At 39.4% G+C, this 72089-nt stretch overlaps 1 protein-coding gene across 1 annotated transcript; it reads right to left on the bottom strand.

Annotated features, from left to right (window-relative positions):
- Positions 1–14560: 14560 nt before the first annotated feature.
- On the bottom strand, positions 14561–58397 carry MMP20 (matrix metallopeptidase 20). Its single transcript, XM_045555428.1, has 10 exons — positions 58261–58397; positions 49408–49655; positions 45348–45496; positions 43401–43526; positions 42430–42591; positions 40568–40709; positions 31189–31325; positions 30024–30180; positions 16208–16311; positions 14561–15173 (listed from the first exon to the last, which is right to left on the bottom strand). The coding sequence occupies exons 1-10, from the start codon at positions 58384–58386 to the stop codon at positions 15073–15075; spliced, it is 1452 nt and encodes a 483-aa protein (XP_045411384.1). The 5' UTR covers positions 58387–58397; the 3' UTR covers positions 14561–15072.
- Positions 58398–72089: the final 13692 nt, after the last annotated feature.

Raw genomic sequence — 72089 nt, 5'->3', positions numbered from 1 at the left:
TACTCCTAGTTCTGTATTTCTCCAAATACATGCATATCAGTTGTCTAATATCAAATCATCCTGAAACTCTGTGGCTAAAAACAGCATTTATTGTCTCAGTTTCTGTGGGTCAGGAATTCAGGGGTGGCTGAGCGGGGTCCTCTGGCTCAGGGTATTTCACAGGGCTACAAGGTATCAGGGGCCTGTGGTCACCTCCAGGCCTGCTTGAGGAAGGATCATTTTCCAGGCTTACAAAAGTAGTTTTGGCAGGTGAAAGGGCAGCCTTGTTAATAAACTGACTAACAGAGAAAGATAAACTATCAAACAGAAAGTAAGAGAAATAAACTCACAGCACATAATTGCCCCTTTGAAGAGAAAACTCACAGCATAACTGTTCCCTTTGTTTTGTTTGATTAAACACCTGGGACTCAACTCATTGTCTTCAAGCCTAACTTATTGTCTCTAAAAGTTGGTTTTTACAGCCTTGAAGAGCCCTAAGTGGACAGCAGGGGTGTGAACTCCCTCCCAGCTCTCTCAGAACCAGATTCCAAGGACTATGATAAAGCCAGCCTCACAGAGAAAAGAAAAAGAAAAAAAAAAAAAGGAAAAATAAATATAGCAGCTCCACAGCTGCTTCTGTTATCAGCTGGTAGCCATAACTACTTTTTTCTCTCTTTGTCCCCATAAAAATCCTGCACTGCTTCTGCTCAGAGCCAACACTTTTCCTTTCCTTCTTTTGTGTCATGCCCTTCCCACCTTCGGGAAATAAAATGAAATTTCTTTCTTTAAAACTATTCTAGTCTTTAAGGTAAAATAAACTATGTATTTCTTTCTATCCTAATCTTCGTGTGAGAAATCTTTCTCAGCCCGAGTATGAATTCACACCCTAATAGCAGGATTCAGGTTTTCATGGGTTGTTGAAGTGAGGACCTCAGTTTTTCACAGAAGTCTGTCCTCAGTTCCTCACCACTGAGACTCCTCACAGGGCAGCTTCCAACACGACAGTAGGCTTCATCGGTGAAAGCAAGCAAGAAGAGTGAGAGCAGGAGTGATCAGGAGAGAGAGAGAGAGAGATTCCCCAGCCAGACCAAGGCCACACCCTTTTATGACCTACTCTTGGAAGGTAGCACCCCATGATGCTTGCCGTATTCTATTTGTTAGAAGCCAGTCACTAGGTCTACTTTACTCCCAGAGGAGGGGATCACATAGGGTACGAATGGCAGGAGGCAGGGAACATTCAGAACTGTTTTAGAAGCTACCACAGGGAGTTTCACCAACAGATACATACAGCAATATTCACAATGGGACTATTTGCAACAGTCAAATAGACTTGAATGAACTGACAGAGACTTGTTGTCCTTTCTTACAGCACAGAACTGCTTTAGAATTTTACTGTAATGAAGAATATACCTCAGCATATCTCAAGGGCTTGTACAGGTGGAGAGGGAAAGCCTCCCTTTCACCCTCTGAAGGTTCACTGAAAATGGACTGACAAAAGGCAGATTGATGGTGGGGGAAGCACACAACATTTATATAATGTGCATAATCATGGGGGAATTGCAGAAAAATAGTTATGCAATAATGCAGTGAGGTCTGGATTCGTATATATATATTCTTCACAGGGGGAGAGGAGATGGGGGGTGTAGGAGTAAGTGACAAAGCTCCTCTGAGCTCTGGGGGAGGCAGTGGGAAGGCAAGGGGTGGAACTCCACTGTGAACAAAGGTCTTAATTATACAGATAATCTAATCTCTTGGAACTTCCCTCAGAAGAATAGATGAAAATCTGTCTGGCTGTGGTAACGGCCTCCCAGTCTCTTCTCTGGGATTAATCTTTCCTAGTTATTTGATGCGGTTCTTAGGGAGAGGATATTAAGCTAATTTCATTTTTTTTTTGGAAGGAAGCTTTCTTAGTCAGAAAAGGAAGTTCCAGAGAGAGTCCCTTCCAGTGTTTCAGGAAAGAAAGAGGATCAGAGAGACAGAGGGCAGGGGACATCAGAGACCTTGGTTCTGAGGCTTATTTCTGAGACCTTTTGATTCTCTTTAATTCAAAGCCACTCCACATGGCAAAGTGCCATATTTTGGGATATTGTTTTCTGTGTCCCAACAGGCCACAGGCCTCAACACTAAAAATACAGCAGAACCTGGACACTGGCTAGGGATACTGGCAAGTTGTATTATTATACATGGTAGATGCCCCGTGGCTAGGAGGATTTACTGTTTGAGTGTTTCCCTCATACTCACCAACCTCACAATGCAAGTGCACCAAATTTCTGCTTTAGCAAAACTGGTAAATGCGTGTCCTTGGACATACTGTGCTTGCAAAAAGCTGAAACCTCAACGATCAAAACCTCAAATGCCAAGAGTTTCTTACACATTTGATAAAACTATAGTTATACCCAAAAACACTTGATGAAAATTTTTCTATTTAGCCAATTATTTTGGCATTGCACTGCCTCAGTAATAGGCACATATCCAATTACCTGTCAGGTGTGGGGTTGGAGGCTGGTTTCTGGGTACATACAGACAAGAGAACAGCTGCTAGTGCTTGCTTAGAGGGTCTGGACCAGACTGCATTTCCCAGACCCGAAGCAGCAACAGCTACCAGATGCCAGGCACGGCCTGCAGGTGGCCAGATGAACTTCTGGAGCCCACATCAGCTGTCCTCAGAAGGCCTGCTCTAGGAAGTGTCCCTTCACTCAGATGTCCTACCTCTTAGTTAAGTCCACCCAGTAACCAACTTTCTGAAGAATAGCATTTGGCAAAACGGGAAGAGAAAGCAGTGTTTTGACTTAGAACAGCGGTCCCCAACCTTTTTGTCCCCGGGGACTGGTTTCATGGAAGACAATTTTTCCATGGACTGGGGGTGGGTGTGTGGAGGCGGAGCTCAGGCGATGATGTGAGCCATGGGGAGCGGCTATAAATACAGACGGAGCTTCACTCGTTCACCCACCGTTCACCTCCTGCTGTGTGACTCAGTTCCTAACAGGCCACAGACCAGTACCATTCTGTGGCCCAGGAGTAGGGACCTCAGACTTAGAGGATTCTTTTTCGTTTAACTTTAACTTTAAATATGTTGATTTTATTTGTAAAATTACTTAAAAAAGAAATTTACAAATTTAAACCCCAAGTCCCACCATAATATTGGGAACTAATATTAGAACTAACTTTCAAATAATGGCCTGCTCTAATTGGATGCTTATAATGTACCAGTGCTAGTTTTCTGTAGCCCAGACAGATATATGAAAGCAAACTGCTGACTCAAGATCCACCAGAACGAAGAATTAATTATATAGATCTGAATAAATTGATGTGGGAAATTCCATTTTTGTTATTTATTTTAAATGTTAAGAAAAATTGTCAAAAACTTGGAAATGGGCAGAAAAGAGAGCATTGAGTGTTCTTTCAGTGAAGTGGTCCTGAGCATTATCTAGCCGACCTTCCAGGAAGTATGTGATTCCATGGGGTGTGTCTTTGACTTTGATTTGACTGCCTCTGATTGACTAGGCTATTTTATAGCTCTGTAAAGGTAGACACTAAGTTGTAGAAAACTGATAACAAGGCAGGTTTTTCCTGCCCACGGAAACAATTCTTGTTCATAGACATGCAAAGGAATGTTATCTCATAGAGATAAAACTTTAACATGTAAAATTTATATTTTATTGACCTATAGGATGTCAACTAGTTTTGTACTTATTAGTAAAATCATTTCAGCATTTTAATTGCGTATATATATGTTCTCCAGATTCTTTTCCTAGTCTCCTCCTTAATTAATTAAATAAATTATTTGACACACGTCCATTTTATGTTCATTTGAGAGTCATGATTTTACCTTTTAGAAAATGATAGTTTAGCAGTTTTGGAGGTTCCACTGAGAAGCCCAAGTGGGCGCTCCTGACAAAGCACCAAGTACATTGCTGATGGGTTTCAGGACACACTACCCCCAAATATGGCATCTCCGCATATTAAATATTTTAAGCTGAAGGAATTTGAGAAGTAGGGAAGCCACTCTCACCTTTCCCTGCCCTTCTCCCCTGAAGCAGGCCATGAAACCTAGGAAGGATTTTCCGATCTTTCCCTGAAGCAGGCTACAAGACTCTCATGTGAGAGGTGCCTGCTCTATCTACACCTGCAGAAAAGGAATATCCTTATCTCTGAAGACAAGGAATACAAAGAAGAATCTGATCAAATAATACTTGCTAAGCTTTCCCCGGCTTATTACCATTATTTTTTTATTACCATCAGATCATACTCTTTGTCCAATCATATTTCTCTACAACTGTCTACTCTTCATCAAACCTAGCATAAAAATACACAGTTTTACCATTTCTTTAGGTCTTGATTTCCTTTTGAAGGCTCCATGTCATGTAAAAGTTGTATTAAATAAATGGTATGCTTTTCTCTCGTTAATCTGTCTTTTGTTATAGGGGCCTCAGCCATGAACCTACGACGGATGAAGAAAATATATTATTCTTCCCCTACACTGTGTTGCAGAAGAAGTTCACTAATGGTTCCTTCACCTGGGAACATCTTTTCCTGAGTAAATTCCAAGCATTAATAGAACTTTGGTTTTGCTTACTCTGTTTTTCTGGTTTTTCTCTCTCTCTAGTAATTTTGTGTTTAGTTTTTGTTTCTGGTTTTCTGCTTGTCAATAACCTATTCTTAATTGGTTGCTGCAATGATTAGAAATTTGGTTTTATAGTTTAACCATTTGGTGATCTCTCTAGATGGTAGAAATGAATTTTTTTTATTGGGTGAGAAACAACAGAGAATCTGGTTGGTTAGTCTTTTTTGTTCTTTTTTCTGCATGGTCATCCATTTGTGAGCTCTAATTAATTCAGGTTGTGGTGTCCACCAGGAAGAAGAATAGTTCTTTAAGATCTAGACCAGTTAGTTTTTGTATCTCTGTGTTTATTCTTGACTCATGGCTGAATTGAAAGACTGAAGCCATAAGCTCTCTGTATACTTGTCAGTCTACATGTGTTAGTATCTGTAATTGGAAAAGGTTCTATGCTTCAATTGTGAGAGTGGAAAATGCTTTTCAGCTTCTGGAAGGTATTAATACTAGAGTATTAATTTATTAATTAATACTAATTGATAAATTAGGTTGTAATATCCCTAATTAAAGAGGCTCTCATATGATTTTTTATAGAGATAAACAAGGACTTATATAATTATTATTCCCCAAATTCATAGAAAATAAGAAAACTGAAGTTTTACTATGTTAAATGTATCAAGTTTTTTTTTTTTTTAATTCCTTTTACAGGGACTGTTAGCTCAGAAAAATTTAAAGACTTTAAATTCACATAATGACACTAAATGTTTAGCAAATCAGACTTATTTAATAATTTTGGTTTTCTAAAAAAATAGCAAAGTCTTTTCTCTGATGTGTCAGTATTAAGTGTACATTTTATTTTAAAATAATAAATGGGTTTGCTTTCTCATGAAGATGCTAATTTGTACCTTCTGAGTAAGGCCTCTAGCTAACCTACTTAAAATTACAACCTGCATTCCAACCCCCAATTCCCAAATGTCTGGGCACTGCCCTATAATTATTTTTCCCCATAGAACTTATCATCTTCTACCATGCTATATAATTTAATCAATTATGTCTACTGCTTATTGCCTGTCTTCTCCTGGTACATTGGAAGCTCCATAAAGACAAGGGCTTTTGTTTTGTTTGCCGATATAATCCAAGGGCCAAATAGGTGCTCACTGACTATTTTTAAATAAATTAATGTGGAATCGATGATGGATGCCAACAAAGATGGGAAGTTAATAACAAGGTGTGCAGTCAGCCTCATCAGCTGCCGAAAGATCTCTTCTTTCACTCCTCCCCAGACTAGAGACTAGAAAATTGTACACAAAGCAAGAGCTCCCAGAAATCTCAGAGCAGGGCCAGACATGATAGCTCACTCATGCCTGTAATCCCAACACTTTGAGAGACTGAGGCAGGAAGATCAGTAGAGGATGGGAGTTCAAGACCAGCCTGGCAACATAGCTAGACCCTGTCTCTATAAAGAATAAGATAAAGGCCGGGCGCGGTGGCTCACACCTGTAATCCTAGCACTCTGGGAGGCCGAGGCGGGTGGATCGCTCGAGGTCAGGAGTTCGAGACCAGCCTGAGCAACAGCGAGACCCCATCTCTACTAAAAAGAGAAAGAAATTATCTGGACAACTAAAATATATATAGAAAAAATTAGCCAGGCATGGTGGCGCATGCCTGTAGTCCCAGCTACTCGGGAGGCTGAGGCAGTAGGATCGCTTAAGCCCAGGAGTTTGAGGTTGCTGTGAGCTAAGCTGACACCACGGCACTCACTCCAGCCAGGGCAACAAAGCGACACTCTGTCTCAAAAAAAAAAAAAAAAAAAGAATAAGATAAACAAAATATTAGCCCAGCGTGATGACATGGGCCTGTAGTACTAGCTGTAGGGAGGCTGAGGCAGGAGGATTGCTTGAGCCTAGAAATTTGAGATTATAGGGAGCTATGATTGGGCCACCCCAGCCTGGGTGAAAGAATGAGACATTGTCTCTAAACAAACAAACAATCAAACAAATAAAAAACAAAACAAAGAAATGCTCAAAGCCTGAGACTGAATTTCTGAGGAGTCCCTGAGGGGAATATTCACTGAGGAGAGTGAATGAGAATATGAGAATGGAAAGGGTTGAGTCCAGACTTCATCACCAAGAACCTTGCCCCGAGGTACTTCAATCCCATGGCAATCTCTACAATCATCAGGCGGTGCACAAAGACCCAGGACTTCATGCCCCTCCCAGCTGGGGAAACTGATGATCTCATGGAAATGTGAGCTCACAGGGGAAATTAGTCAGACATCCGAGGAGAACAAGATGTACAAAAGAAAGTTCACACACTGAACACCTATATCTGAACACATAGAGAACACTTATAAAAACTTGATCATGTATTAAGTCAAAAGAAAATTAAAGTAAGTCTCAACACATTTAAAAAGCTTGTATCATTCAGGCCATATACTCAATTAAATTAGAAGTCAACAAAAAACATTAATTGAAAAAGTTGCCATACATTTGAAAACTTTGAAGCATTCTTCTAAATACTCATGGGTCAAGGAAAAAAACTATATTGTGAATTTTCAAATACTTGGACCTACACAATAATTAAAATACTGAATTTTAAGACCTGCGTGATTTAATAAAAACAGAAAAATCTCATATTAGGAAAGAAAAATGACTCAAAATTAATGTGTCCAATTTAAGAAGAAATAGAACAAAATGGGTCTGAAGTATGTAGAAAGAAGAAGACATTAGAGATCATGCAGAAATCCAAGAAATAGAAAACAAGTATACCAATAAAGAAATGAATAACATGTTGGTTCTAAGAAAACAAACATCTGAAGAAAACGATTTGAAATAAAAGGGAGAAGCGCTCAAATAAGCAATATAAGGATTGTGCAAAAGGGCATGATTAAGATACAATCCTGAAATAGGCCAGGCGCAGTGGCTCACGCCTGTAATCCTAGCACTGGGAGGCCAAGGCGGGAGGATTGCTTGAGCTCAAGAGTTCAAGACCAGCCTGAGCAAGAGCGAGACCTTGTCTCTACTGAAAATAGAAAGAAATTAGCTGGACAACTAAAAATATACAGAAAAAATTAGCTGGGCATGGTGATGCATGCCTGTAGTCCCAGCTACTCGGGAGGCTGAGGCAGGAGGATTGCTTAAGCCCAGGAGTTTGAGGTTGCTGTGAGTTAGGCTGACATCACAGCACTCTAGCCAGGGCAAAAGAGCGAGACTCTGTCTCCAAAAAAAAAAAAAAAGAAGGCCTGAAATAGGACAGCAAATTAAACCCAAACTAAGTATAAGTGTGGATCGTGAAAAGTCAACAAAACAGGAAGTGGACACACAGTGGAGAGAATCAATGCAAACAAAAGTTAGTTCTTTGAAGAGGTAAATAAAAATGACAAACACTTATATAGACTGATTAAGAAAAATTAAAAATACAACTTACCAATTTCTGGAATGAAAGAGGAGACATTAATATAGTTACTATATACATTAAATGGATCATAATGAAATATTATTTAAAAATCTTATGCCAATAGATTCAACAACTCGGTTGAAATGGGCAGTTTCTTTGACAGAAATACTTTCTGAAATGGACACAGGGAAAATAGAAAATCTGAGCAGCCCTAATTAAAACTTTCCCACAAAGGAAATTCCAGGCCCAGGTGGCTTCACTGGTAAATTCAACTAAATATTTAAGAAAAAAAAATAGACAAACCGTTTCATGAAACAGAGGAGAAGGATATACTTCCCAACTCATTTTATGAAGACAGCAAAAACCTAATATCAAACCAAACAAACACAAAAAGAGAAAAGCTCAGGCTAACATCCCTCCATGTTCATAGATGCAAGTATTTTAAACAACATATTAGCAAAACGAACCCTGCAATATATACAGAGGATAAATACATCATGAGTAAGTGAGGCTTATTCCACGAAATGAATGAGAAGTTAGTTTAACATTTGAAAATCATTTGATTTAATTCATGGTATTAACAGAATAATAAAAGAGAAAACTAGTCATTTCAATATGCAGAAAGTCATTTGGCAAAATTCAATACCCATTTATGACAAAAACTCTCACTAAACTAGGAATAGAAGGTAACTTCTTCAATTTAATAAAAAGCCACTACAAATAATGTACAGTTAACATCGTACTTAATGGTGAAAGACTGAATATCATCTCTCAAAGAATGGGACCAGGGCAAGGATGTTTGCTCTCATCACTTTTAGTTGACATTGTACTGGAGGTCCAAGGCACAAAGACTGAAAAGGAAAAAGTGATTCTGGGATGCCAGCCACGTGATCTGGGGTTTAGTCAGGGTTAGGAACCTGTGCACTGGGAAAGGAAACTGAGGCCTGGTTGCACACACACTGGGGCAGCATAGACAGGGGTCAGGCAAGATAGAGTATCCAGATGTGGGATTGATCCTAGCCCTTAGTAGACTGGCCCACTGGAGAGCAAGACTGGCCCTTCTGATGCAAGCCCCACTAGATGGCTTGACTGAGGCTCCAGGCCTCAGTTGTCTTGAAGATTGTTGCTTTGAAGATTGATTCGGATACTGGGGAGGGCAACACTCTTCAAGACAACTGAGCCTGGAGCCTCTGCTGAGCTACTAGGCAACTCAGAAGAATTGATTAGGGACCTTGAGAGTCACTTTCTCTGTGAGGCTTGGTGAGATTACAAACAGAGCTGTTTTCACTATAAGAATAAAATGGTTGTTTTTAAATCTTGAAAGTTCTTTTATCCTTTTTAGTAAGTTCCTAGGCTTCCAGCAAATTTCTCCCAGAAGGGCTATCCTTAAAATTTTATATTTTCTTTTGTGATTTCTTCTTTGATTTTAGAAACAGGAGATGTAGAAAGTAAGACCAATTTTTTTTTAAAGAATGCTTAAAAAAAAAGTGTGCAATTTTTGTTGAAAACTAAGCCTCCTTCTTAAAGAGGAGAATAGGCTAGTAGACTGAACACTGGGTACTGATTAAGAAAATCTGAGATCTTTTTTTTATCCGCCTTCTTATATTTTCATAATCCATTTTTGCCCCGAATTCCACGTAGTCTGTAGGGGGGGAATCAGAAAGGGTGTAGATACCAGTATAAGGCTATGACACACAAATTTCTATATTCGGCCTCAAACTCTTCCTCAAACTTAAGCTTTTTATATCTATCTATCTACTCAAGTTTTTATATATGGACACGTCACAGGCATGGATGCCCTTGGATGTCTAACAGGCATCTCAAGCTCAACGAATTTAAAATTACTCTCTTGATTTCTATCCCTCGTAAACCTGCTCTTTCTGTGGTCTTCCTTGTTTCGCCGCCGTTCTCCTACTTGCTTAGACCAAAAAGCATACAGTCAATTTTAACTCCTCTTTTTTTCCTAAATCCCGCATACACTTTAGGGACAAATCCTTTTGGCTCTACTTGGAAAATATTCCTCAGTCCAACACTCTGAGCATCTTCACTGCTATTAATACTTCCTTGGTCAGTGCCACCCTCATCTCCATCCCAGAAAAGGGCACTGTCTAGTGAGCCTGCGTCCACTCCAGCTTGTACAAACTGCCACCCAGCAGCCGGAGTGATCGTTTTAAGTCAGATCATGTCATGCACCTGCTCAACACCCTTCTTATCATATCAGAGTGAAATCCGATCTACTGAAGGGGCCCGCAAGGCTCTCCAGAGTTGGGCTGGCTGCTTCTCTGACCTCACCTCTTTCTACTCTGCTTCTCTCTCACTGCCTCCAGCCACAGTGGCCTTCCTGCTCTGCCCCATCTAAAGGCCTCACACTTACTGTTTCCTCTACCTGAACCCCTTAGGGACCCCTATGGCTTCCTCCCTCCCTTCACTTGTGTCTACATAAATATCCCAGACTCGGTAGATCCTTTTCCCAAATATGCTTTTATAAGATGGCACTCCAACACCGTTTATCCCCTTCCTTGTTTTACTTTTTCAAAGCATTTTTACTATCTTTCGTTATATCAAGATCTCTTTATTCATTCGAATACTGTACGTCTCTGTCATTAGAACGTAAGCTCTTTGAGGGCAGAAGTTTATGCTAGAAAGCAGCTAAGTCTAGGTTTGTGCCAATACAAACTAAATGCTTAAAGAATTTTTTTTTTAATGAATTAAGAATGAATACTGAGGGTGGAGATGGTGGGGTAGCTGGATCCTTCAAAAAGGCTGAATTGATTATTCGTAGAGATGGACTTATTTTAGAGAAGTGATGAAGTCTTTCAAAATAAAACTACTGATAAAATTAACTTCCAGAAATTGCTGATTCATATAGGGAAATATGTCTAAAATTCAACAAAGTGACACACTACAGTCATCGGGCAGTCTGTGATTCAAACAGAATGTACTCTAACAGGACTTTTGACATTCATCCTCTATAAAGGAGGCTATAAACACATTTACTACCCAATTCAAAAACTCATGTTACAAGCCTGGGACTTTCCAAGAAAGAATAGATTGTTAACTCTTTATACAGATATGCTTTCCCCCACTGTAGATGATCTGAGATGGGTTTAAATGTTACATTTCTTGACTGTTCTTTCACAACTGTTTTCTCGTTAACTCCCTCCTATTCTTTTCTCTTCTGATCTCTCCTCCAACTCTTGTCAGAACAACATGCTGCATTGTGCAACAAAAATTTACTTTCATCTCCCAAAATGTTAAATGATACACTGGAATTAAGGAAAGGATGTTGGATTAAGATTAATGGAGAAGAGATTAAAATGAGGGTATGTGCACTAAAAACAGAGTCCACTTTGGGACCCTGAAGTCATTCACTAATTTCCCACTATAATTTATTTACCAGCAAGCTTTCCGATTCTGCTCCTATTTAAATTCCAAGAGTCGAGGTGTTGGGAGCAAAGCTGTGATTATGGCATTTTGAATGTAACAGGATGCCTTTTAGTCTGGATGTTGACAAGCCACTTGGGGATGGAAATGAGACCAGATAGGCTTGGCAGATGGAAGATGATCAGAGGATGCTGTTTCTTCCTTTTACCCAGGCCTACTGTGGAGAAATGCAGAAAGTCTTTTAGCTTATTCTATGCTCCATTATGGGAGTCTGAAATGCCAACCTGTTGACCAGCGTTAGTCATTTCCTCTCAAATGGAACTTCACTGGGTAATTGTAGCTATGAATATTCACCAAGACACTTCAATAGAACTTACAGAAAAAAATGACTAAAAACAGGAATAAAGAGAAAACATCTGGATAATATATAAACAAAAGCACCCTGAAGACCCTGTGATCATTTAAAAATATCACATGCAGAATTCTGAATAAACAACTTCATAGTTTGTTTGCCATCTGCTTTGCGAAATGGATGTCTACAGTGTTTCCAAATAAACATTTGAAAAGAAACATGAGACCCAATGGACAAAGTTAGGTCTTCATTGCAGACTAGGCTAAATGGAAGAGAGCTTGGTTCCAAACACAGCAAATTTAACGTGGAGCTGTTAGGGAAGCCCCCCATCAGGCAAATCCATTTATCTTCAGCAGCCTTTCTGGTGCTTTCAAAGACTCTGCCCACAAACGGTCACCGACCAGGTTACTAGGATGATGCATGGAGTCCATCGGAAAGTGAACTCTGTTCTGGTTCCTCTTGATCCCCACAGGAGGACTTGAACCACACTTTGTTCAAAACTGTTACTTAATAAGACATTTTTGCACTCACTCACTCTGAAGCCAAGTGAGTAGTATGTGTTATCAATTATTTCTGCACAAAGTTCTTTATCAGCTGAGAGTAAGCGCTCTGTGTTATGACACAAAAACAATCACTGTTTCTCGTGCTTTCGAAACACTATATCGTTCCAAGATACATACTAATTATATCTGGGAGCCAAGAGTTCTCTAACTCAACAAAGGAATGGTAATTAGTAAGAATTATTTTTTGGAGATGGGGGTTAACCACAGTCAGTATATTTTTAAATTCTTGATTTAATTTAGAATTTTAAGAGGAAAAATTTCAGGTCATTGATTGTCAATTCTTGCAGTGTTACACCCATCAGATCTTTAGCTATCTCAAGGGAAATATGCAGATGCTCCAAAATACCTGAAAACAAAATCAGCTCTAATGGCTGCAAGAACAATAGTTATAAAGCCCAATTGGAGAGAATCATGGACTACTCTAAGAGTGTTGCATATTTTGACTCATATATTTAAGCCTCTCAATATCACTAGGAGGAAAGAACTGTTCTTATTCCAATTTTACAAAAGAGGAAACTGAGACAGAGAGAGATTACGGATTTTGATTCATATCATACAGTTAAAAATAGAAGATCTGGGTTTGAATCCAGTTAATGAAACCTCAGAGTATATGCTTTAATGCTTTCAGTAACATTCATTGATTTACTGAAGTGTCTTCGATGTGCATACTCCTGGGTCAGTGCTGAGCATGAGGAGGACATCGAGCTGGTTGTGTTCAGATGCTTCATCGCCATGTGGTCCCTGCCACAGCTGCCAGGATACATGACCTTCACGGATCATCACAACAATTTGATGTCCTTGCTTATTTTTTTTTATACTTTATTGAGATATAATTCACATAGCATACAATTTACTCATTTAAAGTGTACAGTTTAATGGCTTTTAATATATTCACAGAGTTGTACAACCATCACCATCATTAGTTTTAAAACATTTTCATCACCCCAAAAAGGAACCCCATACCTATTATTAGTAGTCACTCCCCACAACCCCCTACCCCCAACTCCTGACAAGCACTAGTCTTCTTTCTGTCTCCATGGGTTTTCCTATTATGAACATTTCATATAAATAGAATCACATAATATGTGGCCTTTTGTGTTTGGCTTCATTCACTTAGCATGATGTTTTAAACGCCATCCATGTTATAGCATGTATTGGTACTTCATTTCTTTTTATTGTCAAATAATATTCCATTGTCTGAAGTTACCACATTTTATTTGTCCATTGATGACTTGGTGGACATGTTTCCACTTTTTGGCTATTATAAATAATGCTGCTATGAACACTTGTGTGCAAGTTTTTGTGTGGACATATTTTAATTTCTCATAGGTATATACTTAGGAGTGGAATTGCATATCATATGGTAAGTCTAGTTTAATGTTTTAAAGAATTGCCACACTGTTTTCCTCCTTGCTTATTGATAGTAAGAAGTTCTCCTTATCTGACTGCTTTTGCAATAGTGGCTTTTCTCCTCTATAGAGGTACATTGACATTGGAAAGCAAGGATGTCAGACATTGGCTTCAACAAATATTCAACATCTGGTTGGCTGTAAATAACCACTTTCAGTAACAGAAACCAAATGGAAAATTTAGAGTAACCTTGAGTACCTGCCCCACACCTTCCTAATCCTAAGTATTTTAAGCACGTGTATGAAACAAATTTAATAAATGATGGTGACAAAAATAGTTAACATCTATTAAACACCATAGATGTTCCAGGTAGTCTATGAAGTACGTTACATGTATTTTATCATTCAATTTTAGAACCACTACATTATTTTAGAATTCTTACATCCTAGAGGGTAAGATTACAACAAAATCATAAGAATGACAGACAGACATAATTCTATCTGTACTGATGACTAGGTAGGAAAAGAAAAGGTTTAGTGTGAAGTAAAAAAAAAAAAAAAGCTAAAACAGAAAGATAAACTCCCCTAAATCAAAAACTATTCAGAAGAGACTCACATAGATGAGTCAGAGATAGTTTCATTAAGAGTATTATCAGGAAGCAGGAAATTGAGTGAATTACTGTTGTCATTTCTTCTGGGTCTGTGTACTCATGATACTATCTTATGGTTTAAGTTTTCTATAGGTACACAGAATTTGTTGCCAAATGAAGTGCTATGGAAGCTAGTAAAGATTAACAGAAAAGAGAAATGAGGAACTGTTCTACTATAACATTTTTATTGGCCTTTGTTAAAAAGTTTTCCTGTTGCAAAGTGTCTATCTCTTGCCTAGTGGGAAAATTCATTCGTATGGGTTTATCTACCTAAGACTAGTACGGAGACTAGTGAGTAGACACAGAGTTAAACAAAAAAACAGGAAACAAACCTTACGCATGATTTTGTTCATTATGTGTTTAAAGTAAAAATGGGTAAATTTATATTTATCATAACAAATGATGGCCAAATGATGACCACAACAGCTACTGCTTGTAAAAAATAATTATAATTTGGATGGTAATGGCATTTCTTATTAAAAGAATTATAATACATGTCATGGAATCCACAAGTAGGCTTTTTCCTGGAAATAAAAATCAAACTGATCAATTTATTTTAGTATGTTAGGTAAGAAAAAAATAATGGTGTTTAACTGAAGAGTGCATTGTGTTGATTCTGATTTTGTGTAAAGTTGACCATATAGAAATTTCTCATTTGGATTAAAATTCTGAATATACAACTATGAAAAAATTTTGACATATTATTTTCAAGGAACCCTACATTACCCTTAGATGTGAAGGCCATGGGAAGGATCCCATCCTACATTCTGCTTTAGTCCTTAAGATCCGGTTATAAGCTGCTTGCAGTCATCTTCATTCCTTGGGAAACACTAGACTTTTCTGTTTAGCAACCAATCCAGGAACTAGATTTCACCACACTAACCACATCTTCCTTTTCTATATCATACTTGTATGTTTTTGGTCCCGAAAAGAAGTAAACGTAGCCTAAAAGAGACAAAGTTGAAGTTGTGGTTACTGAAAATGACTGGCACATTTATAAATGGGAGGGTTCGTAATTGTAACTTTCTTGAGGTGGCACCAAAGGGGAATTGGGCATTAGTCAGGTGACATCTTGTCTCCTGCATGGCTCCACCATATGCCCTAGAACCTGACAGCTCTACCTTCCTAGTCCTTTCTTATCTTTCTCTTTGTTCTAGCCAGGGTCAGGCCTTCTCCATGGGGTCATCCAACATGCCATGCTCACTTAAGCTTTCTGCTTCTGCTCAGGCTCTTCTCCTCTAACAAGCCTCCTCCTCTTTTCTTTCCCTAGTCAAGCCTCTAGCCAACCTTCAAAACCCCTCCCAAGTGCCACTATGAAATTTCCAACTTCTGCCACCAATTCTGATTGTTTTCTTTCTCAGATCACCTCTTGCAATTACTATGAAGTTTACCATGTGATTCAATACTAAATTATAGATTGTCTGTTTTCCAGTAATTTCATCTGTGTTGGACGGATAACATTTCCCAAAGATGCTAACCATACCATGAGAGCAGAAGCCATGTCTGGAACTATCTTTGCATTTCTGAACAGTGTCCAGCTCTGTGTTGCATACCCAAGAGGAGTGTGTTGAATGACTAATCCAAAAGATCCGATTAAATTTATTCAACCCAGTTCAATTCAACTTTTCTAGCTATGTGTTAAATTTCAGGAGTGGGAAAAGCACTGAGAAGGTTGAGACTGTGTATTTTAAAGATGAAAAAGATAGTCTTGACCTGGATAGACTTTATGATCTAGCTGACTAATGGATGGAAGCAATATTTTTAAAACTTTCCATCAGCAAAGACAGAGCTACAAGGGAGACCTTTTATAATTATTTTTTTCTAGTAGCTAATCTGGTTAGCTAAACTTATAAAAGGACACAGCACCAAAAATAAGAACCAATGACTCCCATTTAAAACCCATTTTCTGTTGTGTTGAAGCAGAGTTCAGATTTCTTCTTATAATTTCCACAAAGGAAGTTTTTGGTGGAAACACTCACCGTTTAATTCTACAGCAGCATCTATTTGGCCATTTACTCCTGAAAATTCTTCTTCAGTACTTTTTGGATAGTCTTTTTCCATCCTCCTTTTTCTTTCATCATAGCTGGAAGAAATATTATTTCATAAATAATGCTAATAAGAGATCTTTATTAATTGTAGATGACACCATGCTGGTTAAGCATATTCAGCCAGGGCTGACTTATGACTTATTTTACAAACCTCTCTCTCTCTCATACACACACATGCACTTTGTTATTGTTGTTTAAATTGGGCTTTTGAAATACCAAAAGTAGATTACAGACCTCTATTGGTATTATCTCATATTCCTGAGATTCTGGTACCACTAGTTTGGAAGTCATTTGCTTTAAACAGCCTCTTAAAAAAATTTCCAAATATATTGTATAGAATTAGTCATGCTATACATTACAGCAACATGCTCCTATAACTTTTTAAAAAATATATTGTCTTTCAAAGGGAACTCTACATATATTTTTAATTCCTTATTTACTATCATAATTATTATTATTTTTCTCTCTCTGTGTATCAGTTTCTTGGCTCATCAAACAATTGAAAGCTTTGTATAGGGGCTTTCATTCATGGGCTTAGTGCTGTGTACCCCTGGAGAAAGAGTTGAACAAATAATGCACATTGAATGAATAAACAAATATGTGAACAATCAGTAAATTAGAGCTAAGAAAATCTGTCATGACTGAACCTCTGTCTTTGAAATAAAATTAATTGAATTCCATTGCTTTTGTCTCCTGGAAAGATTAGTTTGACTGACTGAATAGTAGATTAGGTTTCTTTTTCTGGATCAGCAACTACCATTCAATGATAACTCAGGACTGGTTAATACGTCTCTTCGTGACCTACATTACAACCTGTAAAAAAGACTGTGACTTGTGTGACTCAACATGATTTGTACGGCAGTAGGCAGAGATGACTCTCACCTCTTCAATGAAGAAAGTCCCTTCCTCATCGCATAGAGCTCCAAACGGGGACATTCCCAGGTGGACATTCCACCCCTTTCCTACCAAGAGGTCAATTTCTCCTGCTGCCTGGGCCACTGGGTAGTTTCCTGGGGCAGCAGATCACACCCACTATCTCCTGAAATGTGTCTCTCCTATGGCTATGACTACGCAGGTCAGGGGACTAATCTCTCATGATACCGAGCAGGAGGCACATTCAGAAAGAAGTATTCAGGCTGAAACTAAAACTGGAGGGTTGAGCTGCTTTACAGAACGTTGGGGCTATGGATGGAAGCTAAGTCTCCCAACATATTAACATATTAAATATAACATATTAACATTTCACTTGGGCCTTTCATATGGACATTATGTAGACAGGGGCTTACATAACTAATACAAGGTTACCTGCTTTTCATTTTATCAAGTAAGAACATTACCAATCAAACCACTAAAAAAACCTGTTACCAACTATTTTCATTATTATTTCACAAGGAAAAGAAATTTTACCAACAAAAAAGAAGAAAGGATATGAATGCAGAATAAAAGACAGTTCTTGCCAAAAATTTGTTTTATGCTGACAGAGACCACACTTCTTTGCACTTATAATATTGTGATGTTCTTATATTGCTGCAAACTGGTGAAAACTTTGTGACGATTTAGCCCTTTGTGGACAGATATTTAAAGATTTCTGTTATGGAGCAAAGAGCACAACATACAAAGTCAGATGGCTCTGGTTTGAATTTCTGACTCTGTTATCTGTTGGCTCTATGATCAGGAGAACGTGCTGTGAGTTCTAAGCCTTGGTTTTCTCATCTGGAAAAGTAGTCATGAGGATAAGAGAAACCACCCCCCCCCCACACACGTACGTGCACGTGTGTGCATACACACACAGGTTCCTGGCACATGCACCACCTTGGCAGGCCCAAGCCATAAGAATTTGTTGTTTATTTTGGCCCCAAGAACCATTAAGTCTGACTTGTTAGTATGAGGCTGAGCGAACTTTGTGGTTTGATCTGGGATTCTAAGTCATCAAGGAGTTTAATCTTTAATCTTTAAGCACACTTTGTCAGGAAACATTTTGCAGGTGTAAGCAAGGTTGAGACCAGGTGAAAAAGGAGGGCAAAAAAAATGTTGGATGTAGTCCAGACAACCAAGTCAGAGAAGGAATCAAGATTAAGAAGGTCTGCTGGTGTGTTGAGGATTTTGCCAAGAGAGTAAGAGAAAAGGAGATTCTATGGTAGGGTGAGAATCAAGGGCATCTTGACGGATGATAAATAAGTGGTGAAGACAGCTGAAGAATGAATACATGTGGTGGATGGGAGGGCCCTTTGGATTTGGATTCAGTGGACATGAGATACAGTTTCACCTTCAGATGGACTTTTTAGCTGTGTGATCTTAAACCAATCATATAACCTCTCTGAGCTACAATGTTTTTACCTGTTAATTGTAGATAATAGTACCTACTTCTTAAGATTAGAAGGCAGATGAAAGAAAGAGAGAATATGAGAAAATATCTAGCATTATTCCTGACACACAGCAAGCCATCAATAAATATTAGCTGAATTTGAATATTGAGAAAAGAAATGATTTTTTTAAATTGAGAATCCACTATATACTAAGTATCTGCTAAAATCATTTGCATATATTTTCTCATCACTGAAGTCTTGTTTGGGAACCTAACTATCCAACTAAAAATAATGATCTGTAACTATGTTTATTTTCTTTATGGGCATTTGTTTCATCATTTAATGTTGATCAAAGGGTATATAGATATTAAATAAATCATTGCTGGCAGTTAAACTTTACTAGTGATATCATAGTGCCACAGACTTTTGATGCAGTTTTTCAGATATATTATCTTACTCTCCACTAGTCTAAGGGCTTGAGGACTACTTTGATAAAGTGTCTGCATTTTTGTTTAACCTAACACGTATGCTTAGAACCTAGATTTGTTAGGCATTTTTGGTGTTTTGATTGTGATGGTTTCTATCACATGTCAATGGCATAACTGATTCCACTCTACCTCCTTTGAAGCATCAAATGGGGAAGTAAGTCTGCTAAAGGCTGCTTAAAGAGAATGCGAGAAAGAATGGCAAAAACAGGGAACTTATTGATAAATTATCTGAGACGATTTCAGGAAGTTTCCTCAAGGTGACCTTTCCATTAGGAGGGACAATGAAGTAGAAATCTGAAATTACTCTTTGAAGTTAATAATCAGCTTCTAGCTAGAAATCACATGGCTTTCACGAAGGAAGGGGCCTTTGTGATCTATACCAGAGAAGGGCAGTGGGGAGAGTGATCAGGAATGACAAGAAGGCAGAAGAGGGAAAAGCTGCCATGCACCATCCAGATGAGGGTCAGGAAACAGGACCCTGTAGGGAAAATGATTGTGAGAAGATTCTGGAATGAAGCATTTGTCACAACATAGAAAAACTTCTATGATATTAAGTAGAAAAATGTCAGGATACAAAATTGTACACTTACCTGTTTAAAAATGGAGAAAAAACACAGAAAAAATTAGAAGAAAAAATATTAAGTGGCTATCAAAAGATCTTGCAAGTGTAGGCAATTGGAGGAAATTTCTTTCCCCTTCGTATTTTCCATGTTTTCTATAACAAACATCGCATGCTGTCCTTGAATCCCTCTTCCTGGGCAGTCTCATACTCTCACATCACCTCAGTTAACACCTGATTACATGATGAATTCCAAATTTATCTTTCCAGCCTGAGTTCTCTTGAGTTCAAGACCTGTATGTCCCACTCTCTTCTGCATATTTCCATTCTTGGGTCTCACCAGCAAGTCAAGCTCCACATATACGAAATAAACTGCTTTTTCTTCCCCTAATTCAGCTTTACTTCTTACATTTATTGTCTTGGTAAATGGCAAAATTGAAAACCTATTTATCAGAGAAATGACCCTCAAGTAGTCACCACCTAAATCTAAGTTTTCTACTGCTTGAAGAGCAATCAAATCTACCCCCAGCCCCCAAACTCATCATCTCTGGCAGGATTATTGCAATAGTCTGTCTCTCTTTTTTGTTTAGCAATTCATTGGTTTTTAGTATACAGTCATGTGCCAGATAACGATGTTTTGATCAATGATGGACCACATATACGATGGTGATCCTATAAGATTATAATACAGTATTTTTACTGTATCTTTTCTATGTTTAGATACACAAATACTTAACTTTGTGTTGCAATTGCCTGCAGTATCCAGTACAGTAACATGCTGGACAGGTTTGTAGCCTAGGAGCAATAGGCTGTACCACATAGCCTAGGTGTGTAGTAGGCTATACTATATAGGTTTGTGCCAGAAGTTCTATGATGTTCACACAACGATGAAATCGCATAATGATATATTTTCAGAATGTATCCCTATTGCTAAGCAAAACCTGACTGTATTCATAGAATTCTGCTACCGTCAATACAATCAATTTTAGAACATTGTCATCACCCTAAAAACCTTTTAACCATGAGTCTCCAACTCCCCTTCCATTCCACCCCCCACCCCCTGCCCATCCCACCTAGACCTTCACAAGCATTAATCCACTTTCTGTCTGTAAAACTTGTCTATTTAGGACATTTCATACAAATGGAATCCTACAATATGTGGGTTTTTGTGACTGACTTCTTTTGTTTAGCATAATGCTTTCAAGATTCATCTATGTTGTAGCATGTACCAGTACTTCATTCATTTTTATGGCCAAATAATATTCCATTGTATGAATTTATCACATTTTATATATCCATTTAATCCTTGATGAAAATTTTGGTTGTTTCCACCATTTTGCTGTCCTGAATAATGATAATATAAATGTTTGCATGCAGTTTTTGTGCAGACATGTGTTTTTATTTCTCTTGGGTATAGACCCAGGAGTAGAATTCTGAGTTAAATGATAATTTCATGTTTAACTTTTTGAGGAACAGGAGACTGTTTCCCAAAGTGGCTATATGAATTTATGTTTCTACTACCAGTATACGAGGGTTCTGCTTTCTTCATATTTTTGCCAACACTTATTATTTGACATTTTGATTATAGTATCCTAGCAGGTGTAAAGAGATACTTCGTTGTCATTTTGATTTGCATTTCCCTGATGACTATTGATATTGGTCATATTTTCATGTACTTATTCTCTATTTGTATATCTTCTATGGAGAAATGTCTGTTCAGATCCTTTGCCCATATTTTAAGTGGGTTATTTTTCTTGTTATTAATTAAGCTACAAATCCTTTAAATATTCTAGAAACAAGTCTAGAATATATGACTTACTAATATTGTCTACCATTTGCTGGGTTGAATTCTCACTTTCTTGATAGTGACCTTTGAAGCAGAAAAGTTTTAATTTTGATGAAGTCCAATTTGTCTGATTTTTATTTTTGGCTCATATCTAAGAATCCATTGCTAAATCCAAGGTCATGGAGATTTATGTCTGTATTCCCCTCTGAGAGCTTTATTGTTTTAGCTCTTATATTTAAGGATTTTAATAAATTTTGAGTTAATTTTTGTATATGTTGTGAGGTAGGGATCCATGTGGCTATCCACTCCTGTCAGTACAATTTGTTGCAGAGATTATTATTTTCCCATTTGTTGGCCTTAGAACCCTGTCAAAAACCAATTGGCCATAGGTATATGGGTTTATTTCTGAATTCTAATTTTATTCCATTTATCTATGTGTCTTCCCTTATGCAAATATCACACCGTCTTATTTACCGATTCTTTGTAGTAAGTTTTGAAATTGGGAAGTATGGGTCCTACAACTTCATTCTTCTTTTTTGAGACATTTTGACTATTATAGGTCCTAAGAGCTTCAAATTTTAAGATCAGCTTGTCAATTTCTACAAAGAAGCCAGCTGCATTCTGAAAAGAATTGTGTCAAAAATGTAGATAAATTCTGGGAGTATTGCCATCTTAAAAATATTAAGGCTTCTGATCCATGAAGATTCATTTTTGGATCTCAAACCATGATATATTATTCCATTAAGATCTTGTTTAATTTCTTTCAACAATGTTTTGTAGTTTTCAGATTATAAGTTTTCCATTTCTTCTGTTAAATTTATTTCTAAGAATTTTATACTTCTTTTAATGCTATTGTAAGTGGAATTGTTTTCCAAATTTCATTTTGAGATTGTTCATTGCATTGAAGTGTATAAAAATACAATTGATTTTTATACATTGAACTCATACCTTGCTGACTTCATTTATTAGTTCTAAAATTTTTTAGAGTATTCTTTAGAATTTTCTATATAAAAGACCATATTATATGCAAATAGAGATAGTTTTACTTTCTTTCCAACCCAAATAAGTTTTATTTCATTTATTTGCATAATTGTCCTGATTAAAGTCTCTAGTACAATGTGGAATAGAGTGGTGAAAGTGGAAATTTTTGTCTTTTGATCTTAGGAAGAAGGCATTCAGTCTTTCACCACTGAGTATGTTGTCAGCTGTGGGTTTTTCATAGATGCTCTTTATCAAGTTGAGAAAGTTTCTTTCTATTCCTAGTTTGTTGAGTGTTTTTATTATGAGACGGTGTTGGATTTTGCCAAATGCTTTTTCTGCATCTATTGCAATGATCATATGATTTTTGTTTTGTTCTATTGATATGGCACATTACATTAATTCATTTTTGGATCTTAAACCAACCTTGCAGTTCTGGGAAAAATCCCACTTGGTCTTGGTGTATCATTCTTTTTATATGTTGCTGGATTTGGTTTGCTAGTATTGTTATATCCATACTCATAATAGATATTGGTCTGAAGTTTTATTTTCTCGAGATATTTTTGTCTGGTTTTGGTATAAGGGTGATGCTGGACTCATACAATGAGTACGGTAGTGTTCTATTCTTTGTTGTAGAGGAGTTTGTGAAAAATTGGTATTAATTCTGTTCTGTTCCATGGTTTGGAGGTACTTGTAAAAAATTGGTATTAATTCTTCTTTAAATGTATTGGTAGAACTCACCAGAGAAGCCATCTGGGCTTGGGCTTTTCTTTGTGGATAGTTTTTGATTTCTACTTCAATCTCTTTACTTATTATAAGTCTATTTAGACTATTTCTTCTTGACTCAATTTCTCTAGTTTGTGTTTTTCTGAGAATTTGTCCATTTTATTTATCTAATTTATTGGCATACAGTTCATAATATTGCTTTATAATCCTTTTTATTTCTACAATGTTGGTGGTAATGTTTCCTCTTTCATTTCTGATTTTAGTAATTTAAATCTTCTATTTTTTACTTGGTCAATCTAGTAAAAAGTTTGTCAATTTTGTTCATCTTCTCAAAGAACCAAACTACAGTCTTCTTGATTTTCTTAAGTTGCTTATTTATTCTATATTTTACTTATTTTCACTGTAATCTTTATTGTTCCCTTCTTTCTCTTGCTTTAGGTTTAATTTGCTCTTGATTTTGTAATGTCTTAAAGCGGAAGGTTAAGTTATTGATTTGAGATTTTTCTTCTTTTTTAATATAGGCATTTATAGCTATAAATTTCCCTCTGAGCACTGCCTTCACTGCATCCTAGAAGTTCTAACATGTTGTGTTTTAATTTTCATTTACTTCTAAGTATTTTATAATTTCCCTTGTGATTTCTTTTTTGAGCCATTAATTGTTTGTTAGGGTGTTGTTTAATTTCTACATTTTTGTAAATTTTCTGGTTTTCTTTCTGGTATTGATTTCTAGATTTATTCCACTGTGATCAGAAAAAAATACATTTTATGACTGCTTTAAATTTATTGAGACTTGTGTTGTGGCCTAACATCTATTCTGGAGAATATTCCATGTGCACTTGAGAAGAATATGTATTCTGCTCTTATTGTGTGGAGCATTTTATAGATATCTCTTAGGTCCTATTCAAGTCTTTTATTCCTCATTTGACCTGTTGAATTATTATTTCCCTTATTGAAAGTAGGGTATTGAAGTCTCCAACTATTCTTGTTCCATCGTTGATATCTCCCTGCATTTCTGTCAGTTTCTGCTTCACATATTTTGGGGTCTGTGTCAGTTTCATATATGTTTGTAATTTTTATGTCTTCATGGTGTATTGACACTTTTATCACTATAAAATGTCCATTTTTATCTCTAGTAACATTTTTTAAAGTCCATTTTGCCTGATAGTAGTATAGCCACTCAAGCTTTTTTATGGTTGCTGTTTGCATAATATATTTTTTCCCATTCTTTTACTTTCAATCTATTTGTATCTTTGAATCTAAAATATATCTTCTGTAGAAAGCACATAATTGAATCTTGGTTTTATTGAATCCAGTCTGACAATATCTGCCATTTGATTAGACTGTTTAATCCAGTCACACTTAATGTTATTAATAAAGTTGGATTTATGCCTGCCATTTTACTTCTTGTTTTCTATATGACACATATCTTTTTGGCTCCTTTATTCCTCCTCACTGCTTTCTTTTGCATTAGTGAAAATTTTCTAATGTAACATTTTAATTTCTTTCATAATTTTTTCACTTTATTTCTTGAATTATTTCCTTAGTGGTTGATGTAGGGCATACCATAGACATCTTAACTTACAAAAATCTGCTTCAGATTTATACTAACTTAATTCCAGTGGAATATAGAGACATTACTCCTATATAGCTCTATTTCCTTCCTATTCCTTTTGTGGTATTATTGTTATACATATTACACCTATATATGTCGTAACCCCCAAAATAATTTTATAATTATTATTTTACATATTTATTGCCTTCTAAGGAAGCTGAGAGAAGGAAGGAGAGCAAGTATATATTTGCAGCTTTTGTTACATTAACTTTCTTATTTACCATTTCTGGTGCTCTTCTTTTGTTCCTATGAATTTGAGTTACCATCTGGTATCATTTCCTTTGCCTAATATAATTTTGCTCCACTCACTTCCTTTATGCTATTATTCACATATATATTTCTACATGTTATAGCCCCAAAGTATACTTATATACACATTGTTTTATATAATTGATTTTTAAATTTTTAAATTAAGAGAAGAAAGTAGAAGAAATATGCATTTATACTCTCTATTATAATTACATAATTACACTCACTGGTGCTCTCTGGCTTTTTGTGTGGGTTTGAATTACTATCTGGGGACACTTGCTTTCAGCCTGAAGAACTTTCTTTAGTATCTCTCGTAAGGCAAGTCTGCAAGCAACAAATTCTCTTGGGTTTTGTTTGTCTGGGAATGTGTTTATTTCTCCTTCATTTTTGAAAGATAGCTTTGGTGTCTATAGGATTCTTGGTTGAAAGATTTTTCTCTGAGCACTTTGAGTATGCTTTCCATTGCCTTCTGCCTAACTAGTTTAGCTGGTGTCCAGTCTTGTCCTTCTCTAATCCAGTCACATTGCTGTCAGGGTGTTGTTTTTATAACACAAATCTTATTGAGCTGCTCCCTTATTTAAAGTATTTAAACATGTCTCTCTTTCTATAAACACTGATATCCATAGAAAGGCATTGGCTCTCCATGATCTATACCCTGCTTTCCTTGGGCCACATCTCTCATTTTAGTCCATGTTCTAGTCATACTGAACTGCTTAAGGTTTTCTTCATACTCACAGGCTGTTTTGTGCATCAGTGCCTTTGCTTCAATTGCTCTTTCTGCTTGGAAACCACCCACTCCCATCTCACCCCCTGTCTGGGAAACTCCTACACAACTCTCAAAAAGGAGCTCGGTCATCACTTCCTCTAAAATTCTTTACTGATACCTTTGCTAGAATTGGCCATTTCCTCTTTGTGTTGGTCCACTGATCTCTATGCAGTCTTCTATTAGGGTACTTTTGGCACATAGATTTCTGTTAAAAATTTACCTATAAATTTACTCTCATCCATAAGACCTCTTGAAGGTGTTATTAGCAGCTAACCTGAATTGAATGCTTATTATGTGACAGGCATTTCACACTTTTTTCTCATTCAGTCCTGTAACTCTGTGAAGTAGGTTCTATTTCTGCCTCTCTTTTGCAGATGATGAAACTAAGACAGAAAGATGATCCAGATTGCCAGATAATTAATTGCTGTTAGAGTTGAATATAACACTAGGACACTCTCACTCCTGCCTACATTCTTAACCAGCAAACTATGCCTTCTCTTGAAGGTCAAGAGCCTAATACAGAGCCTGACACATAATTATGCCCAATAAAGGTAGGTTGAATGTGGTAGTTTGATAATGAATTTTATAGTTTTAGTTTAAGACATTAAAAAATAAGATTTTGAATTCTACTTCGTCATTTTTATTTCTATTACTTATTTCTCTGTGGTGACTATAAAATCCTCAAATAAAAAATCCCTTTCTAGTATTCCTGGGACATTCAGGAAGGAGAGAATGTGGGGGATGTGGCCTACTTCACAGCAATGATGCTTCCAGTCTATCTATATAGAAAGAGTGATTCAGGGTGGGCAATATTATTGAAAAGGATGGGACCTCTAGATTTGGAAATCACTTTACATAAAATTCAGAAATCTTTGACTCTCTATCTTGAAAAATGATGGAAGTGATGGTACCCTCTAGGCCCCCAGAAACCCCTTGATGTAGCTAGCCACTGCTCTACTACAGGCAGGAGAGGGAGAACATCTAAAGGAAAAAATTAGCTGTAGGTAGTAGAAGTTTAAATATATATATATATATATCTGAATCATTAGGGCCTGCTAGAAAGAGAAAAGGAAGGAATAAAAGTAAAAGGAAGTAGCCTTAATTGGCAAAGTTTAACCGATACTTCATTGGGTAATATAGTCTATAACAGCATCAACATGGTAGAGCTTCCTTTTTGGATTTTACTTTGTGGTTCTCTGTGCGCTGTTCCCTGTACATTACGATGATGCTGACACTTGGGTTCTCACTCTTAAAGCCTAAACCAACCTGGCCCTAAGGCAACCTTCAATCCTCTGTGGAGGAAGTTCCTCAATCATTTTCTCATGGCGCTTCATTCACTGACACTAGATACAAACCCTGGGTGTTCATGGAGAATTTCCCTGATAACAAAAGCATCAAGAGACTTTTCTTCCCTTGGCACATTATCTGTGTCACAGACTGAACTAGCATGAGACTAAGGAAGACCCTGAGAAATGACTAAGGGGAATAAAACCAAACATGTTGTCAGTGGATGTCATTATAATAAAATTCTCACTCCATAACTCGAGACTTGTGGTCTTCTGTATTTTAGGGTGTGGTTATGTGCTTACCTATAACACTTCATTTGTTGCCTTTGCCCTTCCCTTCCAGCTTCACCCTTCTGAAGTAGGGACGTAATGACTGGAGCTCCATTGGCCACCTTGAGTCATGAGACGACCATGAAAATGGAGGCCATGTGTTAAGAATAGTGGAGCAAACTATTAGAAGACACTTGGGGCCCCAGTGACCACAGACCCACTATACCAGCTTTAAATCTGTTGAACTTCAGCCTTTTTATATATATGAGAAAAACAAAGCTTTATGTATTTAAGTCACAATTATTTTAGGGTCTCTGTTACTAGCAGTTGTGTGCAATTTCTAACGAAGATAGGGCTTGACAGGACAATAAGATGTTATGCATATGAGGTCCTGCAAAGCACAATATGCAGAATTCAGAAGGGTTTATTAATAGGATTGGTACATTCGCTTTTTCCTGAACTTTTGAGCTTTAGGTCAAGATTGTCTGTCTTACTTCTTAGTGTGTGTTGATGGGTGTAAAGTAGAAGACTCCCACTGGGGAAGGGATTGTCTGTGTTTTTCCAAAAGCAGTAATTTCAGTACAATGTCTTGGACCACTAGTATTTAAAAATACTAATGGAAAATTCCTTACATTACAAAGGAAAAATACAAAGGAAATTTCTTTTGACCAGCTCTTTTACTGGATTGCCACTCAGAAAAATATAGAGGTTTAAGCAAAAATTTGTTAGTTTAAAGCAATTATTTTAAATTAAATTAAATTCTTAACCGTTACTGAAGAGCTACTCTCTGTGAGCACCAACCATGTGCAAACACTGCTAGGTGTCTGAGCCTGCATGCCTTATATCACGTAACACCCTCCATAACCTGGGAAGGTTAAAAATGCCTACCATGGTTTTCTTTCCTAACCAGCAAAATAAGCTTGTTAGTATCTGAGTTAATGCCCTAGACCAACTTTTTAATTAATCTGTTTTATCTAGACAACAAAAGACTTTTTCTTAGTAGACATTCACAAAGGCCCAACTGGAAAGGAACAGTATTATTTCTCCTGGGGCATTAGGCACCATTAAAATCAGAGAATCTCCCCTTCTCTGCCCTAAAATTTACAGAGAATTTTGAACCTCTGCCCTCATCTTTTGCTTTAGCTGTTAATCCTCAGTCCAGCCTGGTTGGAGGTATATGTTTTACTGAGCATGCTGGGTGGATGGTAGATTAGACCAAAGATTGGGTGAGAAATGGAGAAGAGGGAGAATGGGAAAGTGAATAATCCCCCAATGAGAATCAGACTAGGAACACTCTTTGTAACACTAACTGAATAATCCTAACATAAAAGCTTCACACTTTTGCACACACACTTATATGTGCTTGTTTTGATCTCGTTCTCTCAAAATCCACAGGGAAATCAGATTTCTTGATATCTATTTTCCCGTATGTCAGCACTGTGACTGCAACCACCTTACCTTAAAGAAAATTTTTGGAGAATCATACTCTGCCCAGAAGATAGTAAGGGCTCAATAAATGAATTTATGTGACTATGTTTCAGAAAGGAAGGTCTGACAGAAAAACAGCTGGCACTGGTCTGGAAGTGACAACTCATTACACCACATAATACTTCCAGGGCTCTCAGTAGCCCGGAAGGGTCAGTGGAGTCCATATTTGTTTGAAATCCTTTTTACAAAATAAATTTTCTTTCTCATGGAATATTTCTGTGTTCCAGTTTTATTACTTTCTCAGCTCTAAATTGGGGGAGATAGTATCAATCAGGTGGAAGAAGATGATAAATATTTATCTTAAAATTTCTGCTATGCCACACAAATGGTTGTTAAAAATAGGTAATACGAAATAAAATAAAAGCTCTTGGACTGAAGTTGGATATTCTGCTTCCATCCAGACCCTATCACAGATCTACAGTATTTAGCGTAGTCACCTACTTAGAATATGCTTTTGCTTCTCTCTTTTGAAGTTCAGGGAAACAAGCCAATGCCAAAGAGAGAATCGGGAACAGAGGGAAGATGCGCAGAGGCAGAGGTGGTCTTTGAAGGAGCTTGGCAAAGAGCTACACTCATTCCTCAACATGCGTCAATCAAGAATAGAAACTCAGTAGGAGAGACAAGGTGGGACCTGTTTGCAGTGACTGAAATCACTTTGAATCACACTGAATTGAGACCTGCTTATAATAATCTTCTGCAGTTCAAGCATGGAAATTATATGATTCCATTTAGATAAGAAGAATCTTCATGTCCTAGGCTAAATAAAATGGCTTAGCTATAAGGACTTTTCCTTTTAGCAGAACTTTTTTTCAAAGAGCCTCACAGTCGTGACCACATCCATTTTGCCCCACATCACAGAGTATTCTGGAATGTATCTGATACTTACTTAACAGCAGGGGCAGTTCCTCTTCAGGCATTCCCAGTGCAGAGTTAGGTCTTTGGCAATGCTGCACCCACTCTTTTAGGCCACTGGGGGTCCATTTAATGAGTGCATTGAAAGATTAGGATGTTTGATACCCTAGAGACTAAACAATAGGACTATTGAGTGGATGTTTCACTCATCATTTGGATGGTTCCATATCTTGAAGACAGTCAACCATTTGTAAATGGCACCCCAGTGGCCGAAAAGAGTCAATGGGCTTATTACAGACTTGTCTTGCATTTTTTCCTGTAAAAGGCTTTTTGTCCTTCCCATTGAATCTATTTAGACAGTCAAAAGGAGAAAAGCCGTACCTGTAGTATTCATCTCCCACAAAGAACAGTGTCTTCTGCGGCTCCCTGAGATAGACAGCAGCATCTATTCGCTGCACGTGCCTTGGGAATCCAAAGTCGTAAATAGTCCGAGGAGGACCCTGCATTTGGAATCCCCTTGTTATCCAGTAGTGGGGGCCTGAAAACAGAAACCAACATTTACAAAAACTCTGGACCAATTAGCGATGCAATTCACTCATAAAGATTTCTGTGAAGCATCATAAGTGGGATTAGTTCATGGGATATTTGCCATGGCTATAACCCAACCGAAGACATAATCCTCTAATTACATAATTCGGTAAAAGACTTCAAACTTCCCTGAAGGCAAAATACCTGGTTATACCTTAAAGAAGCAATAACACTGATACAATTGTATCTTACATTAAACACATTAATTTTTTCAAGATATCTTTCATTTATAATCTCATTTCATCTTCATATATCTATGAGAGAGAAGGGGCAAGTGACATGCAAATGCTATGATTTTTACTTAAGTTGGCACCAGCCTTCTACCCTTGTCCTTTAGCATCAAGAAAATATAAGCTAACACTGATAGTTACCACCTATTAGATTATTTCCATTGACTATACATTGTTGCAACACATCTTCAAGGCTGATATTACTATAATCCCTTTCCAGAGGAAGATGCGAAGGCTCAGAGATAACTGAGATCAAAGTCACTCAAATCTTAAAAGCTGGGGCCAGAGACTGGTATCGTGTCTGTCCACCTCCTTAAGTCACAGTTGTTCTCCCACTGCTTCTGAGCACGGCCTGGCAGCGAGGGTATTGTTTACCCCACACTGGGTTCCAGTTGGCTTCAGCTAATTAAAGGCTGTCCTGGAGCATGCCGTGTCACTCTGAGCAGAGGTGCTGGGGATGGGGACCAGGATTCTAGCTCTCTGGACACTGCCACCTAGCACAGTGCTCCACTAGGCTAAAAGGCTTGGTTCTGAGAACAGTTTCACAGTCACCATCATTATTGTCATTGTCACAACACAGAGGGTGGCATTTCATACCCAACCTGAGGAGAAGGAGCAACTGCAACATGCTCCAGGATCACAGAACAAACGCTGTCAGCGCTAGACATTCCAAAGAGATGGGGCCCTGTGCCCCTGCCATTTCTTTCTTTGAGGGACCCGTAAGGTACCTTTGAAGAAGTAAGCGGTGCCCCTCTCAGCCACTTCGTAAGCTGCATCCACGTTGGACATGAGCTGGGGGAAGGAGCTGGTGATAGTGCTGGGCCGGATCCCGGACGGCAGGTGAACCTGCCGTCGCCAGAAAATCCTATCGGGCGTTCCAAAAGACATCAAGATCAAGGTTGATTTAGGTCTTAAATTGCACTTGGACTGAAATGTACTCAGAGGCTCTTGCTAAATGGCCTTTGTTCTTGCCTTGTTTCTAAGGAAAACATAGTTTTTTGACTTTAGTAAATAATGTCCTCTCTCTTTTCATTGTCCTAGCATCTCTGTGATCTCCTTTCTTTTGTTTAAGAGTGTTCAAAACAGAAGGATACAGAGATAGCATCAATGATTTACATGTTTAAACTGAGCACCCTCCTGTTCTAAATATCACCTGATACAAATTTCTCTTTCCTATTCTGATCTTTTAAAAATTAAAATCTCACAAAGATAAATGCGATCCAGACGGTGAACATTATGAATAGTACCTAAATGAACTAAGAGTTTGTGGTTGGGAGATGCTAATTAGTCTCTGTAAAAATAACAAAAACATTAATAATCATGAATTATGGCATTGCTTACATCATTGTCTACTAGAAGTGTTTGCAGTTTTGAGCCTGATGGCTAATTAACAGAAAATCCAGGACACACATATTAATTTAAGGCTTAGCAGCTCATCCATCCACTTGTCCAACATTATTTTCATAAAATTGTGGCAGTATACACATGAGGGTACTGGGTTGGTCAATGTAAATATGGTCTATTTTGCATTTTGGAGATGAAAATCATTTTTATAAAACATGAATAGTTTAATTGGCGCCTTAGAAGCCCAGAATCAAGGCATAAGATAATTTGTGGATGAGGAAACTGTAATAAAGTTTTGACATTTAACTTTCCTAGTAAATTAGGAACCCCCAAAATCTTATGTTGAGTTTTCTCATCCGTTGATTTAACAAATATTTGTAGAGCACCTATCACTAGGCCCTGTAGACATCAGGGACGAAACACTGAACAAGACCCAGGCCTTGCCCTCAAGATGTTTAGAACCGGGTAGTAGAGACTGGTAAGTAACGAGGCGATTATAACGCAGAGTGAGCAGTGCTATCTATGAAGGGTTAAGCTCAGGATGCTCTGAGAGCACTCAGGAGGGATACTCCCCTGAATTTAGGAGTTTAATGAAGTTGTCCCAGATGAGCTAATAAAATCTGAAAGCGATATACTGAGAAGGGAAAAAAATTTCTTCATGTTTCCTAAGAGGCATCATGATGCAGAAGGAAAAACACATTGTTTTTCAGAAGATAAAGGCTAGAGTTCCAACTCTACTGCCGACCAGCCTTTCCAAGCCTCAGTTTTATCATCTCTAAATGGGAATAATAATTCCCTGGCCAATCTCATGAGATCATTATAAGGATCAAACGAGATAATGCATTTGAAAGTGTATTATAAACTGTAAAGTGCCATATGAATAGGTACTGTCCATGTAAAAAATTGTTATCTGCCTAGGCCTTAATTATCCCCTAATTGGGAATCCACCATAGACATTCACAGCCCGAAAACATGGCAGCCTTATCTAGATTAACAGATAAAAAACAGACCTAGAAACACTGCCAGGCTAAGGGTCACCTGGTCGTTGTGGGCAGGGAGAGCCTGGATTAGACTCCAGCTGTCTCGATTTTCATCACACGCCCTGCCGCATCTACTGCTCATTCTCAGTCTTGTGATCTCTGGTTTTTCTTTGTTTATAACTTAACCCTTTGTCCAATCAGGCCTGCACTTTTCTGAAGGCAAGAGGGACAGCTTCCCTCTTTTCTTTTGCCTCCACCACCTCACAGTGAGCAGAAGAGTTCAGCAACTATTTCTTGGATTAACCAGGAACCTGGGGAGGAATCTGAAAAGCAAGTGTTTTCCAATTAATTCGACTCGATACATAGTTCTGAAAGGACGCCTCAGTTCAAGTCACTGTGCGAAGACATGAGGTGTGCGCTTCAGGGAATTGTAACGGTGGGGATGAGGCTGTGGGGAGAGAGGCCTTCAGAAGGACTTGCCAGGAGGATTGGAACACTAATTTGGTGAGAACAATGGAGAAGGAGAGTCAAAGAAGGTAGCAGCCTCATGATCAGGGATCAGCAGTGAAAAACATTGCTGAGCTCACCAGACTGAAGACTGAAGAAAAGGGGCTGACTGGCCAGGATAATGAAGGAGGACAGCTGCAGGGGAGCAGTGAGGAAGGAAGCCAGGTCACAGTTAAAGAGCAAATGGAGCAAATGCTGGGGGACATGAAAGGGGTAGATACAGATCATTTGTTTGAGAATCTTTTTAATAACAAAGGAAGTTGGTGGAGGCAGCAGGGTCCAAAGAGGATTTCAAAGATGGAAAATGTTCATGTCTGAAGACATGAAAAAGAGCCAGTGGGGAAAAAGAAATGCAAAATGGTGTAGGAAGGAGGACAACAAGGCCAGTGACCACTAGCACGTTTGGAATCGGGATTTCCCAGGATTGCAGGTGAGGAGGAGTCTTCCTCCTGCGCTTTCTCTCTGGGCTGCATCTATTCTGCTGTGAGGTTGCTTCACTGAAAGTCTACAAATGGCACTGTGTTTACTCAGACTGGTTCTCTGTGATCCAGTAAAAATTCAGACATAGAGACAGAAGGTGATCTAAGCTCCCTGACTCATTGTCACTTCTGGAGTGAGGACGGGCCCCTTTACATCTTCCCAGGTTATGACCTATGAACACGGGTCTCCGTAGGCTCCTAAGATGGGTTGAAACACTCCCAGTTTAAGAACACTATGCACAGCTTTGACTATTTTTAATCCACACCACTGTCTATGCATGGGTTTTTAATCTTATGAGCTGTGTTTTTCTTGGGCTCAGTGAGGTGGATGATGCATGGCTGATTCTGTGGCATCTGAAGCATTCAGAGCTAAGCACCCTGGTTAATGATCCCCGCAGAATGAACGGCTTCTCAGCTGAGGACGTGATGGTTTGTACTTCAGAGTTCCCAGTGAAACAAATTTAGGAGGAAACTTAGCTACATTGGTAAACTCTAAGTTTAAACTTTACATACCCTCAATTAGTACATTTTTAGAGTGAAAACATGTCTTTTAAAAGTATCTGTAAATAATTGTAAGAGTAGTCCAGGGTTTATAAAAAACCTTCATATGCATTATCTCAGTTGATCCTTTGAAGTATTTGTGCAGATATCCTTATTGTTCTCACTCTTATTTGAGAGAAGAAAATTGAGTCTCAGAAAAATTGGATGACTCACACGAGGTCACATACCCAGTGATAAAACAAGGTTTCAAGCATTACTTGTTTCCTTCACTGCACCACATTGCCTGATCTCAGGGGAGTGGGCAGCAAGGAAACCGAGAGCATCAAAAAGATAAAAAGAAGAAAGAAACTATTCCCCAAAGTAGCAAACAGGATGACAGAGAAGAGCAGAATCTGGGAGAGTGTGAGGCTGAAGAGGGCCGTCCTTCGCTGAATTGCCCTGACGGTCCAGCAGTAGGAGGTGAAGGCGTCCCCTGAAACCGAGAGGCTGACGGGGTCCGCTCAGGTGGTGGGGAGTGAAGATGGTTGGGTGTAACAAAAGAAGGACAAAGAGTCAACAACATGAATCAAGTCCCTCGGTGCGCCAGGCACCATACACACAAGGATAAAAAGATGAGGAATATTAACCCACGATCCTGCCTGCAGGGAGTTTGAGGGACTGGCGGAGAGCTGCCAGAGGCCAGGGGAAGGTTATCAGTGACCTAATCTCAAATTTGATCAGTTATTGTTCTTTAGTAAAAGGGAATGAAACTTTCAGAGAGTATGAAAATCGCTGATCAAAGTTCTGCTCAACCCTCTGGCACCCATTCATTTAGCCAACAAATATTTACTGACCTTGACTATGTGCCAGGCACAGCATTAGCTACTGTACATGAAGATAAATATGCGGCTGAATATCTAATCTAAAATATCAATAAGCTCCATTGTTCTGCCCTCTTTATTAAAGAGCAGATTATAGGCTGTTGATATGATTTGTTTCTCTATTTTCATTACCCAGTTCCAATACATCCTGCAGCTGTTCTTTCCCAGCAGGTTTGTAGATATTTTTTGTTTTTTGCTTGTATTTTAAATCCATTTACAGATGTATAAGAAGGTTACTTGCTATAATTTTTTTGTGAATTTGACTTCATTTATTACTGTAATCTATAGCTCTAAGGATGTAAATCTTTGAGTATGTTGTTTTCTTACCTACCAGACATAATTTTTCTTCGTTCATTTACTGAAAATTTTCATGATTATAGATTCCTTTTGAAATTTATCGTAATTTACATAAATGATGGATAGTGTTTATTTCTATTTTACGTGTACAGTGTATACATTGTAATATGTCAGAACAGTGTTTAAAGCAGGCTTTCTTAACCTTGCTTGACACCACTGATATTTTGAACTAGGTAAGTCTTGTTGATTGAGCTGTCCTGTGCCCTGTGGCATGGTTAGTGGTAACCCTGCCCTACCCATTAGATGCCAGTGGCACTGCCCACCCCCAGTTGTGACAACTGAAATTGTCACCAGATATTGCCAAATATCCCCCAGTGCACAAAATCACACTTGATTTAGAACGGCCACTCTCCTTCAATTTAGTCCTCACAATGCCCACAATATCCTAAATCAAGGCTTATTTAGGAAGGAATTTTAAGGTTCTACCACCTGTGAAAATTCCAAAAGTACCTTTTCAGTTTGCCTACACGCTTACGCACTACACTTTACTACCTCTCATAATGAGTCATTCAGGATATCAGTGTCCCGAAACTTCAAATAAAATGCAGGGTTTAACTTTGCCTAGGGTTGCTCGTTAATTTTTAAAATGGGAAATGAAAGAAAATGACCAAGGAGAATGCAGCTGGAAGTCAATGACCCCTCAGCAGAGGCGTAATCCAGACAGAGCCTAGCGCTGGGAACCTGTGTCTGCTCCTCCGCACTCTGAGCCCGTGCAGAGAAACACACGAAACATTTTTGGGAAACCTAAGAACATCCTCCGCTTTGTGGCTGGTTACCCCACGTGCAGGCAGAGGGCCTGGGAGCACACGAACAGCTCAGAAGTGCTTTTCCTATTAACTCAAATGTGTAATAGTCAAAAGGCATAGGTTCATTCAAGTTAAAATTCAGTGCTTTTCTTGGTAGTTCCATTTCATAGCCAGAGGCTTTCTGGTATCAACAATAGGATGGACTCTGGACTGGGGATCAGAAGGCCTGGGTTGCAGTGGCGGGTCTGCCAGGCTGAGAGAACTGGGACTAATTTCCTTATCTCTGAAGTGAAGTATCTGGACACGATCAACCTTTACTCTTGCTCCATTTCTAAATTCTATTATTTTACTAAGGGCTATAGCTGATTGTGATCATCTTGCTTTTATTCTTAAAATTATATTGGGTAAAACCCCAAATAATCTGACAGATGCAAATATAATTTTGGTATAGCTACAATTCCAGTCATTTCTTTCTTCTCTTCCCTAAGTGATCGGAATTCTGAAATAGCCTTAATATTTTATCATCTATCATAAAGAGTAAATGTATATACATTAAAAATATACATGCCTTTCAACTCATTATGGCTAAAGTTTGTTTCTCTTCAAACAGAACATTAGAATGTACATTTACACATGACAGAGAACATCTAACAATCTCACGGTGACTTTAAAAGGTACCTCATTCCATCTTGCTTTGGAAACAAACCATGTGGTTATTATGCCCACGGCTTGAATGTCCCATCCACAGATTATTGTTGGTGACGGGGAATTCCAGGCTGGGGAGTGAGTGGGAGAGGACAGGCTGGGAGCTCTTTCACAATCAGTGGCTCCCTGGTTGCCATTGTCACTGTGGCTTGAAAGAATTCTTTGTTCTTTGTCCAGGCTCAGCCAGCACTTTGGGACTTTTGGCGGCAACCGCTGGGGGATCAGCACAATAGAGTCATGGCATGCTAGCTCTAAATGGCTCCTCAGTACAGGAGGGCAGTTAGCACAGGCTCTGCAATATGACGGCTTGGGTTTGGATCCCAGCTCCCTCCCTCCCTAGCCATGTGCTTGTCCTTTCTACCTTGTAAAAAGAGAGTAATACTTCATACCTTACAAGGGTATTGTAAGGATCGGATAACAAGGTGCCTGACATAGTACAGAACATATAAAGTCACTATTCTTATCAGACAACAGCCTCACTTTACAGAGAAGGGAGGGAATGGCAAATCCAGAGTTAGAAGAAACCAATCCTGACTCCATGCTCTCCTTATAGCTCGTCCTAGTTCTTTGGAATTACCTGTCCTACCCCCAATAGCTCATCAGATCTGAAACGGGAGACGCTGAGAAGGTGTCCGCTAAGCAGACGCACGTGAGCTGGCCATGTCTCCTTCCCGCGGACCTCCTCGCTAATGATTCATTTCCAGGTGTCTCTTGCAGCTACGCCTCCCACGCTGTTCTGTTACCACCCTCAGTATTTATAGTCAAGACCATGTTAAAAGATGTAACAACTTCACATAGTCATAAGTAATTGCTAAATACTCATCGTTTGATAAACAGAGGGCTTCTTTTTGTTTGTTTTTGCCTTTTTAAGAGAACAATGACCATCGAATGAAATGGATAATATCTCTTGACTTCCTTGTTTCTTTTGCCCCTACCACAACCACTGATGTTTACCACAACAATAAGCTGCACTCTCCACAATGGCTAGCATCTTTATCCCTGAATTACATAGCTCTTAATATGTGCGATTTCAGTGTGCGGGCAGTGTGGACGCTGACAATGTCATCCTCAGGGGAAGCCCATGTTACCTACTGCTGTGCTCTAGGCTTCTCCCGCCCTGTGCCTTGCCCCCCATTCCTGGGTCACTGCTGGCCGATTCCACTCGCTTTACTTTTTGGTAACAATCAATAAAAATAACATCAATAATCAATAAGTCTTAAAAAGTATAATATTATCAAGTAAAAATAAACAATAATAATAAAAAAGAACCAATCGGGTTCTCCAATGCCTCAAGTTGTTTTTAAGCCTTCATGCCATTGAATGTATTTTCTGATTCCCATTCCTTAAAACAGTAGCTGCCATTTTTTGACACTATGTGTCTGGCATGTTATTTGTCCAGGGTCACCTCATCAAGTAAGAGGCAGGGCCAGAATTTAAGCCTACTTAGCCCCATACGAAAACCGGGGTTCCTGAGCTCTGAAAACTGAATGTCTTTGAAAAATGAATGTCTACCCATTGTTGAAGGTTTGGTTCAAGCTGTTCCTAATTTTTAAAATTTAGAAGCAATCTAGATGTTTAAAAGTATGGGATTGGTTAAATAAGTAATAATCTATCTATTTATTGGAATAAAATATATAAAAGATGAAAATTAAAATTCATTGGCATAGAAAAATGAAATATTTGAGTGAAAAATGTTCACGAATCAATGCAACTAGTAAAATTCCATTTTTGTGGAAATCCTTGCCCCCTCCCGTATTTACAATATGTATTTCTCTATTCAGAGAAAAAGCCTGAAAGGATAAACAACAATATGGTCAATAATGTGAATACTCTGTGTTAGGAACTGGATGTTTGTGCCCCCTTTAAATTCATATGTTGGACCCTAATCTCCAATGTGATGGTATTTGGAGGTGAGGCCTTTGGGAGATAATCAGGTTTAGATGAGGCCACCCTTGAAGGTGGGGCCCTTATGATGGAATTAGTGGCCTTAGAGACTATCAGAGGCTCCATTAGAGACACCAGAAAGCTCTCTCTCTCTCCATGTGCATGAAGAGGTCGTGTGGGCACACAGTGAGATGGTGGCTGCCTACACACCAGGGGAAGAGGCCCCAGACTGAAATCTACCTTGAAGGCACCTTGATCTGGGACTTCCAGCCTCCAACCCTATGAGAAATAAATTTCTGTTGTTTAAGCCACCCAATTGGTGGTATTTTGTTATGGCAGCCCAAGCAGACGAATACACTCTGGGTGGTGGGACTCTAGGTAAATTTTGCTTTCTAAAAAAATATTTTTTACTTTTTCCTCTGTTCTTTTTTTATTTTTATTTTTTAATTTTTTTTTTTTAAGACACAGGGTCTCTGTTGCCCAGGCTGGAGTACAGTGGTGCAGTCATAGCTCATTGCAGGCTCAAACTCCTGGGCTCAAGTGGTCCTCCCGCCTTAGCCTCCTGAGTCACTGGGATTACAGGTGTGAGCTACCATGCCTGGCTCTCTCTGTTCTGATGAGCAAAAAGGATTCTTATAATAACAGCTTAAAAATCTATTCCCCAAAGTACAAAATAAAAAAGGAACGTCACATTTCTCAGACATCACCTCTTTAGGGAATCCTCTCTGGACCTTCCCAGGTACTTATCCCTGTTTTACCTCACAGCCCTGCCTTTTAGAGCTCGTGCCACACTGTCTTGCAATGCTTTTTGAACGCCCTTCTCCCTCGTGTAACTGTGAGGTATGCAAAGGCAGGGCTGGGAGCGGAGTTTCCATCTGTATTCACATCTATAGATACTACGGCAGTGCTTGGCACCCAGTATGGGTTCACTGAACACTTTGCCAATGATGAAGAGAAAATATCACACACGAATATTCCTGAGCTGCCTCTGCTTGGGATTGAATTCTGACTCCAGAAAAGGGAGGCGTGTGGGTGAGTGTTGCTGTGTTTCTCTTTTCCTCCATGGAAAGTAGTTACAGTTACCAGCATCATGGACAGAGCAGCCTTGCTCCCTGAGAAGCCACGGGGAGGAAAGGGATCTGCCTTTGCTATGCCATCTGCCAGGTGAAAGGTCAGGAGCCTGAGAAAGGAGTTTATGAAGAAGGCTGACCACCCACCTATATATCCATCTCATCATCCATCCATCCTTCCAACTTGCTACCTGCCCATCCATGCAGCTAAGCCAACTCTCATTCACCGGATGTTTATTGAGCATTTGCTGTGTGCTCTCACTAGGGAGACAGCGGTAAACCGTGTAAACCAAGCAGACACCAGATACATTTGGGCTGATGTCCTAGTTCAGCCACTTGACTGTCACCTTGGGAAAGTTACTTGCTCTCTTTGAGCTGTTTTCTTCATTCGTATATTGGGAATTCTAATCTCTGCAGTGAAAAGGGTTAGAAAAAATTCTGTACATATATGGAAAACATTTAGCATAGCAACAAGGCCATAGTAGGTGCTCCACAAACAGTAGGTTTGGCAGTTCTGTCCCTCCCCAAAGACCCCTGCCTCCCACCCTGCCGCCACACAGGACAGCATTTCTGCATGACCTTCACGCATGGCCGCAACAAGGACCTCTAGAGCAAGGTGTGTCTGGAGGTGGAGCTGACACCTGACGAGAGCCGGCGGCATGTCTTAGGCTTACCGGTCCTTGAAGAACAGGAGCTCCTTCCCCAGCATTGTCACAGCATCAAAGGATGAGCTGGAGTCACAGAGGCCAGGGGTGGGCGGATTATGAGGGGGGCCATGGGGCATAGTGGGACTTCCCAGGAATGGTTTCCGAGGTCCTAGGATTCAAAGTGACTTGGTCAAAATGGTAACAGGAACTTGGAGTCTGTACACTTCCGTTCTAGAGACCCAGGCGAGCTTGCACACTTTGGCTCTGTATGTGATCGTGAGCACGGCTGTTGAGGGCAGGTAGACCTGGGTTTGAATCCGGGCTTTGCTAGTTACTGAGCTGTGGGATTTGAAGCCAATTTAACTTTTTTAAGCCTCAGCTTTCTCAATTGTGAAAAAGGAGGGGTAATAACAGTACCTTCCTCAGAAGGTTGTTGTGAGAATTAAATAATGCCTGTAAAGCTCTTAGTAGAGTGCTTGGCACATAGTAAGTGTGCAAAATATGGTCACCATTATTTTACTGTTATACAGAACTTCTTTGATAACTATAGGTGTTTCAAATTAGAAATGTAATTTAAAGATTGCCATGAATTATTCCTTTGTGATTAAGTTGTTTTTTTCCCCAATAAGACGATAGCTTTCCTGTGTGTTTTCCTATTATTTTCGTATACTCCTTGGCATCCTGCTCTGGACTTAAGCCTAGGCACGCAGGAAAGACAGAGTGAATTCTCGTGGAATTGGAGGACACTGAAGGTGTTTGCTATGTGAAGTTTCTTCTGGTGGATCCTCTTGTAACACAGGTACCTGCTCTTTGAGAGAGCTGTCGGTGAGTTTTCGTCGCCCACCCGGCATCTCTGAGGACTGCACCAGGCACGGAAGAGTGAGGCTGCGCTGCCTGGACCATTGCCCCGGCAGGGCCCTGCTCCTTGATGAAGCCTTTTGCACGCAGAGGTGAGATTCAGGGAAGGAGCGAGACACAGGGACGAAGAAAGGCTCAGGGCCTGATAAGGGCCGAGGTGGTTTGAGACCAGCGATGGAGCAAGAGTTAGCACTGTGGGCAGGATCTAAGGTGGGGTGAGGCTTCCGGAGAAGATCAGAAACCAGAAATGGGTCAGATCAGAGATGTGATGAGGGTCAGGAGTGGCAAGGTGATCTGGGGTTCACAACATGTGTGCTCCCTGGCAACATACCCGTGTTTTTACATTTCATTCACTTGCGTATTAATAGCCACGTCAGAACACGTGCTTTGGCTCCTGGCCGAGTGACAGTGGCCATCAGAATGGCGGTGACCTTCCAGGCCACAATAGATTTGAATTGGATATAGGTTTTCTAATAATCTCTTATTACTTTTTGAAAGGATGTTAGCACTTGAAGTAATTGTGAATGTCTGGAGATACTATTGTTTGAGCCTCAGCTTCCTCAGCTCCCCAAGTGAGGAAACCTCTTCACACCCCACAGACTCATGCGAGACGACACATGCAAACGTGTTTTGTAAACTGCAGACAGTGCATGGCTGAGTGGAGTTATTATCATCATTGTTGCTATTTTTAGGGAGATAAGGTCACTGATCGGCAAATGGGTGAGCACCATGTAGGTGAACGATAAAAGCTATCCATCCACTCCCAGAGTGTAAACAGACAAGGGACTGGACTTTCTATGGCTATCCAGGGACTAATACCTCTGAAGGAAAGATGTAAAATTCAATCGCACATCTTAGAGAAGAAAGCAATGTTCATAACTGGCAAATAAGTTCCTTACAAGAAGGCATAATTGGGGCTGTGATTTCTAGTTTAGTCTTTACCTATGCAGGAAAAATACACTTTCTTTAAGTTGGAGACCGAATGCCTGTCACTCTTGGGGTTAGTGGTCAAAGAAGTGTAATGATCATACCGTACAGTGCCTGGATGCCTTTCACGTCATCGCTGGGGAGGTGGAACCTGTAGGGATTCTGGTACTTATAGGTTGGGTACATCAGTGCTGATGGGTCCGTGGAATGGGCCAGGCCCAGGGCATGGCCAAACTCATGAGCAGCAACGGTAAATAAATTGAAACCTAAACAATATGAGAGAGAAAAAGACAGCATCAATATGGGTTTTTGTCTTCTCCATCTTCTGTCTTTACAGGAGAATTTATGCCCAAATCACAATTAATGCATCTCCTTTTCATAACTAGATTATGCAAAGGCTGGTAGGTTGTTCTGGCACTTAGCTTTGCTGACTTTGGTCTAATCCTTTTCCCCTTGGCTAGAAGGGGGTTAGGGATCAGGGAGGATGGAAATATAAATCAATCTATTTTGCTCATTGTCAGTGGTGTTTGGTAGCTCGATTAAGAAGGGCCTTGGAGTGAATAATGGCAGTGATATTTGGCTTATAATACATAGATTTCGACCACAAGTGCCTTAACAGTTCCCTGGTATTACAGCCTCCTCCTTTTTATCCACACACATTTCACACTGAAGATTTCCAATGACCTTCATGATATTCTGGAACCTTTATACCCATCCCCACCACACCTCTCAGGAGAGTACTGATTCCCCGGATCATTTCTGAATGTAGCCTATTTTCAAGTACAAGTGAGAAACAACACGTACTATGAAGGAAAAGAGAGCTGTGTGTTGAGGAGGGGATTGCTGGTTCTTGAGATCATATGCTATGAGACAGAGATCAGACACGTCTACAACACAACTGAGGGTGGACCTTTTCCCTTATGGTGTTCCCTTTTGGATTTTTGGCTTACTTGTTTTTCCTAGCCAGCCCCCCTAGTTAAAGGGTGGCTTGGGACGTTGAACCTCAAGGTTTCATGATGGAGGCCCAGAAGAAGGTACAATATTTTCCAGGTTATGGTGAATTGTGCATATATACCATTCGTTCCCATAGTCCACTTCTCAGCATTGTCGAAATGGGTATCTCCTCCCAGGCCTTCTCCAGGGGCAAATGCATGGGCTAGAGTCCCTCGAGGCCCATCGAATGGGTAGGAATCCCCATGATCTAAACAAGTGGGGAGAAAGGCCAACAGGATTGAGTCCTAGCAATTTTGATGGGCACATAACGTTACAGAAAATAAGCAACATTTTGAATAGCACTGACACTTAAATTTATTTTTCAATATTCATGTTTTAATAATGAGAAATTCACATGTCAATAACTGCCTATTGAAAAATAAAAAGGGCTATTTTACCCTGCAGAGATAGTAAGTGTTAAAAATAAAAAAAACTTATTTGGTTATTGTTTTTATTTTAACATCTGTTAACTGACACGTAGCATACTGTGGACTTTGCACATGCCATAGATTACAAAAGGATTAGGAACAGAGAGGCATTGCATAGCAACTAGTCCACTGCTTGGCAGGTGAACCTACTGTTGGAATGAGCTTTTGAAATAAGATTCAGCTGAGATGGTGGTGGTTCCTTGAACAAGTGTGTACTTTCTGTTTCTATAGCACAGTACGATGCAATTTAAGGAAGTGTCAAAAAAACCCAAAATTTCTCTGTAATTTTGATATGCTTTCATGCGTAAAACCCATGGAAATAATAAAGGTGTTTCTAAAATCCTTTCAAAGCTTTGTGTTTTTGTTTTATTATCTATTTTAATTAACAGTTCATGACAAATTTAATAGAAAAGGAGGAAGAACAAAATGAAGGATGTAGAAAAAGCTACATTTTACAATTTTTTTAGAATCTCAGAGAGGATGACTTGTTTTTGTTTTTTAAAAACCCAGCCAAAGTTCCGGTAAGCTATTTCTCAGGTTTCAGTGCAAGGCTGTTTAATCAGGTTGTGTGCCTGCAGGTCTGAAGGCAGTGGCAGCAGTCCCTCGTCAGCTTGTGCGTCAGGGGACAGGACACCAGACATTAACTCCATGGCCCCCAAAGCTGCCCTGAGTCACACTGCCCTGCCATCTCACCAGAGTGGCCTTGGTCCTCTGGGAGAAATAGGACCTGCCATGGGCCAGGCTGCACACCCAAAGCCATTCCTAAAGGGTTTGTGCTCAGGACTTGCTTGATCTTCTCTCTCCTAGCTCCTAAACATGTTTTCCCACAGTGACATCAGATTAAAATTAAGATCAGGACTTGAAATGACAAGGACACTTAGAAACATTACCTGCGGAGGGGAAGAGGCAGCGGGTCTCACTTACCTTGACTATTAGGAAGCTGAGAAGGGAAAGGAATTTCATGGGCCATTTGGCCCTTCCTTTGTATACTTCCCAGGCATGCTTCTCTGAAAAAGGCGCAGAGCTGTCCACCAATGCTGGTGCAAACTTATGCCCCTGCTCCTCAATAGGGTGGGTGGGGAATGGAGAAGGGGGCAAGTTGGAGGCGGGCCTCCCGTGGGCCTCCCAAAAGGTAGTCTGCAAGTGCGGGCAAGACAGGAATACCACTTTCCTAACCATCGCTGCAGGGTGAAAAGCTACATCAAGGTCACTATGGAATTTACTTCCATCAGTGAGAATTCAAGGTGGGAGACTCTTGGCTAACATGGAATAGGGAACACCATGATGGGACTGGATGAGGCGGCCAATGGGAAAGCTAAACCTGACAGAATTTGTCCCCAAATGGGGCAAAACCACAATGAAAGCTTATTACAGTGAATCTACACCTGGGACTAATGATGACAAGAAATGCTGAGAACTCCTGTGGCCCTATCTTCTGGCCAGATGAAGACCATGACTTTACCACGGTCCTGGCCTCTGCCCACCATAACACTGTGCGAAGGAGGATTGTGTTGATCACTTGGATTGAATGTGTAGAAGGAACAGCTCTAGAACGATTCTCCTTTGAACTAGTAGATGAAACCCAAGAAGTACCACAGTACCTCCAGTTTCAAAAGAGATCATAATATCCGCTTCTCCTGCATTTACTCTAACAAAGTTCAGAGGGACAGCACTACTCCAGGCCCGCAAGGCCATTGCTATGGCTTTTTCCACCTCGGCAGCACTCATGGAAGGTGTGTATTTGGATATTCTGTGAAAATAAAAGGAACATGTTTTCCTTTCAGTAAATGCTCCTGAGTGAAGAAGGCAAGAATTATATTATAGGTTGTATTAAAAACAAAAATGTTGAACATAAATCTACAATTTAGATTTTTTTTTCTCTGAAGTGATAATTCTTCTGTTGCTTTTGTGTATGTTAAATTGCTGCTATTAAAGAGCAAGTCAAATGAAGAGGAGAAATGAAAGACAGTTGAGATAATTTGGTACTGAAACAGTTTGGCATCCACTGTTGTTATACTATCACTGATTTTAAAGAATAATGGTTGTGTAACATTATAACTTGTAAAAAAATCCATTTTCTGTAAAGCGGTTTTAATGGAGAGGGGACCTCTTCTTCCCCAGAAGGGAATAAAAGTTTTCAGTTATAAGAAATATAAACGTGGAGTTTTGAGGTTTTGCAAATTCTCATTCAAAGGCCATCAGGATTTCCCCAGGGCTGTTGGCGAATGTTTTTTTCTGGAAATAATGCATTCTTAAAGAGGAAGGGCTAACTTTACAAAAGGATGCTCAGTGGGACTAAAAAGGGTTGAGCCTTCAGCAAGTCCTGGTGTGACAATGACATCTGGAGGCAGAAACACGTAGTGTTTTTTTGACAAACTGGGTGAAGACAGAGTTGGTGATTTTCTAGAACTTTCTGTTCTGGAGCATAGGGGCTGGTGTCTCTGGCAGCACGCAAAGGAAAGGCAGGAGAGAGCAACTTCTATCTGGGACCCGGGACTGGGCTGGGATGATAGATGCAAAGTGAGAAGCCGGGTCTGTGGGAGCCAACCTTGGGAGCGGGAACTTTCTCTCTTTCTCCAGCTCCTTGTCTAGTGCGTTGCACGTAGTAGATGCTCAGCAAATGCTTAATGATGGATGAAATAAAGGCTAAAAACTAGCTGTTTTAGGGCCTACTCAGTTGCTCTCAAACTTTGGGACCCGTGGTAACTCCCTAGGAAGATTGTGAAATACAGAGGTGTGATCCAGAAATCTGTGTTTTAACAAATATCCTAGGTTATTCCAATGCAGGTGGTGCAACTCCAACCAGGGACCAATAGTACTCATAGGGTCCCAAAAGGAAGGAACATGTCCCTCAGAGAAGATAGTAAATTCAGGACTCTAGAGGAAAGGACCAAGGAGCTCTACAACCCCAGAGGTCGGGGCCAAGAGAAGGGAGCCGTAGAGTTGAAGGCGGAAGCCAGAAAGACCCTTAAAGGGACTATTAAATGCTTTCAAAATATGCCACGCCCACTGCATAATATTAATCTGTGACTTATCACAAGTCTGGATAGTTGGTACCCTGAAATTCCCTCCCATTAACAGTATGTCAGGCGGATCTTTGAGCTGACTACGTGTGTTGGGCTGGAGAAAACAAGCGTGGAGAAAGGGACAGCACCAGGAAAGAAGAGAATGTGGAGAAAATCCTGCCCAAGGTGTAGAGACTGATAAAACAATCGTAATAATAGCTAATATTTCTTGAAGACATACTATATGCCAGGCATTGTTCTAAGCACTTTTTAATGTGGTATATTATCCAATCCCCACTCCCAACTCATGAAAGGCAGGTAATAATAATAATACTCATTTACATTTGATGATTAGCCGGGCTTTGAGCCCAGTTCTGTCTGACTCCAAAGCTTATGCACATAAGCACTCAGCTGTAGTTTTTCTTTTTTAATCTTCTGGGTTATAAGAAGTTGTTCTGAAATACCGTAGCTACACAGACAGACTACTAAGATAGTATCTACTGTCTTTTTGTAGGGGAGGCACGGGGGAGTACTTTGGGGACAAGCGTGGACGGCAGCGTGAGTACGTTGAGGCGTTTGGGGCTGCCCAGCTTAATCACAGGATGTCAGACTTCCCCGTGTCTCCCGTTATCTGGCTCCCTGCCCCTCGTCTGTGCTGTACCTAGTCACACACTAACACAGGGCACGATTTGTTTTAAGAAAACTATGCAAAAAACTCCATGGATTTATACACATTTTTCTTATCCTGCTCCTAATACCTCATGATCACTCGTGTGTTCAACTCTGCATGGGGGTTTTCCATGCCCATTACTTTGATTTCTTTGTTCAGAGCGCCACCTTATGGGTTTATAGGTTCACAGCAGGTGACAAGTGGCCCAGCGGAATCATCTCACCGCGCCCTGTGTTCAGGCCCTCATTTGATCAAATGGACTCAGGTGTCTTGGAACAGTTTAACAAGTGGTGCTACAAGGGGAAAGGAAAACCCTCCTGATTCGCATGGCTTGCTGATTCTTGTGTTGTAAATCTCTCACCGTGGCTAATTTCAAGCTACCGACTTGCCATCACTGAATTTGAGGTTGGGAAGGGATGAGCAGGAGTGCACCATTGCATAGTATTTCCACCGTGCAGATAAAACAGATGTAAACAGGCTCCTGACCATAGACAATAATGAAATGAAGTAAAATGAAAATCGATGTTTCAATTACCTTTGTTTTAAAATATAATTTATTTAATTGCAAATTTACAAGATTTAATAATGGCTATCTTAGCAACCAGCTCATAAAATTCTCGGAGACGTAACAACTGGCTGCAAAATTCTTGACACTTTAAAGATTGGCTGCTGTGAGCTGTTAGGAGCCAGCTCCAGCACACCATAGCCTGGGCTAGTGCAGCCTCCCCTTCTCCAGATAGCATCTAGATGTGCTCATTCTAAAAATGCAACTTGATCCTGGTCCCAGCCTGGCTCTCCACTGCCCTGGGGAGAAAGCCCAAACTCCTGAACAGCACGTTCTAGCTGCCCTGCGGCTGCTTCTCCAGCCTCATTTCCGGCCATTCCCCTTCCTGCACCCTCTACTCCTGCGGCCCGGCACTAGGTTTTGGCGGTGAGCACCCCCACAGGTCCACTCGCTGCTGCTGTTTGCTTGGTCTGCATTTCCACTTGGGAAACTCCTAATGTTTGCAAGGCCTGGAGCAAGACCACAAATGGAGGCCACTCTTCTTTTCCAGCCTGCATCCATCTGGCACCTGTGAGGTCCACACATGTAGGCACAGTCCACCCCTCCAGTGCCACTCTCAGGCTGAGGGGCGGCCACCAAGCATGGTCTGCCCTCGGTTGGACCAACCTGGGGAAGAGGCCTGCACTGGCCCCAAAATAGATCCATGCCACTGGGGCAGGGAATTCTGGCCTTGGTACCCAGAGCACAGCAGGGAGGGACAAAGGTTCCCCTAGGTGTGTCCCCTTGGTCTATACAGGATGAGGGGAGGGAAGACTGCAGGGAGAGGCTAGGGGGAGCTTGGAGCTAAGGGTGGAACTGCTTCTGTTCTGCTTTAAATCAGGCTCAGATGTCACTGCCCGGTCCCTGGGCCACTCGGTACCTCTCTCTGCTTAGACGTGTGGTTTCCCACTTCTCACACACAGCTGCAGCTATGTGTTGGCATGTCTGCCTCCCCCAAAGACTGTGAGTTCCCTAAGGTCAGGAAAGGTGATCTATTCACCTTTATATCCCAAAATTGAATGTTGTATTGATGGTGAATAAATAATCAATAAATGATTTTTGGAATCGATGAAATTAATTTATTAATAGGCAAGTTTTATCTTTCTTATTGAGTGGGTTGTTTTAAGAAAACTGGTTTGTACTGTCAGGTCATTAATCCTAGATTAGATTACTTTTTTTTAAAGATCAATGTGTTGTTTCTAACAGGTAAAATTGTCTGTAATGCCTCAGATGGCCAGTCATTCATTACCATAGTCCCGAGATCATAGTGAATTGGCCACTGTCATCGCCTAATGGTTGCACCTAAAAAGTTCTTATTCTTTCTTATGCTTGTTAGGAGTCAGGATTTGTATACAGATCAGAAGGAAGATATTTTTAAAAGAAAAGTAAAAAAGAGGGCTTGGGTGTTTCTCTCAGAATTTGGAGAGACTCGATCTCATTACCTGTATGTCAAAGTATTTTTTTTCCATTTGGGTTCACTTGGGAAGAGGCGATAGTTTGCCACGTCGGGAACCCCGCAGCGCGGCCTCTTGATCACGTCCATTGTGGTCTGGTCTAACTTCCCGGTGACTTGGAGGCCAAAGAAGGCCTGCAGCTCCTTAATCTTCTTTACCATGGAATTGCCTCCTCTTGCAACCATCTCACCAATCTGGTGTCCTCCTTTCTCCGTGTAATACTTGTCAAGATACACCTGAAACGCAGATACAGGCTGATGCGTCTACGACGTGGTCTGGGAAATATTCATGCTCATGTAAGGCAGGGAACGTTATTCTTGATGTATTAAAAAAAAAAAGTGTGTAGGCCAGGCGCGGTGGCTCACGCCTGTAATCCTAGCACTCTGGGAGGCCGAGGCAGGTGGATCGCTCTAGCTCAGGAGTTCGAGACCAGCAAGAGTGAGATCCCGTCTCTACTAAAAATAGAAAGAAATTATCTGGCCAACTAAAATATATATAGAAAAAAAATTAGCCGGGCATGGTGGCGCATGCCTGTAGTCCCAGCTACTCAGGAGGCTGAGGCAGGAAGATCGCTTAAGCCCAGGAATTTGAGGTTGCTGTGAGCTAGGCTGACGCCACGGCACTCACTCTAGCCCGGGCAACAAAGCAAGACTCTGTCTCAAAAAAAAAAAAAAAAAGAAGTGTGTAGAATATATTCCCATTTTTTTGAAAAAAAAAATAGACATATTTGCATAGAAAAAAGCTTAGATATATCCCAAATTATTAACAATGATTATTTTGGGGGAGTGGGGAATTTAGATAATTTAATAATTTTTGTCCACCTGCATTTTGTCATTTTTCTACAATGAATACAATGAATATGCATTTTTGCTTTAATTTTTTTTTAAAAGAAAAAATAATGGAAAGAAACTAATATGAACATTTTTTTCATGGATCAATTATTTGTCATTGATGTTCTTTACCCAATTTGCAAAACAAAACTATCTGTTTATTTCAGTAAACAGTTATTGGCATCATATTTTCATTATGCACAATGTAAGATCAGTATGTTTTTAACTCTCAGAGGCATTGTGTTCTAGCCTCTCATTCTTTACAAAGGCAATCTACTTTTCAGTGGAGGGTTTTAATCGGTTCAGGTGTGTTCAATATGTGGCGTGGAGTTTGTTTCTATGGGCAGGTTTCCTAGGCTAGGCTCTTTGGCCCTTGAGGCAAGTAAAATCAGCCGTAAATTATAAGGCTTTCATTTGCACATAAACACTTAAAACCCCTTAGTGTATATTGTTAAAAACACATTTCTATGACTCAGGGCTAGGATTAGAGTAAAATGAGTTAGGGCTGTGCAAATACGAGGTTGAAGCTTGTCTTTGGCCTACCTAACTTATTTCAGGAAAATAATCAAAAAGCAGCTATAGATTTATAAATACAGTACCCTTGGCATCTGTGGCATTGGTTCCAGGACCCCGATGGGTACCAAAATGCACAGATACTCAAGTCCCTGATATAAAATGGCACAGTATTTGTATATAAACGACGCACATCCTTCTGTATATTTTAAATCATCTCTAGATTATTTATAATACATAATGCACTGTAAATGCTATATAAACAGTTGTTGTACTGTATTGTTTGGGGAAAAATGGCAAGAAAAAAGTCTGTACATGTTCAGTATAACACAACCAACTATTTTTTTCCACTAATTTTTTTGAATCACAGTTGGTTGAATCCAGTTGGATATAGAACTCATGGATATGGAGAGCTGGCTATATTCAATTGTATATGACTTGTTTATTTATTTGATATAATTATATATTACTCATTTATATAGTAACCATGTATTTATTTATCATATATAAATTATGCAAATTATTTACATACTATGCACACATTTAAAAATATACATGTAAAAATGATAAAAAATAAAGATTTGTTAGATATATAATTATATATTCATGTCAAGCAATACTAGGCCTCTACTAAGATCACAGTTTTGAAAAATATTTAATGGCACGGAAAAATGCTCTTGATATAATGGCAATATACTAAGAAGAGCAGAGGAGAAATGTTTATAAGATTATAATCACAATTTTATAAATAAACCAAATACACACACATACACAATAAAAAATGAAAGGAGATAATGTCTGAATATTAATGTTGATTATCTCTGGGTGGTGAACTTATGGGTGACTGAATTTCTTCTTTATCCTTTCCTACATCCCAAAGTCTTTTACAACAAGCGTGACTGTTACTGTTAAGGTGAAAAATAAACAGGAGTAAGTCTTCCTCATTTGTTTGGACAGAGTGCTCTATTTCCTCCCTGCAGGGTCAACTGATCCTTCCCTGCCTGCCCTGCACGTGCCAGGAGCTCACTTTCCCTCCCGTCCCTTGTAAAAATCTTAGGTCATACGAGAAGCCAAGAGGAGGCAAAGAGAGAGGCAACGTAGATTGCCAGGCCCCGAAACCTAGAAGAGTTTCTCTGAAACAAAGCCATGACTATTTGATACTGTTCCATCTCCGATGAAACCATCGTAAATAAGCATTTTATGTTTCTGATCTTTTCTGCAAGATGAAGTTGACACGATGAGTCATTCCTGTTTGCATAAGTTAATGCTGTGATAGTTCGAAGCTGGTGGCAATGTCTGAATGTGCTCCTCAGAGTTAAGCTGTGTAGAACACCAGATGTTCTGTATTTTTGAGACAGTTGATTTTAAATATTTTGTTCTCTGTGAGGTTAAGTGTGATACTCTATATTTTAATTCTTGTTTCACAAAATATGGTCATACGGTAAATTAATTGGAAAACATGTTTACCACTACTACGAAGCTGGGAGCCATGTTTATAAACAAAGTGATATATGATTATAAACCAGGACTAGGATGGGGCCAGTGGTGGGTCACCAGAAACTCAGTAATCAAGATAAATAATGTTTTAGTGCAAAATTCAAAAAGCTCAAAATTAATGCAAAACAATTCATGATAAACAAAATTTCAAAATTTAAAATAAAGACAGGATATGTTCCTGCCTCATTTGCCCCACCCCAATGCTGGCTCTGAATCATAGAAAAGTCTTGTTATGAAAGATACGATCTAAGGGATTAACAGTAGCTATATCTTAATGATGAAATTAAGATGATTTCTTTTTAATTATAGAGTTTTTACAGTTTTTCTACATGAACCTATACAATTTTTATAACCGTTTCTTTCTTTAAAGTATGCATAAGATGTTAGACTTACAGCACAAAAAGTCTGTAAGTTATGGCTGGTCGTAGCAGGCAGGTTTAAAACAGTACATTTTAATGAAGTAAAAATAAAATTAGAAACTATTCTTAAAAAAAGAACAAAAATTGGTCACTGCAGGGATATAAACAAATTTCTCCCTACTTGGAGCCCTTACAGGATGTGGTCCTTATGCCAGTAAAACAGCTGTCAGATCGCACTGTAAACTACTGCTTTCCACCAATTTCTTGGCACCCACTTGCTCAGCTGCAAGCTCTTTCCTGTGACTGTGTCACAGGTGCAGGTCCTGTGCCTGACACAGTTCTAGGCTCACAGTAGATGCTCAGTTAATGTTTGAGCTCTGCTTCTTTAAAGAATTAACAGATATTCCCACATTCTGGGAACTTTCTTGCCAAAGCTTTTGGCATATTTTTCAGAGTCAAAATGTTCCATCGAGCACTTAGATATGCACTTAGAATTGCTTTCGTGTTATACTCTAATAGTTGCATGCAGTTGGCTCAACAATATTGACCCTGGGTCAAAATTTCAGGACTCATCAAAATTGTATCATTTGCTCCCCACCTTCCCCACTCCCCCATGGTTAAAATTGTTAAAATCACAGTGTTAGGGTTGATATAAGATGGTTCTCTCTCTACTTCTCTTTCAGTATGTGACAGATAAAAATAGTGGAGGTCCAGGGATTCTGTCCCTGCAAGCTAAGCTAGCAGCTTTGGTCTCTCTCCCGACCCTTCACCTTCAGTGCACTTTCCTAGTCCTTTTCTTTTCTGAGAATTAAGAGGTGTTTTGTTGTTGTTGTTGTTGAGACAAGGTCTTGCTCTGTCGCCCAGGGGCATCACCACACCCAGCTAATTTGTTTGTATTTGGAGAGATAGGGTCTCTCTATGTTGCCCAGCCTGGTCTCAAACGTTTGGCCTCAACGATCCTCCTGCCTCAGCTTCCCAAAGTGCTGGGATTACAGACATGAGACACCACACCTGGCCTCTGAGAATTAAAGAGTTTAAAACTAAGATTTTAAATTCTTAAAAAGCCAGGGTGAAATTTAAGGTATATTTCTTTCTTTTCTTTCTTTCTTTCTCTCTCTCTTTCTTTCTTTCCTTCTTTCTCTCTTTCTCTCTTTCTTCTTTCTCTCTTTCCTTTCTTCCTTCCTTTTCTTTCTCTCTCTCCTTTCCTTTCCTTTCCTTTTCTTTCTTTCTTTTCTTTCTCTCTCTCTCTAAATCACAGAAATATGTTTTATTTTATTTTATTTTTTTGAGACAGAGTCTCACTCTGTTGCCCGGGCTAGAGTGAGTGCCATGGCGTCAGCCTAGCTCACAGCAACCTCAAACTCCTGGGCTCGAGCGATCCTCCTGCCTCAGCCTCCCGAGTAGCTGGGACTACAGGCATGTACCACCATGCCCGGCTAATTTTTTCTATACATATGTATGTTTTTAGCTGTCCGTATAATTTCTTTTCTATTTTTAGTAGAGACAGGGTCTTGCTCTTGCTCAGGCTGGTCTCGAACTCCTGAGCTCAAACAATCCTCCCGCCTCGGCCTCCCAGAGTGCTAGGATTACAGGTGTGAGCCACCACACCCGGCCTACAGAAATATGTTTGTGAAAACTTTTAAAGCTGTCTGAAAAATCCTAGGTTCTAGTCCAGGCTGTGTCACTAACGAGCTTGGCCAATTCTTTCAATTTCTGGTGGTTTTACCTTTCTTACCTATAGAATATTGTTGGCCAGGTGTGATGGTTCACACCTGTAATCCTAGCACTCTGGGTGGCTGAGGTGGGAGGATCACTTGAGGCCAGGAGTTCTAGACCAGCCTGAGCAAGAGCAAGACCCTGTCTCTACAAAAACTAGAAAAATTAGCCAGGCATGGTAGTGTGTGCCTGTGGTCCCACCTACTAGGGAGGCTGAGGCAGGAGAATCGCTTGAGCCCAGGAGTTTGAGGTTGCAGTGAGCTATGAAGACACCACTGCATTCTAGCCCAGGTGACAGAGCAAGACTCTGTCTTAAAACAAACAAACAAACAAACCCCTCCCCCAAACCAAAAAGAAACCCCTATAGAATCAGGTTGATTTCTGTCCTACTGACCACACCACTGTGAGGATCCAAAAGGTCCTCAATGTGAAAATGCTTTTAAATGTATCAAAAGACTTTGAAAACCCTTTTACTCATTAATTCCATTCTGGAAACCTATCCCAAAAAGTAATCCTTTAGATTAGGCTGATGTACAAAGATGCTTATAGAAACATTATTCATATGGAGATTATTTGTCTAACAAAGGAAATGGTCAAGTAAATTATAACTCATTTATATTCTGAAATATTTGTGACCATTGAAAATAATGTTATAAAACTAGTACAAAAATCACAATTTTCTTATGACAAAATAGAAAAGTAAAAACCAAATTTTGAAGACAGTGACAATTAAAAAAATCTTTATCACGGAAAGTAAAATGGTAGTAAAAACACCTGAATTTAACAGTTTGTATTTGAAAGGTTTTATTTTTATTTTATTTAATTATGAGTTTGTAATAATGTGATAATGAAAAATTTTGTTGTTTTTAAAGACAGCTAAAACAAATCTGTTTTAAATATTATGTTGATACTAGCAAGGCTTGTTTAAAAATAAGAGCCTTGTTTTTCAGACATAGTTTGCATTGTGAAGATGATTTTTGCATATAAATCCCTTGGTCCTAGAAAACATTTGTTTTATTACTGAGGGGCTTAGAGTTATGCCTGTGGCAGAAGACAACCTTTCATTATAGTCTTATCTGTATGAATATGAAAAAAGCATGGTTTTGTTGTCTCTTACATTTCTACTTCAGAAAACATTATACACAATAAAATACCTTTAATAGATAAAAAAATTGTCATATTGATACTACTTATTTTTTTTAAACAAAGCCAGAATAAAACCCTGGATTATGAAAATAGGTAAGCATTTTATCATCCCATCGTTTTTGAAGCCTGTATGCAAAATAGCAAGCCCAAATTTAAAGGATGCAAGCAGACATTGAATAAATTAACTAAGAACGTGTTTATCTTTTCAAGTGTAGGTTTTTGCATCCACAGGTTTTGGAGGGAGAGGTGTATAATATTTGGAAATACGGACTATCTGGTGTTTCCAGGCACAAGGAGCCATTTGTTCTCTCTTAGGAAAAGATCTAGAAGAATAAAGCATCTTTCTAAGCACTTTCTCTGTTTAGTCTGACCCAGGCTGCCAGGCCCCAGATGACCTGCTGGCCTCTGTCCCTGGGACTTCTCCAGGACCCTCTTCCCTGGTCTCTCAACTTGTCACGTGGGTATGATGATCACACTCCAAGCTCCTTCATGCCGGGGCTGCTGCAGATTCCATTTCCTCTGCCTGGACTGCCCCATCTCCAGGTCTTCATGTGACTGGCTCTTTTATGCAATTCATTTTCATCTCAAATGCTGCTTCCTCCGAGAAGCCTTCCTGGACTACTCCATTGAAAATACCTGCCTCCCCTCCCTCCCTACCCCAGTCACTTGCTATTATCCTGGTTAACTTATTTCTAATATCATTTGTCGCTTTCTGGAATAATCTTGTGCACTTTTTGGTTGATTCGTTTATCTCCTCCCAGCACCTTCCCACCTGCTCTGTCATCCCCATGGAAATGCCACAGGAACAGGGATGGGACTTGTTTTGTTCGCTCATGTTTCTCCAGCACATACCACACAGTAAGCATTCAATAAGTGAACTTAAGCTGCCTATTGTCACATTTTTGTTTGTGATTTTACAAGGCTGATGAGGTTGTTATATAACATTTCTATAAACTACAAGGTGGACCTAATTCTTTCTAGTTGCTGGGATGCACTTTAGAGGTTTGCCCAGATCCTTCCAGGCTTCTAAAGAGTGGTGAGTGTCCCTGCCCAGAGCTGATGACTGGAACTGTAGGTCTAGGGCCTTTCTGAGAGTATGTCTTAAGGAAGACTGAGGAGGACTGACTTATTTTGGAGAGGAAGAACTAGGGAATCACGAAAGGTCCCCAACATTCCAAGGCCACCCCCTTCTTTCCAAACACCCCTAGCAGACCCCAGAATGGAGCAGGAATAGCTTCATCCAAGACTTTCTGGCCTTATTTCTACATAGACTGGTCAGGGATTGGCTAATTGTTTTGGTAAAGAACTGATAGTATTTTTGGCTTTGCAGGCTATACTCTGCCATTGTGACACAAACGCAGCATAGGCAATATGTAAACTTAGGGACATGGCCAGGTCTGGCCCTAGGACTGCAGTCTGCCCCAACCCCGGACTAGAATCAGGGTCTCTGGCCACCTCAGATCTATTCCAACCTCAGCTTGGCCCTCCTTCTGGGAGTCACAAAACCTCTGTACTTTCTGAATCAGAGGGCATGAGGTGGAGTGGGAGGAAATTACATTGGGAAGAAGGGACCCAAAGCTAGATGGTACTAATATAATACCATCAATACCATCAATTTTCAATAGATAGCAGTATTCTGAGTTATTTTGAATTTAGTTCATCTAAAAGAGGGCTCAAATCAAAAGAAGTTCATTTTAACAGGCCTGTACGGGGCATCTGTGTATATGCAGGGCTAATATTCAGAATGTTTAAGGACTGGTGTGGCAGGGGACTGACCATTTAGAAGGGACAAGTGGCAGAAAGCTCAGTAGAGACATGCTAGAGTGCATGGGTGTAAATGAGCTCCACAACGCCATGGCCGAGCAGGGCACAGGCGCAGCCTCGCTTGCAGGAAACCAACCCTGAGGCAGAGCTGGTAATCCCAGAGGTGCTACCATTGCGACAGACCCTCAGAAGACAGGCCTGTGTGCAAAAACATCTTTTCCACATACTCTTCTCTAATGTCAGAAATCCCATCATTAGAAGTCCATTTCTTTAGGTTAAGGATTACCACCTTCCTTTTAAATGCAAAAACACTTGGAAGCATAGACACATTGACTCATTTTGAGTCATGTACTCTTTACAAAAACACTAATATGAATTATTTGTATCAGACCCTTTCCAACAGTCATATGGGAAAGATCTTAAAAGAACAAAATACAGAAAGTCTAAGTAAAGAAGGTTAGTTGGGGAATATGCTTTACAGAGGAAAGGCCCTCATCCACTTTAAATTTTGACCAAGTACCTTGAGTACAAGAGCCACTTAAAAAATGTGAACACATTGGAACCAATTTAGGCAAGAAAAAAAAATGTGAACACAGCTAACCTTTTTGCTGCGACTGCTAGGAAGCTTAGACCTAAATTCACAACCTGCCTCTAGTGTGTGCACTTTATATCTTGGTGTTTACTTTTCTGCCTCTACTTTTCCTCTTACATTATTCCTCAAATACTTGCTTTGACTTTTTGTATTGGAAGTTATTTGCAAGCCGCTTCGAATTCTATATGAAGCAAGATACCTAGATAGATATTTATTCATTTATTGATTCAGTCATGCAACATGTACACCTCATATGCACTCGATACTAATCTTAGATGGACAGGAGATAACACTGATTAGATTTCAATGGACTTATAAAATGATTTAAAAATTACAATAGATATTTTGCTTATTTTCTCACTATTCCCTTTTAGGTTTTGCAGGGCAGGAGGAGGAAGAGGGAATTGGGCAAAGATTCACAAACCTGTGCAAGGTGGTAGTTGTTCCTCCAGGTCCTGGGGGTGGCTGAAAATAGGGAGGGGGCTGCCGTGGAAAGCTTCAAGGCTGTGATGAGGAGGACAGCAAGGCCAGATGCAGGGAGCACCTTCATCTCCTTACCGTGGCTCGGTAATTATATCAGTCTGGGGGATGGCAGACAGTGCACATTTGCACTTCGACCCTGAGCTCCTTTTATAGAGTCAAATGGGTCTGGGCCCTCCGAGCAGGGCTGATTCATGTCTCAAACGGTAATTATACAGCTCCCTGATGATGGGGTAACACAGCCGTACACAGGAGTCAGTAAAGCTTCATTCTTTGCGATTTATCAAGCGGCAAAAGGAGAAAACCAGTCCCTTTTAATGAAGTTTGTCAGCTACTGACACAAATTGGGAAATTGGGGTAAACTTCATTGGTTTGGACCCAACTCAGCTGAACACATTTCATTAGTCTCAGTTTGGGGGCCTTTTTCCATCCTGATTATAGTAAAGTTGAATGATTAGATTTTGAATTTACTTTCACAGTAATCCTGGGCTGCCTGTGTATTCAACCCAATTGCCTGTATCTTCTGCAAAGGCCTCGACATTTCTAGTAGCAGATGCTGTTCATAATGATGGTTCTGAGACACGTAAAATTCTGAATCATCAAGGTAACATTATATTATACTGTGCTGACTTAGGGTGGAAAGTGAACTGATATGTTAGAAAGCTTTTCAGTGAGTTAACACAAGAGTTACCTTAGTGAACCCAAACATCAGGCAGAACTCCCCATTCTCTGTGCACTCTAGTTAACTGGAGTCATATTATTTTTTCTAGCTCCAAGTAACATGGATTTTGATCTAGAGATCGCATGGAAAAATGATGATGTATGATGGGAAAAGCACTTTGGAGTCAGGCAAACTGAGACTAAATTTTATTTAAGATACTTCCTAGCTGTATGACCTTGGACAAGTTAGTTAATCTCTGTGAACATCAGTTTTTTTACTCTGCAAAAGACTGACAATAATATTAGATCATTAAATATGAAATGTCTGATTTTGGATCAAAAATGTAGTTTATTATATCTCAAAGAAGCAGTACAATTAATCAAAGTATGTGCCTAAACTATCGATACAGGTTTGCCATTTTAACAGTAGTTTGCTTATGCCAGCAGCGAAGAAACCTGGAGAGTGAGTGGCAATGAAATTGCGAAAGGCGTTTTTCACAGCTTGTTGAGAATAGAATATTTTTCCTTGCAGGAAGTGGTCCAAAGCCTGGAAGAAGCGGTAGTCAGTTGGTGCAAGGTCTCATGAATATGGTGGATGACAGAGAGTTTCCAAGTCCAGCTGCTATAGTTTGAGCAGCGTTGTTTGTGTGACATGTGGTCGAGCATTATCTTACAAGAGGATTGGCCTGTCTTTATTGACCAATCTCAGCTGCTTAATCACAAGCATCCTCATCAGTTTGTCCAACTGGTTGCAGTAGACATCTGCTGTAATCGACAGACCAAGTTTCATGAAACCATAGTGGATAATACCAGCACTGGATCACCAAACAGACACCATTAGCTTTTTTGATGGATATTTGGTTTTGGACTGTGTTTTGGCACTTCATCTTTATCCAACTATTGTACCGAATTCTTGCAATTGTCAAAAAGAATCCATTTTTCATCATACATAACAATAGGGTGTAGAAATGGTTAGCCTTTATGTCGTGACAGCAAAGACAGGCAAGCTTTGAGATGATTTCTCTTCTGACGCTTGTTTAATTCATGTGGTACCCATCAATCCAGCTTTCTTTACCTTGCCCATTTGTTTCAAATGGTCCAATATTGTTGGAATAGTAACGTCAAACCTTGCTTCTAATCCACATGTAGGTTGAGATGGATTTGCTTCCATGACAGCTTTCAGCTCATCATTATCCGCTTTGGTCTCAGGACACCCACATGGCTCATTTTAAAGATTAAAATCACCAGAACAGAACTTCTCACATCATCAACATACTGTGCATTAATTAGCCACATCCTTCCCAAACACACCGTTGATATTTTGAGCTGTCTGCGCTGCATTGGTTCCACGACGGAACTCATATTTGAAGATAACATGAATTTTTGACTTATCCATGGTTTCACAAAAATTGCTCTAAAAATTTTTTGAAAGATAATCAAAGCCAAAATGTGCATTTGAAAAAATGAGGATGTACCTTCACAATTAAAAAAAATAAAGAAATGTCAAAGTGAAATGTCAGAGGTATCAACTGTCAAATTTGGTACTTAAGGAAATCAGACATTCCATACTTAATAACCTAATACTACCATATGTAAATTCCTCAAGGTTATGGGGTAACACATCATATAGCATGATTTCTACTAGCACCACATAGCATCCATTAGAACTGGGTTAAAATGCTAATTCTGAAATGTCCATATGACTTTGAGCAGGTTGATTAATCTCTTTTAACTGTGTTATTTTCATCTGTAAAATAGGGAAAAGACATCTACTTTGCAGAATTGTTATAAAGGAGGATATCCCATAAAACAAAGCTCTTAGCAAAATGCTTAGTAGGCATTAGCTCTTACAAAATAATGTTCCATTTACCTTTTTATTTTGGTGCCAGGTACCTGGCAGGCTTTTCATAATTTTTTCTGAATGGATGAATCGATGACTAGATCAATGATTTTCAAAGTATGGCTCCTGAACAGGCAGCAACACTATCTCCTGGGAACATGGCAGAAATGCAAACTCTCAGGCCCCATTCGGATTTACTGAATGGGAAACTCTGGGAATGAGTCCCAGCTGGCTGCATTTTAACAAGCCTTCCAGGTAATTCTGATGCATGCTAAAATTGGAAAACCACTGGATTAGTTGAGTGAATAGAATTATGGGGTCTGAGGTGAAATGAAAAAAATGCATGGAAAGTGCCAAGAATATCCCAGTCCCAGAAGACATTCAGTACTGCACTTGCCATCTGGGACTGCGACTTTTAGTGGTGACACACTTGGTATTTGAAAGCCATTTGTGAAGTCTGTTGCAAATAATTTATTATTAATCCTTGTTAAACCATGAAAGTGTGTGGATGACTTACTTTCACATTTAGACACATTTAGATCCAAGGTTATCCTAATAGTGATGTCTTTCTTTCTCGCTCTGTTGCATTCTGATACACTCTCTTGCATGTAAGAGGAAGTGATGGTGTTACAGCCAACATATGGGGTCCAGTAATAACCCCAGGTGCTCAAGATGACACATCCAGATGTCATCTCTGTCACGTACTTGGAGATGCACAAAACATATGTCTCAGAAGAAAAAAAGAAAGAAGACCACAGATCTGTTAGACTCATTCAACTAACAAACTTGTAAGCTCTTTGAAGATTATGTGATGTAAAAATGTCACTTAATCAAGTTTGTTGAATGAATGAATGTACAAGATATATTAATTGTCACTTTTTGGTCTCAGAAAAGGAAAAAGATATTACAATGATCTTTAAAAATTTGCATTTATATATTTATTCTCCTATCCTCTGTAGCCGTTCACAGCAGCTGCCAAAATTGAAGAACAAGGGCTGAGTCCTTGAAACTTCCCTCCAACTGGGCATCTTCTTCCCTTTTGTCCCCCCAAATATTCATCATGATAACCTTAATGCAAAGGCAGATAGGGAGGTGGGCATTGGAGGGGAAGGAATTCTAAAGCCGACATTCTTGCCTTTAGGACTCCAAAGAGTGAGTATTTTAAGTTTCACTTTTGGAGGTAGATTGAAGTAAATAACTTCCTATAAGGTGTGATCCGATGCTTCTCAAAGGTTCCAATATCCACTCTTCTAACACGTGAGTGCAATCAAAACTAATTTTCCCAAGTGCCACACTTCAATTGTTAAGTGCAAAAATTTTGAGGAAGAATAGCAACTTACGTTCTTACGTTAGTGTGAATAAATTTCACCTCACAGTCAACACTAGGCAACCCCTTTGCCTTTTCCAGTGAGAATGACAGACTCAATGTCTGGTAATTTCTTGATACAATTTTCCTCTTCTTGATTTTTCTCTCTTCACAGAGGAGCAAAAGTCTGCTTTCTTTCAATTATTCTTGTATCAAATCTAAATTTAAATCCAATCATTCAAACCTAAAAAGATCATATCAAAGCAAGTCAATGACTAAAAAGAAATGAAATGAGAGACCCTATCAGAGAAACATGGAAAACATAGTATCTGTAGAAAAATTGGATGATAAAAATAATATAAAGGAGACAGGACATTGGTAGCCTTCAGGCAGGGATGATGCTTTGGGGATCCTGTAGATTTCTTAGAAACTTTAAACAGAACCTAAGTTTCCATGTGCCACTAATACAGGGGAATAAGGATTTTAAACTATAAAATCAAGTTTTTACAGAGAACTTCTCCTTGCTAGACCCTAGCTGAATTGAATTCCATGGAAGTTTTAGTAAATCCTCCACATTTAGGTTTCTGAGATTGTGTCTGTCATGCACATGATAAATTGATGAATAATTGTTGAATAAGTGACAGACTGCCTATTTGTCTTACTTAAGTAAAGAATACAGGCTTTGTATTTAGGGAGACATAGAATCAAACACTGACTTGGCCATTTTCTAGATATGTTACCAATGTTCTTAAATTTCAAGCTTCAGAAACCAGCTCTGGTTTAATTTAAGAGAATCTATATTTTGGGGGGAAGATATTAGGTAGCTCAGAGAATTGCCAGGAAAGATGGACCCCCAGTCTGGGGGAGCCAGCAGGAACAAGGGCAGTAGAAACCAAAGCCAAGGCATGATCTGTCAGTGGGACCCTCACCTCTTACCACCAGACAATACTCCAGCTGAGCAGTGAAGGCTGTTGCTCCAGGACTTTTCAGCATTCAAAGTCCCAGGTGCGAGAGTCTGTTGGTCGGGCTTGGGTCATGTGCCCTTACCGTGATGTCCGGAGGCAAGAAGCAGGAAGATCTCCCCTACTTGGCCTCTGTACAAGGAGGCAGGTCACCTTCTGTGGACACCACCAATAGCATATGTAATGGGGAATGTCCCTGACAAAGGAGCAAACCAAAACCAATCAAAACCAAACCCAGAAAATGTTCAACACAATCAGTGACCTTCCTAAACTTCTACCTCCTCTTCTGTAAGATGGAGGATAGTCACAGCTATATTAGAAGAATGTTGGGAGGACGAAAATGGCTAATGGTTGTTTGGCACTCAGTCCAGTTCCTAAGTGGGAAATTTCAGAATTATTTTTTGCTATGATTTGTAAAAATTTTCCAGAAATGTTATGACAGACTAATAAAAATAAATATATGATATTTTCTTACTTCTAAGACATCACTTAGTTATTAAATTGGCTGTTGATTGAATAACAGTTGTGAGAAAAAATAAACATGACATCATTAAATGTATACCTTGTCATGCTATATATTGTTTTGTGTTTATTGTCTTTCATCACTAGAATGTATGCTCCATAAGGATAAAGACTCATATATTTTGCTTATAGCAATATCCCTAGTGCTTGGGACAAAATAGGTTTTCAATAAACAGGTGTTGAATAAATGAATGCATGAATGAGTGATCTATTGAATGATTAAAGATACAAATAAGAAAAAGAATATTGTCCTCAGAGGGATAAATTCTAAATCAACCCGTATAATAGATCAAATGAAGATATGTAGCATTACTCTAAGGAGTCATGGGAAAAGCACTTTTGAGTCAAACTGAGATTAAATTTTGTTTAAGATACTTCAACTCTTATTATATGCCAGACATTCAGCCAAGTACCTTATGTCTGTTTTTCACACAATTTTATGACACCCCATTTTTCAGGTGAAGAAACTTGGGCTCAGGGAGGATAAATAATTTGTTGAAGTTTACATAGATATGAAGCGGTGGCCCCAAGATTTTCACCCAGATCTGTTAGACCTCGAAGGCTGTGCTCTTAACAGTTATAGGAAGCACACGTTGGTGCCCATGGGAGAGGTGCCCTAGGGAACCCCAGGCGTCGAGCTGGCTGGCAGGTACACCCAAGGCCGGCTCCAGTAGCTGTGCAGCTCCCTAGCTCTCCCGTGCGTCCTGCCTGCACAGAAGTTGGGCCGCCCCGGCTGCCAGTGCTCCCTGGCTGACGGTAGTATTTCTCATGGCAAACCATTCCTTTGTTACTCTGGTTTCTAACATTTCAATCTCTAGTGAATTTTACTTTTGTAAATGATCAAATTTCTGGATTTCCAAGGAGCTTGGTCAGAACCTGGTAAAATTTTCAAGGTAAAGAATGCCTCCCAGTGAGGCAGGCTTCTGAGTCATCAACCACCACCTGCCTCTTAGCCCGTAGCTGGCCTGGCCGCAGCCCTTCCTCCACATGGCTCTAGTAAATACACACCACCTCGAGTGCCTGGCTTTTAAAAGGTGTTTTTATTTAACTTGTAAATGCTATCATGTTCTGTTTTTGTAGAGGTATTTTTTAAATTTAGAAAAGTTCGATAAGAATATAGAATAACATGAGCTGATATTCTGAATTTCTAGGTAAACACATAGTCTAGAATCAGATGAAATAAAAATAGAAGAAAGAAAAAGTGTACTTAAAATCAAAGGCGACCCTCAGAATCTCATACAGAAAGTGAGCAAATGATCTCACCTTACTTGCGAGAGTGAGAACCTCAGAGAGGGCCTGGCTGGCTTGTACCTAGATGCCAACTTGTTTATCTTTACCAAAGACAGCAGAAGAAAGAGAGAAGGGAAGGAGAGGAAAGAAAAGAAACAGACACATTTACTCTGTACAATAGGTGACTTTGGTTAGAGAAAAGGAAGCAAACAACCTTCTCATCCAGCAATTACTAGCATCAAAATGAGATATTAAAGAAGTTTGTGGAGATGCCTTCAGAAGTCTTTGAGTACAGGGCAGAGGACTGTTCAGAAGGGATTGGGTTCTGTGAGGCTCTGCCCATCTGCTCAGGTTCAGATATATGAGGAAAGCTTAGGTTAGACGACTCCACCAAATTTTATTCATATATATATTATATATAATTTATAAACATTTATATAAGTTATATATATTAATGCAATAAGTAAAATACTTACATTCATTCACATTTTCAATTAATATGTATTGAGCATCAATTATTTGTTAGATACCAAAAATACAGAGATATGAGACACTGGTTTTACACTCCAAGAGCTCAAACTTTACTACTGCAATAATATTGAACTTGAAGTAAAATCTTAGATAAAGATTGACTGAATCCTTGTGACCAAAAAAATGTGCCTTTACATTGCTAACCAGTAGAATCCTTCTAAAAAGCAATTATGCAATATGTAACAAGAACTGTAAAAGGGCTCATATTTTGGGGGCAATATTCCACCCCTAAGAATATTCACTAAGAAAATATTTAGATAAATAAAAGCAAAAATGTTTATTTTATGCTTAGTTATAAGAGTAAAAACCTGGAAACAACAGATAGGGAAGTGGTTACATAAATTATGGCAACTTAATGATATATAATTTAGTTATTAGAAATGATTTAGCAATGTGTAAAATAGTAAAAGAACAATTTTAACCAAAAAAAGGGCAAATACAAAATTATACAAAATTTGATTCTATATCTACTAAAGAAAAGCATATAGGCAAAAAAGTTGGAAGGAAATCTGGAAAAATAAAAGCAATGGCATGAGGATGGTATGGCCTTGTACCTAACAATTGTTGTACATTTTCCACTAATGCTACCATGCAATTTTTGAAAGCAGCAAGTGAAAGTTTGAGTGACTGTCTCAATGCACACTTTAAATCTGCATTTGAGAAACAGAAGGCATATTGTGACAAGCCCAGTGGCATATTTTACTCATTCATTTGTTCCCGTGTGCTTTATTTGTTCACTCAGTCTAGAAGTCTTGCATTTATTCTGTACACTGGCACTAGGCTTGGTGCTGGAGGTACAAAAGGTAAATAATAACCTGTTCTTACCTACCAGGGTCTTAGATTCTCCAGGGAGAGACTAAGAGGTAAACTCAAAATATCCTACAGTATAATTATTGGAATGACAGAGGTATTTAAGGGTTCAAGTGAGGGCAGAAGAGGGAAAACTCATCTCTTGCCTAAGCAGTTGAGGATGGGCGTGAAATGGAGTCGAGGAGGCGGCAGGGTGGCCTTTCCATGGGGTGGGGCATTAGTTGAGTGCCGACTGCCAGCACAGTTAGAGCTCACAGCGAGAGGGGCCAGGTGAGAAGGAGGGATGGCAACAGGAAGTAAGGAAGGAGAAATTCCAAGCTGAAGAGGTTAGGAGGTGAGATGTCAAAGAGCATCTGTTCTAGAGAAACCGATGGTATTTCTATGCACAAGGCAATTTGGGAGAAGCAACAGGACGGGGCAGAAAAGGAAGGCAGAGACCTGTCTGTTGAAGGACACCTCTCACCCACAATTCCAGGGACCGAAACAGGAAGGCAGAGGCCAGGAGTCGGTTGCCGGGTGAGCCACAGCCAAAAGGGAAAGCCAGAGAGCAAGTTGCAGCCCAAGCTGTGGATCCAAGGCGCACAACTGGAATAAGGTCAGCAAAACAAAGCAGGCAGAGTGGCAGGAACACACGTGGAGCAGCCACAGTACAGCCAGGGCTTTTGAGGGCTTGCAGGGTTTATTTAAGGGGCTGGAGAGGAGTGGGCTGGGCAACGTCATGGGAGCCTTTTGTGCCAGGCTAGGGCATCTAGACATGAACGGTTTGTGACGGAAAACCACTAGAGGGTTTCTTCTCCAGCAATGACATGATGAGGTTTGCATGTACACAATGGCTGCTCTGAAAGGAGCGTGCAGCATAGATTGGAGGGGACCAGGGATGCAGGTGGGGGGGCACCGAGGGGTGGGTTATGGGAGGCCTGCTTGCCGGTATAAATAGCTCGCATTTTGTTTATTCTTGTAAAATCCCCAGCCTGTAATGCAACGATCACCAATGTGAGCATTTGAGGGTGGTTAGTAAATGTGTTTACAGCTGCCTATGTAGAGGGCAGGATGTCAAACGTCCCATTAGAGCACATTCTACTTGCTCAATTGTTTTTGTGAGTCAATTCACTAAAGTATAGGCCTATTTCAGTGTGTGAATCAGCAATTTCTGGAAGTTGATGGTTTGCCCAGCAGTTTCATTTGAGAGTCTCCATTTTTTTCCTCTAGAGTTTTGTCTACACATAAAATCAATTTAACTGTTTTGAAGGATCTACCACACACAGTGCTATGGTCTGAATGTTAGTGTCGCCGCCCCCCTTCCCACACCACAAATTCATATGTTGAAATCCTAACCCCAACGCAATGGTATTAGGAGGTGGGGCCTCAGAAGGTGATTTTGTCATGAAGGCTGAGCCCTCATGATTGGTATTGTGCCCTTATAAAAGAGATCCCAGAGAGCTGCCTTGCCAATTCCACTATGTGAGGACACAGCGAAAAAATCACCATCTATGCATCATGAAAAGGGTCCTTGATCTTGGATGTCCCAGGCTTCAGAATTGTGAGAAATAAATTTTCATTGTTTATAAGTCACACAGTTTATGGTGTTTTGTTGCTGCAGCGCCTATGAACTGAGACAAACCTGGAACATCTTGTGATGTCAGGTAGTACGGAAGTGCTCAAAGAATGATGGAGGCATGTCTAAAGGACATGAGTACAGGCCAGCTTGTTGGAGCCTCCTCTGGCCTAATCTGGGACTCTCTGGGCATCAAAATACATAAAAATTGTAATGGGTTGTATTCCATTGAATGAAATAAAAATGCAAGAGTCTTCACTGGTATAAACAAACAAATAAGGAGAGAAGAGAAAGCTCTTCCTTATTGGTTAAAAGCCAACTAATAAATAAATGTGGAAAGAATGATGGCTTTAAAAAATACACATTTGGTTGTCAAGGGAATGAAAATCAAGACCACAATAAAATATCATCTTGCCCTAGGCGAAATGGCTATTATCAAAAAGACAAAAACTAACAGATGTTGGTGGGGATGTGGAGAAAGGGAAATACTAGTACACTGTGGTGGGAATGCAGATTAGTACAGCCACTGTGGAAAATAGGATGGAGATTTCTCAAAAAACTAAAACTGGAACTACTGTATGATCCAGCAATCCCACTGCTGAGTATCTATCCAAAAGAAAGGAAATCAGTATGTCAAATGAATACCCGCACTAGCATGTTTATTGCAGCACTGTTCATAGCCAAGATATGGAATCAACCTTAGTGTCCGTCAGTGGATTAATGGATACAAAAATGGATGCAAAAATTATACACACACACACACACACACACACACACACACACACACACACCCCATAGAATACTATTCAGCCATAAAAAAACCCCAATATCCTGCCATTTGCAGAAACATGGATGGGACTGGAGGTCATTATGTTAAGTGAAATAAGTGAGGCTGGGAAGGGTGGGGAGGGGGCTGAAGAGAGGGTAGTTAATATACAAAAATTCAGTTAGAAGGAATAAGTTCTAGTGCTCAACAGCACAGTAAGATGATTATAGTTAACAATAATTTATTGTATATTTCAGAATAGCTAGAAGAGAAGATTTGAAATGTTCCCAACACAAAGAAATGATAAATATTTGAGGTGATGGATACCATAATTACTCTGACTTGATTATTAGACATTGTATGCAAGTATCAAAATATCACATGTACCCCATAATTAAAGTACAATTATTATGTATCAATAAAAAAAGAAAATACACATTTGGAAACAATCTTAGTAATAACTGAGTCAGGCAAGAAACATCAAGGGATGATAAAACTAGTGGGTAAAAGTGGGGTGAAAAAGGGATTTCTACATAGTTACAAAGTATCACCTCACAAAATGTGTATTAACTACCAGGGAAAAAGTTATTATCAACTGTAATGGGATAAATAGCCATAGTGTGCCACCAATATGTTGAGAAGAAAAGGACAAAGTTTCTGTGATACTTTGGACAAAAATATATAACCTGAGCCTAATCATGAGAATACATTGGACAAATCCAAACTGAGGGACATTCTACAAAGTAACTGGCCTATGCTTTTAAAAAATATCAAAGTCATGAAAGTCAAAGAAAGTCTGAGGAGCTGTTTCAAACTGAAGAAAACTAGAGAGACGTGGCAATGGGGTCCTTTGCCGTAAAGGACATTACTGGCACAATTGAAAAAAACTCAAATGGGGTCTCTGGGTGAGAGTTCTTTCTATTCTTGCAAATTTTCTGTAAGTTTGAAACTGCTTCAAAATTAAATACATTTTTAAAATAAACATTTAAAAAATAATTATCTAAATAATTCAGGCTCAATTTACCATGCTAGAAAAATAGGACGCAGACTACCTTCTTCGCTATGAGCTTAGTGAAAGAGTGTGAAAGTTATTTGTAAATTTAAATTGTTGTGTCATCCAAAGAGAATAAATACTCTAGGAAATTAGGAATTATTATGAAAACACACAAGCTAGAAAAGATTGTTTTGAAAATATTATAAATAGTCTGTAGAACCGTACTCATTCAAATTAACTCTAGTTTTATTTAACTGTGTAAAGGAAAAACTGGAATAAAAGATAAATCCAAATAAAAATTTGTGATTCATTAAGTACTTATAATGAATCTTATTTTATTTTATTTTATTTATTTTTATTTTTGTTAGAAATGAGGTCTCACTCTGTCACCCAGGCTGGTGTGCAGTGGTGTGGTCATAGCTCTCTGTGACCTTGAACTCCCATGTTCCAGTGATCCTCCTGCTTCAGCCTCCCCAGTAGTTGAGACTACATGTGTGTGCCACCACGCCCAGCTAATTTGCCTATGTTTTGTAGAGACAGGGTCTCACTATGTTGCCCAGACTGATCATGAAATCCTGGCCTCAAGCAATGCTCCTGCCTCAGCCTCCCAAAGTGCTGAGATTACAGGCATGAGCCACTGTGCCTGGCCTGTGAATCTTCATTTATACATAAAAAATCATCTGTACTGATAGAAGAAAATGTATTTTTCTGATATCCTTTCTTCTCATGTTGTGGTTCAATATTTATTTAGTGCTTTGTCCATGTTATCATGTAATAGGGTATTGGCTGTTCTTTTTTTCAGTTTGTGTCTTTTTTAAAAAATTTCAAAATATTAAGGAGGTACAAATGTTTTTGTTACGTGGATAGCTTGTACAATGCTTAAGTCAAAGCTTTTTTGGTGTGCACATGAGCAGAATAGTGTTCATTGTACCCAATAGGTAAGTTTTATTCCTGACCATCCCTTCTTGATTTCCAATGTCCATCATATCTCTTTGTGCCCATGTGTGTTGATTGTTTAGCGCCCACTTATTAGTGAGAATATATCGTGTTTGGTTTTTCATTCCTGAGATACCTTACTTAGGATAATGGTCTCCAGTTCCATACAAGTTGCCACAAAAGACATTATTTCATTCTTTTTTTATGTATGAGTAGTACTCTGTATTATACATATGCCACACTTTCTTTATCCACTTCCGAATTGATGGGCTCTTAGGTTGATTCTACATCTTTGCAATTGTGAATTGTGCTGTGATAAACATTCAAGTGCAGATGCTTTTTTTAATACATTGACTTCTTTTCCTTTGGGTAGATACCTAGCAGTGGGATTGCTGAACTGAATGGTAGATCTATGTTTATTTCTTTGAGGAATCTCCATACTGTTTTCCATAAAGGTTGTACTAATTTGCAGTCCCATTAACAATGTTTATGCATTCATTTCTCTCTGTGTCCATGCTAGCATCTATTATTTTTCGACGTTTTAATAATGGCCATCCTGATAGGGGTAAGGTGGTATCTCATTGTACTGTTAATTTGTATTTCCCTGATGATTACTGATGTTGAGCATTTTTTCATACGTTTGTTGGCCATTTGTCAATCTTCTTTTGGAAAACTTCTGTTCATGTCTTTTGCCCATCAAAAAGTGGGCAAGTTCATGTCTTTTGCCCACTTTTTGATGGGGTTGCTTTTTTTTGTGGTGATTTGTTTGAGTTCTTTGTAGATTCTGGATATTAGTTCTTTGTTGGATGTATAGTTTGTGAATATTTTCTCCCATTCTGTAGGTTGTCTATTCACTCTGTTGATTATTTCCTTTGCTGGGCAGAAGCTTTTTAATTTAATTAAGTCCCATTTATTTATTTTTATTGTTGCTGCATTTGGCTTTGGGGTCTTAGTCATAAATGCTTTGCTTAGGCTGATGTCTAGAAGAGTTTTTCCTATGTTTTCTTCTAGAATTTTTATGGTTTCATGCCTTATATTTAAATCTTTTATCCACCTTGAATTAATTTTTGTATATGTGAGAGATAGGGGCCCTGTTTCATTCTTCTGCGTGTGGCTATCCAATTTTCCCAGCACCATCATGAACTCCTGGCTTCAAGCAATCCTCTAATTCCCCGTACATGTTGTTGTTTGCTTTGTTGAAGATCAGTTGATGATAGCTATGTGGTTTTATTTCTGGGTTCTCTTATTCTCTTCCGTTGATCTTTGTCTCTACTTTTATACCAGTACTATGCTGTTTTGGTTGCTATAGCCTTGCAGTATAATTTGAAGTCAGGTAAGGTCATGCCTCCAGATTTGTTCTTTTTACTTAAGACTGCTTTGGCTATTTGGGCTGTTTTGTGGTTCCAAATGAAGCTTAGGATTATTTTTTTCTAGATCTGTGAAATATGATGTTAGTATTTTGATGGATCCAGAAATCACTTTGAGCAATATGGACATTTTACTGATGTTGATTCTGCCAATCCATGAGCAACGACTGTTTTTCCTTTGTATCATCTATAATTACATTCTTCAGTGTTTTGTAGTTCTCCTTATAGAGATCTTTCACATCCTTAGTTAGATATATTCCTAGGTATTTTATTTTCTTTGCAGCTATTGTGAAG

Source organism: Lemur catta, chromosome 7 (genome assembly GCF_020740605.2).
Source record: "Lemur catta isolate mLemCat1 chromosome 7, mLemCat1.pri, whole genome shotgun sequence".
Lineage (NCBI taxonomy): Eukaryota > Metazoa > Chordata > Mammalia > Primates > Lemuridae > Lemur > Lemur catta.
Note: the sequence above shows the minus strand (reverse complement) of the source record. Positions and strands in the feature narration are given on the sequence as shown.

Bases quoted from the DNA above. Each gene is read 5' to 3' on its own strand.
- MMP20 (XM_045555428.1), bottom strand. From the start codon at position 58,386: ATGAAGGTGCTCCCTGCATCTGGCCTTGCTGTCCTCCTCATCACAGCC. The intron at 45,497-49,407 runs GTAATGAGATCG...TTATTTTCACAG, and splicing joins AAAAATACTTTGACATACAG to AATATCCAAATACACACCTT. The intron at 30,181-31,188 runs GTACCTTACGGG...TTCTGTTTTCAG, and splicing joins CACCGCTTACTTCTTCAAAG to GCCCCCACTACTGGATAACA.